We start from the raw sequence: 60,948 nt of genomic DNA, 5'->3' as shown, positions 1-60,948 counted from the left end.
TTTTAAGTTCATGATTTAAGAAGTAACACAGAATGAAACTATGAAGTAAGCTTCACTGTGTAACATAAGCAACATGTGTTTGCTGCTGAGGTTCTATTTCCTGCTTTTCATTTAAAAAAAGTCTTTTCCACAGGGTGCCCAAACATTTGCATACAACTGTAGTTTTTGGTAGTCTTTAGTATTGTTCCTTAAGCGACCAATATTCAGCACATTCAAAAATATTGTTTGCAGTAGGCCCACAACATGGTTTAACCCTCCTATTGTCCTTGGGTGACCCAAAACTATTTTCAAACATTGAAAAGTGATAGAAATCAGTGATTAAACTTAATGGCTGTCCATCTAACATCCTTCCCCCTAACTTGTTTGTTTCTTTGCAGGTGCTACAATTCAAGCAGGTATAAAACAGGAGGAAACTTCGAAGTTTGAAGTTCTTCAAACTGGTACCTTTGTTGTAAAAAATCTTCAGCCAGAAGACAAAGGACAATACCTCTGTTTAGCACAAAATAGATTTGGTTCAGCCCACCATATGGTCACTCTAGTTGTCAAGACTCAGATGCCAAAAATTGTAAATCCACCCTCAAAAGATTTGTCTGTGTATCTTGGCAAGTCAATAAACCTGCACTGCGTTGCACTGGGAAAGCCCAAAGCGCAGATTTCCTGGATTCTCCCTGACAGAACTTCACTGCAAGGGGTGGAAACAAATGCAATGGCCTCACTCTTAGCTAATGGCACCCTGAACATTCCATCAGTACATTCTTCAAGTGAAGGGTTCTATAAATGCATTGCCAGCAATGAAGCTGGGGAGGATACAATGACTTATAAGCTCAATGTTGTAGCTTCACTGCCAACCATCAATGAGGATGCAATCGAAAGCCTGGCCATATCCATTGGAACAAGTATCCATGTGCACTGTACATCAAAGGGGGAACCCCAGCCAGTCACCAAATGGAGTCTTCCTGATGGCACATGCTTAGAACCCACCAAACCTCTTAAGGGACGCCCCTTTGTCTTTCCTAACGGAACACTCTACATCAAAAGCGCTTCCGTGACCGACGGTGGAAGATATGAGTGCACGGCTACCAATACAATGGGCTCTGTCAAGCGATTGTTTCTGCTTGATACCAGACTGGACTCCTTCCTCCCTAAACAGCGTGAGCAACAGCAACATCATGTGTCTGCCATGTATGGCTCAACAATATACTTACACTGTTCTTATCATGGCACAGTTTGGAGATTGCCATCCAAGAAACTTCTTGCACATCACTACAGGTACTTCATCAATCTAACAATATTATAATTCTAATTAGAAATGTATCTATTTATGGTTGAAGGAGTTCCAGAATTTCTAGATATCTCAGATTTGCATACAACTGGCATATCCGTCTATCTCTCTGTAAATATAAATATAAATATGTACAGTAGGTATTTATTTATTACAGTTGTGTGTGTATTTATATGTGCACACACAACTGTGACCCATCTCTTTCTCTCTTGCTCTCTGTTTCTCTCTCTCTAAATATATATATATATATATATGTATATATACATACACACACACACACACACATGTATATAGGCTCGGACTGGAATTCTGGCAAAATCCAAATTGGGCCGCAAGGCCACCACCTATGTTGGGAAAAGAATTGTGGGGAAAAAAGATTTGACTTCCAAGTGCAGCCCACTTGATGTTGGAACAGCCATCTGACTGGGGGTTACAAGATCCCAAGTATGCTACCTATACTGTAAATATCCCAAGTATGCTACCTATACTGTAAATATCCCAAGTAGGCTACCTATACTGTAAAGATCTCAAGTATGCTAACTATACTGTAAAGATCCCAAGTAGGCTAACTATACTGTAAAGATCCCAAGTATGCTACCTATACTGTAAATATCCCAAGTAGGCTACCTATACTGTAAATATCCCAAGTAGGCTACCTATACTGTAAATATCCCAAGTAGGCTACCTATACTGTAAAGATCCCAAGTATGCTAACTATACTGTAAAGATCCCAAGTAGGCTACCTATACTGTAAATATCCCAAGTAGGCTATCTATACTGTAAATATCCCAAGAAGGCTACCTATACTGTAAAGCAGGTACAGGAAGTGCAAAGCTAATAAATGTATTAATTGTAAAAATAACTTTACCGCTGCCAGTGCCAGGCAAAATATTAGCATTGGCTGCAGTGATAACATTAACAGTTCACTAGCACCAAATAAAGAGGAGGAGAAAGCCTGGTCATACCTGCCATGAATAGTTTTGCACGGCCAAAACATAACTCATACAACCATACAACAAAGTGCTGTCCATGGGTGTGAAACAAGAGCGGCGCTGCCAACTTCATATCTATCGCTTAGCCTATGTTATTAATAGCTTGACATTGCAGCGCATATCTTGGGGAAAATGTTTGTTCCCAGTCCGACCCTGTATGTATGTGTATATATACTGTATGTATGTATGTATGTGTATGTGAATGGTAGTGCATACTCTGTCGGAGCTGAGTGAAGCTGTTCAGAGCATTAATTCCAAAGGGTTTGAAAGTATATGAGTAGTTTTTCCTTCCGTTTTCTGACATCATTGATTCCATAACAAACACCAAGAATTCTCAGTGTAGTCATTAATAATGTGCTTCAGCTTGATTCCACAAATATATGCACATATAAGATATACATATACAATATATGTTTTGCACATATACGATATCCGTTTTGCACATAGACACAAGACCGGCAGAAGTGAAAGAAGCATGTGGACTGACAAGGTAGAGTAATATCGCAAGATTTTACACAAATATAACTTTGCATAGGTTTTATTTATTGTACATAACCAAAATTAAAATGTAGCTGAAATACTGCTTGCGTTTTCAACCCATATACAATGTTTTCTAAGCATTTGAATGTTGAGTATGTGGAATCTTACACAATGTTGTTGGTGACATGCTTAATATACATTGGACAGTGTTATTTATTACAAGCTAGCTAAGTTAGGTTATTGGCTTATTTGCGTGAGATTGACATGAGATAAACTTATTTGGTTGCTAGCCTGAGACAAGAAAGGTTGATGACTTTGGGCATCTGGAAAACCTACTGATCTCTTAAAATAAAATTGGCAAGGATGTTTCTGATGAGGACTAGCGAGTCGACAACTTTCCTAACACAGCCAAACATCAAGCAAGCGCAATACAAGTCATAGCAAGAAAAGCAATAAGCCCCAAGAGGCCGTGTTTTGCGCTGATTTTAGAACAGGTAAGGGGACTTGTTAGGCACGACGCGAAGCGAACTTGCGGGGCTATTTGCTTTTCTAAAACTGTCACTACACATATCTGATATGGTTTCATTAAATAAAGCCAATTCAATTTAAGAAACAAAATAGTTTAATAACAAACCGTCATTCTTCTGCCACTACAAGTATAGTTCCTAAATAAATAGTTGCCACGCAACAGCCAGATGGAACACTTGCGCTACCGACAAAAAAGAGGTGCTTATTTATTCACATTCATTTGTATATCGCCATTAATAGTGCAATTGTTGAAATAGTTTTCAAACGGGCTCCTCTTTGCTGGTGCAGCGACAGGGGTATCTTGATGTTGACGCTTCAGTGTCCCAGATGATGTTGCAAGGACGTTGCTCCACTCCTTCCTCTCGCTGTAATTTGGACGCCAGTACGATTTCAGTGACGACTCGCACCTATGTTCCGTCACTGCCATAATCTCTCTCCCCTCTAGGCCAGCGTCAGCGAGTTTTTGTACGGTGGTGCTTCGCAAGCAGTGATTGGTGTATATCGCGGTCCCCGCTGCTTTACATATCCTTGGAAGCATCGAGCCAAGGAAATTTACTCCCATTGGTTCCCTGGTGTACCTATAGTGCACATAAAAAATCCCATGGCAGTTAGGATACATTGCATTTTTATCCAATGTGAAAGATAAATGTGTAGTGTGAACAGTTTGGTTAATGCTTACCAGACATCTGCTGCGTAATTTTTCCGCTTTGTATGGAGATAAAAGGCCGGTGGATTGGGCGGCAGCAGGGACAGGTATTTCTCCAGCGAGGCAACAGGGCACAGTGGATTCCCCGGCAGTTGGTACATGAATCCTCGCAGTCGTTCTTTATTTACCTCTGTGCCATCTTTATGATTTTTGGTGCACTCATTGAAGGTCAACTTTGCGTATTTTAGGCCATTCTCGTCTACGCGAATGGCAAACGACTCTGGCTTTGGTTGACGATTTCCTTCTTTCGCTCTGCGTCCCATATGGAGCTGTACGTCAAACCACACCTTGTTCACAAGTCCGACAGGTGCGTTGGGGCTCAGTGCGTCGGAGTGCTTTATTTTTGCCAGGTCGCTCTCCGATAAGGCTTGGTGGTGGGTTGTTTTATCCCGGCCCTCTCTGCGAAGTTGCTTGATCACTCCAGAAAAAACGTTGTTGCTAGTGGCGAATTCAGAGTCGTTAAGGAGACACCAGGACTTTCTGATGGGTGTGTCGTTAAGGTGACGGTTAAGCGCAGCTCGCAAGCCAATATAGCTGCTCAAACCGTAGGGCTCACCTTTGCCGTTCTACACGGTGGCATAAAAATTACGCAGCGTTTGATTTAGGTCGCTTTTGGTGACCGTCTTTAAGTCCATTTCAATCGCTTTCATTTGTGCACCAAGATTGAAAACAGCGGACGGCCCACATCGTCTGCTTTATAGTGCCGGCTTCATTCCTTGCCTTTGCCATCGATTTCAGCCTCTGTCTTCTCTGCATGCCTGGTCTTTTTAAGCTCTTTCTCCTCCATTCTGTCAATAGTCTCCCACCACTCGTCAAACGTCAGCCCACCCAGCAAATCAAAATTCACAACAAATTCTGCCATTCTCTTTATGATCAGGTTCCTTGCTACCTTGTAACTTTGTAACGTCTTTCTTTCTTTGAAATATTCCATGCGCAGTAATATGGAATGTTATAAAAGAATGTTATGAGGACAACTTGAAAGGTAATGCTGGATTTTACAACGGCATGGAACACGATTTAGCCAATCACAATCAAGGATTGGAACAATCAGTTTTAGAACAGCTAATAAGTTATTACTGACCAGTCCAACAGAAAGAAGGCCAGCTCGGCACCTGACTGTTTTTTGGTCACTTGCTTGGCTGCTCTCTCTTTTTCTCTTCCTATCCTCCGACAACGTCTTCCTCTGTGTCTTTCTTTGATGTCCATACAGAGAATACTACGCTAGCTTCCTCTTATACCTAGTGCATGGGTCTAGTTGTTGTTGCGTGAGGTGGTGCCATAAAGCATTACGTAGTTCTCGCACCCTGGCACAGACACTTCCCCGAGTGACCTTTCCTCTGGTGATGCTCCCACACTAGTCTGGCTCACCAGGGGAAACTCTGAGGTGCTGACGATCTCTGGGCCTGTCTCATGACGTGGTCCTGATGTCTGCGGAACAGTCGTCTATCAGTCAGTTCCACAACATATGAGAGAGGACCTCTCTGCGTCAGGATAATCCCAGGTAGCCATTTCTGATTAGAGTTGCTGCTGAAATTTCTCATATAGACATTGCCACCTGGTTTCAGCTGTCTCTGTCGTGCATGTTGATCATGTCCCTCCTTCTGCTTTTCCTGCTTTCTCTCACCGTGGCCTTTATGTCTGGGTGTAGCAGTTCCAACTTTGACTTAGGCCTACGCCCCATCAACATCTCTGATGGAGTACGTGCAGTTGTGGTCTGTGGCGTCAGGCGGTATTTAAACAGGAAGCGTGAAAGCCTGGTGCTTAGAGAGTCACCTTTCATTCGTTTCAGACCCTCCTTCACCGCCTGGACAGCTCGCTCCGCCAATCCATTCCAGGCTAGTTGGAAAGGAGCTGTAGGGACTCACCAAACAGCTCGCTGGTGAACGTTGGACCATTATCCATGACCACAGTGTCAGGCAACCCATTGATTGCAAACACTTGTCTGAGCTTGTCTATGGTTGTGGGTGCTGTTATGTTGCTCATGATGTGTGCGTCTATCCACTTGGAGTGGGCATCCACCATTATGAGAAACATCTCCCCATGAACGGGCCAGCAAAGTCCAGATGTAGTCTAGACCAGGGGTGGTCTGGCCACTCCCAGGGATGCAAAGGGGCTGGTGGCGACATATGCTGACCTGACAGAGGACCTTACCAGGCGCTTCATTCGTGACACTCCCGGATGGGTCTTGTGTATTTCTTCCACAATCTGTGAGCAACCTGGGGGAGGGACGACTACCCTCCCACCCCAGAAAATGCAGCCATCCTGTACGCTGAGTTCTGTCTTGCGTTTGGCATATGGTTTCAGTTCCTCACTGTCAACCACACTGGGCCAGCCCTGTGGCAGGTAAGTCTTTACTTTGGACAGTACTGGGTCTCTCTCTGTCCACTGCTTAACCTGGGCTGTGAGAACTTTTCCAATGAAAAGACAGTCTCTGGAGGCACATATGTTGAGACAGGCGTCTCTGGCAATGGCAGGCGTTGTCCTTTCCCGCTCTGTACACTATGGTGTACTGGTAGGCTGACAAAATGAGTGCCCACCGTTGGATTCTGGCTGACGCCAGCGGTGGAATGCCGCACGTTTCACTAAACAGGCTCATCCGTCGTGGTTTATGGTCGGTGTAGATCTTGAAAACACACCCATATATTTACTGTAAAAACAATGGCTAGACCTTCTTTGTCTAACTGTGAGTAACCTTTCTCTGCAGCCATCAGCGTCCTTGAAGCAAATCCAATGGGTTTCTCTGAGCCATCTTCCATGACATGTGAGAGGACTGCCCCCACTCCATAGGGTGAGGCATCACATGAGAGCACAATGTCTTTGTCTGGATCATAGTGAACGAGCAGTTTTGCTGAATGAAGGAGTTCTTTCACTTATTTCCAAGCTTTCTCCTGTTCCAGCGCACCACTACCACTTTGTGTCATTGTGCAGCAGCTTGTGCAGTGGGGCTAACACCTTTGAGAGGTCCTGCAGGAATTTTCCATAGTAATTTACCATACCCAGAAATGAGAGCTTGGAGCTTCCTTGATAGCCCTCACTTTGTCCTCCACTGGACGGAGCCCCTCTGCGGTGATCGTATGTCCCAGGTAAGTCACACTTGCTGCCATAAACACACACGTTTCGTGTTTCAGGCACAGCCCTGCGTCTCAGAGTCTCTTGAGCACCTGCTCTAAGTAGCCCCTGTAATAAAATGTCATCTAAATACACGGCTACATGAGGAATCCCATGCAAGAGTGTCCATTGGCCGGGCTGGACGCCACTCCAAACACTAGGCAATTAGACTTGAATAATCCTTTGTGTGAATTTATTGTGACATACTGTTTTGAGTCCTCATCTAGAAGTAGCTGCAGGTAAGCATGGCTCATATCCAGCTTTGTGAACAGCTTACCTCCAGCCAGCGTTGCAAACAGGTCGTCCACCCGTGTCAACGGATACTCTTCCAGCTTTGAGACCTGATTCACGGTAAGTTTGTAGTCTCCACAACCCCTTGCGGTTCCATCCGGCTTCAAAACAGGAACAATGGGCGCTGCCCACCTTGAAAACTGGACAGGCTCCACGATGCCAAGCGCCTGCAAACGTTCCAGCTCTTCCTCTACTTTGCTTTTCTTTGCATAGGGCACCACTCTGGGCCTAAAGAAACGTGGCGCTGCATCAGGGTCAACATGGAGCTTCACAGCCACTCCCTTAAGTGTGCCCAGTTCTTCTCTGAACACATCACTGTATCGCTGCAGAATGTCCTCTGTAGTGTTAGCATACTTGATCTCATGCCAATTCAGCTTCATTTTGCGAAGCCAGTCACGATCTGGTTACAAGCCCGACTCGCTAAAACTGGTAATTGTGATTATGCTATGGTAAAACATTTTAAGGAATCACATAAGGACAGCCCTACATCTTTTACTGCGATGGGGATAGATCATGTGCCTTTAACTTCCAGACGCGGGGATAGGCAAAAAATATTGGATTTATCACTGATATTTTCTAACTGTTTTTGCTTTTGTTTTCTGGTTGATGTTTTTAGACTGTGCACTTCTCAGCTGTTTGGTTACTCCGCCCACTCCAGCTGAAGCATATCAGAGGCTAATTGCTGGTATAGGATATAGCCTAGTGACTGAATGTTTGCCCTTGCCCTGATGAAGGCCTGATCCTAGGTCGAAACATGTTGGCAACAAGTGTTTTTAATAGTTCAAATATGAACTAGCATTTTCATTAAAGCTTTTTATTGTCCTATCCTTCTATGACGGATGTGCCTTGAAATTTGCAGTCATTTGCATAGTGCGCCCCTCCGCACCTAAAACATTCAACTTTCTTTGCTTGTTTTACAGCCTCTCTCTTGACGTGGTGCACAGCCACTGACTGTGATCCTGTCTGACCCTTTTGAATGTCTTTGGCATTATTTGTCGCCATCTCCATCCCTTGTGAATTTTCGAGTGCTTTCTTGAAGGTCAATGGTGGGGTTTCCCCCCGCAAACAGCACTGAATGGCGTCCTTATTATTGCCGCACACTAATCTGTCACGGAGCATGTCATCTCATACTGCCCCAAAATCAGTTTTCTGACAGCTGCCGCAGTTCTGCAACAAAGTTAGCTACAGACTGACCTGACTTCCTAAAATGGCTGTGAAATTTGAAGCGCTGGACTATTACCGATGGCTTTGGATTGTGGTGGTTTTTGACGAGCTTGACCTCTGCCAGTGTAGTTTGACAAACACGGCTTGATCCAGTCTCAGTGCTAGCATCTTTTCTTAACACCAGCAAAGATGTGCTTTGCCCAAAGTTATCTGTGTTCGATATGGCTTTCATAATTCAGCCAGATAAAAATCAGTGTTGGAATTAACCTGACTGGTAAAGTCAGTTTGCAATTGGCGTTTTGGAATGCCTCAGGCTATAAAAATGTTGTACATGAACCAAATAAACAAACAAACAATGGATTATTTTGATAGTGTTGATTTGTGAATTCAGAGAACACAAAGAAATTATCTCAAAACTGTTGGTAATACATTTCGTCCATTTTTTGTCATTTGCTTCTAACAATGGGCTTCCCTACGACTCGAAACCCATCTTTAATCAACCAACATGATTTGTGAAGATTTGCACAGACGACTGTCATTTGCTTACAATTCTGTGAAACCTAACGTGGAAAAGTTGCATTTTAAGCAGGGCCATCTCATTGGGTTTTTAGTCGTTCTCACAAATATTCTTTTGCCCAGACTGGGAGAAGGTAGTGGTAGACTGTCGTAATCTTTACCGAGAAGAAAAACGCGTATTATATTCTTCTTTTTTTCACGGTCTTGTAAGCAAATGACAGACATGCAATCATTTGTGAAAAATTTCACAAATCACATTGCTTAATCAAAGATGGGTTTCGAGTCTTGGGGCCATTTTAGACCTTAAAAGGTTAAGAAAATAAATGGATGAACTGTATTACCAACTGTTTTGCAGTATAACAGTTTATATTTTCTGAATTCACTAATGAAAATGTATGATTTTTTTTGTCCATGTGCAACATTTTTATAGCTAACGGCAAACCAACTTTACCAGTGTCTGGAATCATGGGATCAAACTTAATTAATAGGTAATATGATAAAGTGTTAACGCATTAACATTTACAGGCCTAATGTTAAATAATCTGTTTTACCCTTTTGATGTCCATGTATGAGCTCAGCTCCATGTTAACTGTTGCCAAGTGACTGCTGACCCTTTCTTTTTGCTTTTTCTGTCTGCCAACATTTTAGTTATAGGGTTGCAACTTTATTTAAACTTTTGCTGTTTTTTCATATCAAGAGCTCTTTTGCATGCTCTTTCACATGCACCAGAGCGTCATCTCGGTCCAGACAGCAGTAGCTAGGCACTTTAATTTCCAGGCACAGAATTGATTACATCCCCGTAAACATTTTTACTGTTCCTTAAGGTAACTACAATGTCAGAAAACAACTCATATACACAGAACTTTGGAACCCCTTTAGAAAGAATATTATGCAATGAATGTTTTGCTAAGATAATAATATGCTACAATCTAGGATCCTGGCTTTGAACAGCTCTTCTCTGCTCATTCAGACTCAGAAGCACCTCGTTTGTGTAGCCTCAGAAGAACTTACATCTGAAATCTGAAATGTTGTGGTTATTGTGTGCAAGACTGGATTATTTATATATATATATATTGTGTGTGTGTTATGTTGTATTCACATGTACGCGTTGGAGGCTTCAATGGAGACGCTTCCCATTCACTTTGAGTGGGGTCATGTGTTGCCGAACTGAATTGTGGTTCCATTGCTTAATTTGCTAAAATTTTGTAACAGCTACTGAGAAATAGACACTATACCATCTAGAAACCCAGTATTGTTACCAAAAATACGTCTGAAGTGATTTGCGCGGGCGTCAGAGCCAACTATCTAACGTTAGCACGTTAGCTAGGTAACTACACACAAAGTAAACAGCTTGCTTGCGAACTTACACAACCGTCAGCAATTCATAATGGCGTGATTGGGGTCAACAACCAATCTCACTATAAACGTATGCATTATAACAGCCTGCCAAATGTTAGTCAAGCCCATTGTAAAGCATTAATGCAACGCGTATATGTGAATGGACTGTTACAGTGTTACAATCACTTTAAAATGGCTACTTATTTGAAAACTATTTATTTATTATTTCTAGCCCTGAAAGCTTTGCCACTGCTTTTCCTAATGGAACCCTGAGAATACAGCAGCTGACTGAAAAGCTTGCAGGCAACTATGTGTGTATGCCTCAGCAGTCAAACGGGGAGGATATACAGTACTTTCAAGTAGTCGTCTTCAAGAAGCCTCCCAAGATCGAAAACACAGGAGTCCCACAGCTAAGCGTGTCATTGGGTGAAAAACTCCAGGTGGACTGTGTAAGTTCTGGTTTGCCAAACCCTGAAGTTTCCTGGAGTCTTCCAGATGGCACAGTTATCAACTCGGCCCTTCAGTCAAATGGCAACGGAAGCCATTTTGACCATTATGTTGTCTTTAGCAATGGCACACTGTTGCTGAAGCAGATCAACAAAAAGGATGAGGGGGACTATATATGTTATGTCAAGAATGCAATAGGGGAAGATGGAATGAAAGTCAGTGTCAGAGTGCTCACAGAATCTCCCACGATTGTCTCCAAGGACCAAGTTTCAGTTTGGGCTCAACTTGGCAAGCCAGCCTATTTAAAATGTAAATCTCATGTAAATCCTCTCAGTCCACTCATATGGCTTTCTCCTAGCAATAATGTAATTTCGTCCACTTCAATCCATCACCAAATTTTAAAGGATGGAACATTGATCATCAAAAAAGTTGCTTTAAGGGATGAAGGGAGGTATACTTGTTTGGCACATTATTCGGCCATTAACAACATAGAGCTCCAAGTGGAACATAAAAGGCCAGACATTAATGGACACGGGGGTGAAAGTAGCACAAATGTTTTAGCAGTGTCTTATCAAACTATTCTAATGGATTGTAAAAGTGAAGGCAAGCCAGAGGCACACATTACCTGGGCAACATCATCTGGCTTGTCCTTGCCAATGCCATATGTGGGTGGCAGGTTCCAAGTACATCAAAATGGCAGCTTGGAGCTGAGAGGAGTGAGAAAGTCTGATGAAGGTCAGTTTAAGTGTGTTGCAACAAATGACTTGGGAGAAGCAAGTCTCACAGTCACTTTAAAAGTAGAAACACTTGCTGAAAAGCCCAGCTTCCCCAATCCGAACATAGAAATGTATCCTATAAAATCAGATGGAAGTGATATAACTTTAGAATGCATTGCAACTGGTAAGCCAAAACCAGTATTTGTATGGATTCTGCCAAACAACACTCAGCTGATTCCAGGCACCAGACTACACAGGTTCACACATCTCATAGGGAGTGGAATTCTACACATTGTCAACCCACTGACGACAGATAAAGGCATTTATCGTTGCCAGGCAAAAAATGTGGGAGGGCAAGCTGAGAAACGATATGAACTACAAACAGGAAAAAAGCCTTATATTAGAGGAAGTGGGGGTCCCATAAAGATAACTTTTGGGCAGACACTGAACATGCCATGTACTGTTGAAGGCTGGCCAGAGGCCACAGTGTCTTGGACCCTTCCAAATGGTCTGATTCTGACCAAGCCCCAGGTCACTGGTAGAGTCATATTTCTGGCAAACAACACACTGACGGTTAAAGACACAACCAAATTTGACAGAGGAAGTTACATATGCAAAGCTACTAATACATATGGATCATCTTTCTTGTCCTACCCAGTCACAATCATGGTATACCCTCCACAAATTACAACTGCACCCCCTTCAGTGATAAGAGTTTACAGGGGAACATCTGTGTCGCTGAACTGTATTGCCGTTGGTATTCCCAAGCCTGACATCTCTTGGACCTTGCCCGGACGCACAACACTAGTGCCCAGCAGTCGCTTCATAGCACAAGGTGGAATTCATCTGACAGGGGAGGGTAGTCTGGTCATACCAGACCCTGGTCTGATGGACTCGGGAATTTATAAATGTAATGCAAAGAATGTGCTGGGGACAGATTTTAAAGCCACATACCTTCAAGTGGTCTGAGCCAGCGTAAAGGTGGAGGTGGAATCACATTGCTTGTAAATACAGCCAACAGGACAGTTATAAATATTTTTGTATTGATTATTACAGTTTTAGTAGCAATAAGTAGGCAATAAAAATAAAGGACACCTTGGTATTAATGTTCATGAATTGAATGATGTTCATTGTTTGTGAGTTAGTAACCTTTGTTGTTTGTCAGTTTGGTTCAGACATTTGGAGATGGTGAAAGTATAGTTGGATAAGTTAAGAGGGCCTGACGGTCCCTACACCTACATTAGATGAGCTTGTTACATGCTACCTATGCCCGCACGGTCTACTGATGTTTGGTAACCTCATCTATATTGTTATCAATGCTACATAACATGCAATACAAGATCCTGTGGAAGAATGTATAATGTATAATGTGGAATGTTTCCAACTGGTAGTCTGACATTATTAAAAAAGTTCACATAATGAAGTAGATTTCACATTGTTTCATTTCACATTAATACAATGAATAAGAACCATAGTGGGTTCAAGCATGCAGGGCCTCTGACGAGTTTGTTTTCCCACCCTTATCATGACATTGAAATGGCTGGAAATGTTATGTGGCATAGTCTCATTGGGGTCAGCCCTATGTTCCCACAGCCCTATGTTCCCACATTTCTAAGGATTTTATTTTCACTGACAATTTTGAAAATTAGGCCCTATGTTCCCACAGCCCTATGTTCCCAGATTTATTTTGAAAAATTAGTCCCGATGTTCCCACAGCCCTATGTTCCCACATTTCTAGATTTTTCTGAAAATTAAACCCAATGGTCCCACATTTCCTGTTAAGCCCCAGCCGTTTTCGGGACAAAAACGCCTACAAATGCATGCCTAAAGTAAATGATCAATTCCTCCACAATTATACGGTCAATTTGCATGTTCTTGACATCTACGAACATCTACATATGTCAGAGAACGTATTCCCATGAACAGAAATAGTCTGTCTGTTACTCTGCTTGAGTAAAACAAATTTGTTGAAAAAAAAAAAAAGAAGGCGCGCGGGTCCGTGGGGCTTAAAGGGTTAAATTGAGTGTGAGTGCAGTCTTGGAGCTAGATCAGGAGTACAAGACAGTGCTTGTTAAATGTATGGTGTGCCTCAATTGTACTAACTCATGGAGGTGAGTTTAAATTTGGTATGAGGGTTTGTCACTCCACACAGCAACCCCATGTTGGAGTAGCGGTGTTGAGCTCAAGAGAGTTTGGAAGCTAGCTAGCTCCTTCAAATCGGCAGCTACGGAATGGTGAACCCTTAACTACCAGGCAGGGGTAGAAATGTGGGAACACAGAGCTGTGGGAACATAAGACCTAATTTTGAAAAAGCTCTTAGAAATGTGGGAACATAGGGTTGTGGGAACATAGGGCTGTGGGAATATAGGGCTGTGGGAACATTGGGCTGTGGGAACATAGGGCTGTGGATATATAGGCACGCTCCCGTCTCATTTCATTAGGGACAAGGAACCAAAGGAAAAAGGAGTTTTTGTTCTAACCTATGCGGTTCCTGAGATATGGAAGAAAAGGTAAACGTGCTTATTGCAGTGCCCCCTTGGCATATAGGACAGGTTCTATAAGCAAATTATGAGTGAGCTTGCGAAGTTTCATGAAGATTTTTATTTACACTGGCAAATATTGACAGCTGAAATCTGATTGACTTTTTGTGAGCCAATTGGCACTTCAGGAAATAAGTCTACCAAATTATAAGATTTGTATCTGAAGTGGTTCTTGAGATATTGTAGCGCCCCCTATTAATGAAATTTGACGAAATGTGGTGTGCACCCAAAGAATATTGTAGTGATTTTTTGTACCAAGGTTTGTTAGGTTTGGACCATTACATCACAAGTTATTGGCCATAGAGTAATTATGGGCCACGGCCTTAAATTTGATGGATGCATAACTTTGAAAGGGATTGACAGATAGAAATTCCTTTGATAACTGTTTACCAATATTTTTTGAGAATCTGATTAACGGCTTCTGAGTAAAAAAGGAATGAGGAAAGAAACAGGAACCAAACTTGTTCTAACCCACACGGTTCCCGAGATATTAGTAAATGAAAAATTCTGTCATTTCACTTGCACATGTCTTTCACCACTTTGAAATCTATGGTCAAAATTTGGTTCATGTGCAACTTCAGTGAAATGCAATGGGCAGCAAATCTTAAGAAAAATTGTAAGAAGAAATGAAGCTTCAACCGGCGATCATCAGGGCCCAAGCAGCATGTGTGAAGAGCCCTAACTGGCAAAAGTTTGAAGGATTTGACAGCTTCAACAGGTGAAAGAGGACATTGGCACTTAAGCCCGAAATATGCTTCTACGACTGAGTTACTGTGTGGCCACGCAGTTGCTTCGATGGACTCGTGAACCTTTATAGTTCTCGTCTGTTGGTGGGTGTCGCAAAGCAATAAAAAAAAAAAAGATTCCGGACCAAACTCCGTAGATGGTTGTATTTGTACATAAAAGTTGTTTGTTTAACTTTTTTTTTGCTTTTTTGCTTTTTTAAAAGTTACTGAGAAATAGACACCATGCAATGTAAAAACCCCGTTATTGTAACTGAAAAATTCGTCTGAAGGGATTTGTGTCTGAGCCAGCTATCTAATGTTAGCATGCTACTTGTTTGGAAGATTTTCCCTTTCCCTGCTTCCCTCACAGACTCACGGCCACGCCCCCTTCCCAGCCTGTTAATTTCCCCATTCTGTTTCACTCAGCTCCAATTAGCCCTGATCACTTGCCACCCTGCTACCAACCTTATAAGCTACACCTGTGCTCACAGCCCCTTCCTTTCACTCAGAGACACAAAGAACCTGAATGCTGTTGCATGTCCTCATCCTGTGTGCGTTATCTGAACAATGTAAGTGTATTGGTGATTACTTCAATGGACTGAGCTTGATTTAGTTTAAACGGAAGATGTGCCTATAGAATTGTTTGTTACCTTAATTTGTTGCCTTAATGGAAATGTTCCTAAGTTTGTTTGCTTATGTATTGCCTGTGTAGGCTGAGACTGTTGTACAGTTATTATTATTATTATTATGTGGCACATTGTATGATTTATCTTCTTGTATTGTATGACTTGAGCGCACTTTGTATGCTGTGGCATCCTTTGTAGCATGTAATATTTTGGAGCTGATTTTGTATATCATTTCTCATTCCCTCCTAGACACCACACACACCCAAGCCTTCCTCACACACAAGCCTTCATCTCACACACACACACATCCATACAGTCCTACTCATATCCTCAACGGAAACTCCAATAAAGAAATTGAACTGTGAATCCTGACTGGACAAGTGTGTTCTCACCGACACCCCCATTGGTCTCAAGCCAGCCACCCTGAACTCCTCAAACTCCTTTTCACTACTACCCACAAGGTAAACAGCGATAAAAGTTGTTTGTTTGACCTTTTTTTTGTTTAGATTTTTTTAAAGTTACAGAGAAATAGACACCATGCAATGTAAAAACCCCGTTATTGTAACTGAAAAATGCGTTTGAGGGGATTTGCGAGGTGTCTGAGCCAGCTTTACTCCATTCCCTGCAGCTCTTGTGTTCATGCCTATGAAGTTGCCTATGAAGTTCAATGAAGATCGACCCTTCCACTGGCAAATATTGGCATGCTGAATTTTAATCGGCTGTTGGCGGCCATTTTGATGAGTGTGCCAATTGGCACCTTAGGACATGTGATGAAATGAGGGTGAGCGTAAGTATACCAAATTTCATATTTTTCATCATATGAATCATCATATTTTTCAGTTGTAGCACACCCCATGGATGGAATTTTGCTAAATTTGACATGCATCCTTAAAAAGTAGAACTGGTTGAGGGTACCAAGTTAAGTAAGTTTGGACCTTCACATCAGAAGACATTGAATCATTACAGGCCATGCCCTAAATTCTGTTTTGAAACGATTTGAAAAAAAAAATATCTGAAAAAGATTTTTTTTTTACCAATTGTGCCAAAGTGGCACTTAAGGACATGTGATCAAATGAGGCCAAGTATAAGAATGCCACATTTTAATGTACGCAATGTACACATACGTTTTGGTTACGTTTGGAACTCCCCCTGGTGCAAATGTTATCTGTGTGAAGTTTGTGGTAGGTGATATTCTCTAGAGGGGTGGGACTAATTAAAAAGTCTGGCCAAGTTGACAGAGGCTACATATAGCATGAAAATATTCATGATGATAAAAGATGACTAGGCGACAATTAGTGTCTACATCAACACTGATTGTTGTTTCTACATTAGATGAACATAGTTGAGGCAAACAGACCTCTGTAGATCCTCATTTCAGGATTTGGGCATTTGAGCTAGCTGACCACTAATGTTATCTGACACCACTACTAAACTTGTTAGGAACTACAGGATGATGGAAGCTAAACGCTACATATACAATGAAACATTAATACAATTAAAAGATTACTATGGCAACTATTAGTAGCTACATCAACAATGATATTTGTTTCTATGTTGCATTAACTTATTCCAGGCAAACAGACGCATATACTGTATATCTTCATTTAAGCACTTGGATTAAGTATTTGGGCTAGCTCACAGGCTAACCTACACTTGCCAGTAACTACTGTGGCCTAATCGCAGGAACCTACTCGACCCAAGCCAGGCCCCAAAACATGCACCGTGACTCAGCCTGAAGCTAAGTACATACACCGGCCTTACCGACAACAATCACAGACACAAGGCACACAGACAAGGCATACAGACACCAAACAAGGCCAACAGTAACCACACAACTAGTTACAAAACACTTTTCCTCACATCAGGGAAGTGTTTTACCTTATGCCCAAAACAAGTCCTCTTAGTGATCTTACACGTCTCTCTTAGCCACCCCTCTTCTTCTTATTTTTGGCGGGTTACAACGATAATAGCGTATACCGCCACCTACTATACAGGAGTGTGTAAAGGGACTTATGGCATGGCTAGACTATTGTTCATAAATCATAAAATAAAAATTAAAAAAATTAAATAAATAATTAAATTAGATTATTTTCATTAGACCTGAATCATTCAGAAACATAACAAAAGCTTTGATTCTATCTTGTTGCATCCCTTGTTCCTCTAGAATATCATTTATAAGCCTATCATTTTCAGCTTCAACCTCTTGCCATTTTATTCTGAACTCATTCTTTTTCTTACAATTAAAAAGGACATGATCAACATCTTCCTTAACATTACATTCAGTACATAAACCATTACCTTTTCCTATCATCTTAAGTGTGGAATTAAGACCTGTGTGACCTAATCTTAGTCTGGTATATACCACTTCTTCTCTTCTATCAAAACCCAATGCAGAGACTCTTTTCCCTCCTACCTGGCTTTGCACTTTATGATATTGTCTACCTTTAGGGTAGGGGTCTACCTTTAGGGTCAGATTCCCATTCATTTTGCCATTTTTGCATGGTCTCGTTCTTTATTATACTTTTAGCTTAACCTTTTCCTAATGGAACCTTAATATCTATATGTTCTTTTTCCAAATACTTTTTTGCTATTTTATCTGCCATTTCATTCCATTTTATTCCAATATGTGCTGGGACCCAGCAAAACTGAACTATAATCCCTAGATTTCCAATATTTGCTAAAAGGGATGTCCCTTCAAAACTTTGCAATACTGACATGGAGTCAGTACATATAATTGATTTAAGGGGTTGAACTTCTCAATGCGGTTATAAATCCAACCATTTTAACTGAATAAACAGATAAATAATTAGTTATTCTAAATTCATACTTTCTTTTAAATTCTGGGATATAAATTCCTATACACTGTAACATTTGACAAGTTGATCTTACTTCAGGATTCAAGGAAACCGGTTGCCTTGAACAAGTTAAGTTAATTTAACTAGAATTTTCAAGTTTGTATTTCAAGGTTGTATTAACTCAATTTATTTGAGTTTATCCTACATCAAAATGTAAGTAAATATTAGTTTTAATTTCTAAGTGTTAGCTACTCATACAACCCAAGTTAATGTGACTTCACTAAATAGTCCTGTTTACTTAAAGGAATTAAGGAAACCGATTGCCTTAGAAAAATTAAGTAAACACAACAAAGAATTATCAGTCAGCCGTATTACTTTTTATTTTCTCATAGTATAACAATTTGTGGAAGCACATACAATTTGGGCAAAACAAAACATTCACTCTTAAGGCGACATTAATTGTGACATGTACTGTAACTGGCCATTCTGGCTTAATATATATTACGTGAAAGTACAAAAAAAATTCAGTGTGTTCAAGCAACTCAAAACAACCTGCAAAAGGGCATTTTTCAAAATTGTGGAAGCACACACATATATATATATATATATATATATATACAATTTTGGCAAACAAAACATTCACTCTTAAGGCGACATTAATTGTGACACATAACTGGCCATTCTGGCTTAATATATATTACGTGAAAGTACAACAATTCAGTGTGTTCAAGCAACTCCGAACAACCTACTGCAAAAGGGCATTTTTTAAGCTCTGGAGTTTTGGCCTAAGGTTCCTGTGACGATGTGATCGTCCCTACGGTTGAATATGCTCTCTGGCTGCCATGCCATTGAGCCGGGCTCTTTGGTGTGGCGGTCAGAGCGCATGTTTGGCACCCTGTAGACCTGGGTTCGAGTCCGGGTAGGGTGACCCTGCTCTCCCTTCGCTACAGTTCCCTACACCCAGATCCAGCATGACCCTCTGAATGAAGTCAAAAGTGTTCTTCAATCTTCTGGGATAGTCCAAATGAAGGTTGTAGATAAGTCCAAAAGTCAAGCAAATAGCTTCAGTATGATTTTGAAGGTCATCCATTACGATGTTACCTTCCAGTATGATCGCAATGCTGGATGGCTCAAGGTGCAGGGCATTTTGACTTGGCTGTGGACTGTCTTCGGGTATGACGGTTAATACCCCAACAGGAATCTCGGTGAAATCCGTAATGGAATCTGAATCCTGCAGACAAAAGGAAGGTTATAAATAGGAGTTTATCCTTGCTGTTGAAAAGGCCTTCATGACTTAACTGTGTAAAAAACATTATATGATTTTATGTAATACTTACAAAACAATCACTCCCATCATCCCCAAGAAAAACTGCAAGACAGCGTAGGACAGCTGTCCGCCTTGCCACAACATCATGGGTCTGCAAATGAGGGGAAAACCAATCAAGAAAAGAAACTTAAAACAATTATTAGGGAAAAACACATGGGCACTGATAATATATAGATAGCTTTGTTATCAACAAATCCCATTACCAAAAAAAAGTAATTTGATGTGCTTAATAGTTGGTGTTTTACTGTTTTTGTTTTTTAAAAGAGGAAACATATTACACAGCACAACAACTAATTAATATGCTTTCAATAGTTTTAAAGTTCATGTTTGGAATTTGTTGATGATGATGATTCAGATGATGACAGAAAATACAACAAACCTTAACCTTAAAGGAAAAGTTTCTTCAGAAAGACTTCTGATAAAGAGGGAACTGGACCGCCATCGTAAAAAGTAAAGACTTTACCCATTCTTAAAATTGCTTACCTTCATTTCAGCTTGAGTAAGGAGCTCTGCAAGTGTCCTGCCAATAACACCCTTCTTGGACTTAAAGATCTCGAGAAATCGAGGGATGTGACGGTCCAAGGACTCAAAAAAGTCCCGTTCAAGATCTTTACTTGCCACCCTAGTGAACTCTGCAAAAACCTTTAAGAAGAGAACACAAAACAAACACAGCAATACATTGAGATGACCACAATATTTTGATAGAGACAACATGCTTGTTTATCTGATCTGTATGTTTTATTTCACCGAAATTGAATACATTTATTAATATACCTGCTGTTTTCTGAAAAGCGCTGGCCAGCGTTCCAACATGCGTTTCACAGGAGGCTGCTCTTCGACGATTTCTTTGCGTCTCAGTGAGAAGGTCTGGTTCATCAGCTGATTCACAAGTGCTGCATTTGGTGTCCTTTTCTTCATTTCATCTTCAAGCAACTGTCTGTTGTTTTCCAATGCGGATGCATCCTGGCCCGGTGGAAAATTGGGCAGGAAGTTTGTCTCACTCCTCGTTGTTTTTTTTAAGGCTTTTTGCAGGTGGTTCGCCATCTGGATTCAGCCGTGTTCTTTTGTTACCACTGACTGACATATCAGCTATTCCACACCTGCATAAGTGCTCTTTATCTTTAACCTGCAAAAAAAGAAGGAGGTCTTAAAAGTCCACTCAAAGCCATTTCTTTTTTAAATGCAAACTTTCATTGCTCACAAAATTTAAATTTGAGGCAAAGCATGCGTCAGCCAATTAAATTGCCTTTCATGCATAACTGACAGCACAGGCGCTAGCCAATCAGATCTTGCGTTCAAGCTCAGTCTAAAGCGCGCGAATATATATAAAAAAGATGGCGGACCAAACTCGGTAGATGGTCGTATTTGTACCTAAAAGTTGTTTGTTTGACTTTTTTGCTTAGATTTTTTAAAAGTTACTGAGAAATAGACACTGTACAATGTAAAAAACCCGTTATTGTAACTGAAAAATACTTCTGATAGGATTTGCGACGTGGGTAAACTGCTTGCTAGCTGCGTGATTGGTTTGGTGACCTGTCAATCTCACTATAACGTCTCAGTTATCAACACAACCCCATGCGCCAGACTCCTCCCACCTCAACCGTTGATCCAACGCATGTAGTATGAGCTAGCCGTTAGCCTGCATGACATGCTCGCCTGCCATTAGAAATGTATTCATAAATATATATAAGCGCATCAAGCATCCAAAGTATACTAAGAATGATTATCACGAAAAGTTAAATTGACATTTTTATCATTCACAAAGCTTTTGCTGTCACTTTCAAACCGTTTTCCATAATGCCCTAAAATCATGTCTCTGATGTAAGGTTGCGGTGAGCACATGGAGTCCAATTTTAAACAGAGTTGAGTGTTAGCCTGCATGACGTGCTCGAGTGCCATAAATATATTTATATACGGGAATTGAATTACTACCAGCAACTTGGGTTAATAAAAAAACAGGTCAAGACATTTGGGTGGCGGGGGCGATTCAATTATGTTTTAGGAGGTCTTTACATCATGTGCAGGCTATGTTCTTCTGTGGCTAACTTTGACTATAAGCAAGCTAACGTCAGTTCATTTCTGCATTAGCCTGTCTTAGTTTTACCTTAATTACCGGGTGTTACCGCTATAAACAGAAAGTATGGCTTCCTAAAAACAGTTTCGAGGAATGAACCCACAGCTAATATATGAAAATAAGCATTTAAGTTGAATACTTACTATGAGACAGAGTTCTGCTTCGCACATGTATAGCGTTAAACTTTCTCCAACTCTCTTCAATCTGATTCTCCTGCCTCTCTCGTATGCGCACTGATCAGCACTGAAGCGCTCCGAGTGCGGTTTACTCATGTTCATTGAGTTTTTGAGCTTTTGCATACAAAATGAATACATTACTTAAATCATTTGAGCTAAATCACTGGGATAGCATTACACAAGTAAAGAATACTAAAATGATTTAAGTTAGTAGTCGTGTTACCTTTTACAGTGTACTACAGTGACCGCTGCTTGGGTCCTTGGAGCCATCTGTGAATATTTTAAGGAATCCATAATAGGAAGAATTCAGGTAATTTTGACAATACGCTGCAAAAAACTGTTTATCTGGATGTTCTTTCTTTTGATTTTCCACCCCTCTCGACAATGAAGCACCCTTTAAATAGGGCAGAGCCACTTTGGCTTAATTAGGTCCAACATTCGAATCAGGTGAGCCAGGACCCAACCATTATGGGGGAGGAGTCCGAGAGTCTTAAAGGGCACCATCCCTTTTTGCCATGGTGAGGAGGGGGAGAATTCACCTTCTCACATATCCATTTAGTTCCACATCAACCCATGGCACCCTACAAGTCCTCACTGTCACTTTTCTAACAGGTGCATGTTTATCAATGACTGGTACAAACTTTGCAAGAAAAAGATCTAGTGCTTCATCTGGTTCTTTTGCATTGTAGACTTTAGACCAACATATATTATTGACCTCTTCCAGGAAGGCTTCCTCAGAAAAACCTCTGTAGAACCTTTTATAGATTACTCTAGGTTTAGCTTTGGGAACCTTCATTTTCCTTGCTACCACTACAATATTGTGGTCACTACATCCTATTGGGACTGTTACAGCCTTGGTATATAAGTAATCTGCACTCAAATAAATGTGATCAATACAAGATGCTGTGTTGATACCCTTGTTGTTTGTGCTTAGTCGTGTTGGTTGTGTAACCACTTGTTTCAAACGGCATGCATCAGTTATGGTGGCCAGTTGGTTCTTTAAGGAAGCAGCAGCCCACCAAGATAGGTTTAATATGGGGCAGGTTCATAGCAAGCCATAGCACCTCAATTTCATCATACATAATATCCTCCCTAACTTTCACTGGAAGATGGTTTTGAACATAAAAAGCAACACCTCCCCCATATCTGTTTCTGTCCTTTGTATATAGATTATACCCTTGCATGCCCACAGCCTCATCCTCGGTGTCATCCAGATGGGTTTCTGATATTGCAAGTATGTAATTGAGTTTAACACCAACAAGTCAGTAATTTCATGCACTTTGTTCCTTAAACTACAAATATTCAGTTGAGCAATCTTCAAACTTTTCTTTGGGAGTAAAGCAGAAATAGACATGAAATATGTGTGCCAACTCTTATTTACCCTTCCACCTGTTAAAGCGTAAACAAGCAATAGACATTAAGTATGTGTGTCAACTCTTATTTACCCTTCTACCTGTTTAAGTCACTTCCCCTTCCATTCACCTCCTGTTTGTGGACAATCAGCTTGTCATACCTTAAAACAGCAAAGTCCCCTCTTTCTCTTGCAGCTTTCATCTGAGGAAGCAGCTCCCTCCTCTTCTGTCCTTTAAGCTTTTTTGCGTTGCTCAGGACTCTGTCCTTAATCCTCAGCATCTTCACCAGTAGAGGACGGGGGCGAGGCCTAGGGAAGTCTCCCTCTGCTTTAGGCGCCTTCCCAGTCTGTTGGATTCGTTCTATCCCAATGGTGTGGTGATCTAGCTCCAGTTGGTCTTTGAAGAGTGTCAACACCTTCTCCTTCCCTGTTTCAGGAATGCCATCAATAATCATGTTGTGACGCCTGGATTGACCATCGAGAAAGTCTGTTTTATTGTCTATTGCAGTCATACATTCTGCTAGCCTGTGTATGTCAGTTTCATTTGTTTTATGGTTCTGTGACAGACTAGCATTAGTGGTTTTCAAGTCATTCACCTCCTTTTGTGTAAAGTGGAGACTAACCTTAAGTTCTTGTAGCTCTTTCATCATAGCATCCATTCTGGAGTTAGTAGTGTCCATCAAGGCTTTGAAGTTGCTTTCCTGCTGTTCTAGCATTTCTTTATAGAAAGCTTTTTGTTGGTCAAGTAGTTCACGCACTTGTACCGGTGGTATGTACTGTGCATTGTCCTTATCTTTGCCCCCCCCCGCCCCGCCGCCGCCGCCGCCATCTTGGGAGCTTGGCTGGTTGCCTGGTGATAGCCGGCAGCGTAATAAAAAGTGAGCTCCACACAAAGTTGTTAGGCGTTGGTCAGTCGCGGTAACAGTCCCATAAGCTCGCTTTTAAACTTCTCCTACAGTCGTCTTCGGTTCCTTTTAAACGCCTCGGGATTTAGAAGTATTGCGATTAACGTTCGCCTGCAGGGAATGCAGGCTAATACGACAATAATACCAACAATTTCTACTGATAAAAGAAATCCAAGGCGCCATTCGTGGAGGGGGAAAACCAAGGCGCCATTCGTGGAGGGGGTGCACGTTCCCGGTGTGATGAAATGTGTCGATGTATGGTGTTGGTTTATGGATGATACGTTGTAGTACATTTTCAGCCTAACTTCCAGCTTTGGCAAATCTCAGAGAGCGCCCTGGTCAGACAGGAGGTAGTCAGGGACTCCCCAACGAGTGATTATCTCTTTCACCAGAACACTGAGAGACCGTCTCGGCCGTGGCCTTACGCAAAGGAAAAAGTTCCACCCACCGAGAATAGTAATCAACAAAAACTAAAAGGTAAGTGTTTAACTGTGTGCTTCTTGGGAATGGTCCCATTAGGTCCACCTCAAGCATTTCCAAAGGTCTGGTAACGATGGTCTGCTGTGTTATCCCGGGAGGTTTCCTCCCTTCCGGCTTATACCGCTGACAGGTTTGACAGGTCCTTACATACTCCTTCACATCCAAGCTCATATTGGGCCAGTAAACAATGGCCTGCAATCTTTTGTAGGTCTTATACCGACCTAGATGGCCAGATATTGGATCGTCATGGATAGACTGCAGCAGCTGAGGATGCAGCAGCTCAGGTATGTAAACCTGATAGAGAATACGGTACGGAAGTTGGACCACGCCATAGACCTTGTCCTCGATGATTGTTAGCTTTGTGGTGTTATTGACTGTTTCTCTCCACTTTCCCGTATTGACTAGTACATTGCTTGTGCTTCTGCATCCTGTTGCTGAGCTTTCCACACTTCATCATCTGTAAATGGGAGAACGTTGTTGCCTGGGTCAGGTTTCTTTGCCATTACAGTGGCACAAATAGAAAGGCCTGAGGAGTTTGTAGGCGCACTGGACAAAGCATGAGGTACAGAATTATACCTGCCTCCTTTATGTACTCTACAGAGAAGGTAAACTCATGTAATAGCAAACCCCATCGCATGAGTCACAGGCTGGGTTTATTGGTCTTGAACACCCTGCTAAGAGAGGCATGGTCAGTTACTACTGTAAAGTAACGACCTTCAAGATAATAGCGCCATTTCTGCAGAGCCTAGACCACTGCAAGGCATTCCTGCTCTGTGGTAGAGTAGTTGTGCTCCGCCTGATTGAGAGTCCTACTACCAAAGGCAAAGACTTCTTCTGTCCCCAATCCCTTCTGCTGCACCAAAATTGCCACAAAAGGCAGATTGAAGTCGGGATGGCCGAGGATGGGAGGACTAACAAGATGAATTTTCAGGATATCAAAAGCATCTTGACACCCTGGAGTCCACTTGAACTTTTGAGGCCATGGTTCAGCTATCTTTTTTTAAATTTGGAACAAAGCTGTGGTACCACCCGGCCATTCAAAGAAACCTATAGACGGCCTTCAAGCAGGTTGGTACAGGAAAGCCATGTATGGCCTGGGTCTTTTCTGGGTCTGCCTGGACTTCCTCTGCAGAAACTATGTGGCCTAAGAACTTCAGGGTGGCTTTGAAGAAGTTGCTCTTTTTGCATATTGACCGTAAGGCCAGCTGCCCTCCTGCTATCCTGCCTATCTACATTGTGGGCGGGCCTAAGAGGTGTCCCCCTTTCAGATATCTGTGCAACCGCATCACGGGCATCAACCTGCACATTTGCAAGATTTGATAGGGTTAATGTGGTCTCTCATAGCCCAGTAGCAGCAGCCGTTCTTCCTACTCCTTCAGAGCTGGAGTCAAGTAGGATTTCCTCGTGTCTTTGTTGGTATTAGTCATCCAGGTGCTTAAAGCACCGCCTCTGGCGGTTAGTAGAAATGAAATAGAATGATAGGTTGAATTTCGGTGCTTGGCACCTAGGTCACAAGTGACTTTGTTGATACAAACACTTGACCTACACGTAAACGTGATGGACATCCAGGTGCTTAAAGCACCGCCTCTGGCGGTCATCCGAAATTCATAGAACCACGGTTGCATACGTAACTCATCGTTTTCTTGGGTATAAGCACAACAGGGGTGACCAAGGAGAGGAAGAGGGCTCAATGACACAGTTTGCTAACATGTCATCAATAAGTTCCTTCATCACCTGCAGCTTAGAAGGGGAGACTCGATAGGGCTTTTGTTTCATAGGCATGTCAGGAGTGAGAAAGATTTTGTGCTTAAAAAACTCAGTTCAGCCCAAACTTGTAGTACAAGAAGAGACTTGTAGATAAAGAAGAGGGAAAGTATCCATCTATCTATCTACACATTGGCATTCAACTGCAGTTGTTTCAGGAGTTGTTCTATGCCAAGGCCCTGCAAGAGGGTGTTCTCCACAGCCTGATGAAGCAAGCCGGACAGCTCATCGCCAGTATGTAATGTGGCTATAGCCACCGGAGGGACAGACGAGAAAAAGGCCACTGCTTGAGGACATCCCTAGTCATGCAGTCCTGGTCAGTAAGGAAGCAGAATTTCTCCTCTTTACAGGATTGGAACCAGAATGAAAGGCCCAATACATCAATCTGCAAGCCACTGAAGAACATGAAGTACAATCCAAGCACTGCAGGAAGTGCTAAAGTATGTTCAGACAGGATCACTGCAGGTAAGGTCCAGCTTTTATTATGCACTGTGAACTACAATTCACAGTATCCTTGGCCATCCTTGGCCTCTCCATCAGCTAAATACAATGGTCCTTCCATCCAAGGATGCATTTCGGCATCAGGTGACCTGACATTTTTCCATAGCTTTTCAGAGCGTAACGTAAAAGAATAACCAGTGTCTAGAATAGCGGTTCTAATCTACTGTCCAATTATGACAGGGACTATTAACTGGCGGGGATAAATATTACGAACCCAAGGCATATAGGAACAGTGTTGGTGGGAATTATCCTGGCTTCTGTTGATGAGCTGAGAACAACTTAGGCCCTGTTCACACGGAGCCTGGATTGCCTGAATCCGGAGAGAGATGTGTCTGGATCGACCTTTCGTTTTACACGAACCGGGCGGATTGGGTCACTGAATCCGCAACCTTTTGAATCGGGTCTCCAAAGTGAGTAGATTCGATACCAACCCCGAAACGCACACTTTCTAACCTGATGAGGTAATGCCCCGCGTGAACACCTCGAAACCTCAGCCTGAACCCTTATTAACCCCACTGCGTCACTTCATAACAGCAACAATGACTGCAATGGCGGACTCCAGGCTTGTGTTCGTGCTGCAGCAGCTAATAAGTCTACTAGGTTTACTACAGCAAAATCGTCAGCTCCTCACCTACTCTGTAGAGGCGTAAACGATCGTGAACAACCACATACAGCGTTCAAATCAACCGCAGGGAGCAACTAGAAGAAGTTTTGGGTAAGACCTGGGAGAACCAGCAGCTGGTGGGACAATGGCGTTGTCAATGGCGTTGTCAATTGCGTTGTCGTGGCGTTGTCAATGGCGTTGTCAATGGCGTTGTCCATGGCGTTGTCCATGGCGTTGTCCATGGCGTTGTCCATGGCGTTGTCCATGGCGTTGTCGTGGCGTTGTCAATGGCGTTGTCGTGGCGTTGTCAATGGCGTTGTCAATGGCGTTGTCGTGGCGTTGTCAATGGCGTTGTCAATGGCGTTGTCGTGGCGTTGTCAATGGCGTTGTCAATGGCGTTGTCGTGGCGTTGTCAATGGCGTTGTCCATTGCGTTGTCCATGGCGTTGTCGTGGCGTTGTCAATGGCGTTGTCGTGGCGTTGTCAATGGCGTTGTCGTGGCGTTGTCAATGGCGTTGTCAATGGCGTTGTCGTGGCGTTGTCAATGGCGTTGTCAATGGCGTTGTCAATGGCGTTGTCGTGGCGTTGTCGTGGCGTTGTCGTGGACAATGAATGGAGGGAGAACTTCCGCACATCCAGAGCATCTCTCTTCGCCCTGAGCGAAGAACTTCGCCCATATATCGAAAGACAAACGACCAACATGAGGGCACGATTACTTGAGCGATGAGGGAAGGCTACGGAAGACTGCTAACGCCTTCGGCATATCGCGACCGACCGTGTCCGTCATTGTCAGGCAGACATGCAAGGCGATCGCCATCCACCTGGGTCCAAAATACATGAAGCTACCTTTTAAAGAGCCACCTGGCCAAGGATCTAGTTTTGGACTTTCATCGTGCTCACGGAATGCCACAGTGCTTGGGAGAAGTCGACGGCACCCACATCGAGATTAAGCAGCTATCCTCCAACTCCACGGATTACCTCAACAGGAAAGGCAAACATTCCCTTAATTTACAGGCCGTCTGTGACTACAAATACAGATTCATGGATGTCGTGATAAAATGGCCTGGGAGTGTGCATGACGCATGGGTTTTTGCCAATTCAAACCTGAATTTGAATTTAAAGACCGGCAAGATCCCTGCTCTGAAAAAGCAGATTGTGGACGAGGAGGAGGTCATACCAATTTTTGTTTTTGTTCACCCAGCCTACCCTCTGTTGCCTTACCTGATGAAAGAGTATGCAAACTGTGGTTCCACACCGCAAGAACAATACTTTGGGCTATGTTTGTGTAGGGCACGCATGGTCGTAGAGTGTGCTTTTGGACGCCTCAAGGCCAGATTTGCTCCACTGCGAAGGCCTATGGACCTCAACTTGAATCACCTGCCCCACGTCATTTACGCCTGCTTTGTTCTGCACAATTTGTGTGAGGTCAGTAAGGAGACTGTGGATGAACAATCTGTGTTGGGAACAATACAAGGTGACAACGACTTGCAGCCTCCTTCACAATGCAACAACCATCTCACTGACTGTCATGAGATGGAGGGTAGGAGAATGCTCACAAAGTACCTTGACTCTTAACACATAACTCCCTCATCAGGGAGAAGCCGTCCTTTATAGTGCTTGTTATGTCTGCCATGTTGGTATTCATTTGGGCGATGTTGTCCGAGTTGCATCTGGTGTTCTCCTCTATTAAGGCCAACACCGCCTCTTCATGTCACGATCCTCCTGCTCAGCCGGAACCTTCCTCTTTAGCTTGTCCCCTCTGTGGCTGTTCAGCTTTGCCTTGGATAAAGCAGAACAAATCACATTATTACGCAAACGTCTAAGGCCAAAGCTATGTTATAAATTGTGTACTAAAGCACCTACACAAAACAAGCATTGGATTCCACCAGTGGTTCTCAGTGAGTAGAGATGGAGCCAAGAAGTGGAGGTACGGCGCCCCCTGATGGAGGTAATTTCCAAACACTGTTAATGACTTAAGAATATAATAATCCAGTGCCTTGTATTATTAATTACCTTATATGAATCATGTACTTATTTAAGCAGGAACATGGCTTTTCTGTGTTTCTGCGTGTGTGTAACTTAGAATATTAGGTGCCACTTAGTCTGCATATGTACAAGAGCATGTTTAGACCAGAGTTGATAAGAAGGTTCGAACTGTGCTTCTTCCAACCTTGCAAAACTTCCATCCTTGCCTCGGGCGTCAGAAATCCACCACGTGGTTTTCCCTGCTGAACGCTCAACTTCTGTCTATATAAACCTTGTGCGATGTGTTTATCATTGCTTCACTTTCAGCCTTGTGCTGGGAGTGACCACGATTGCAATTGTTGTCTGTCTAATAAATATACTTATATGCAGCTCCGGAGTCCTGAGGTAAGTAGGGTGAATTTTCACCTATCACCCCCTAGGACTGCCTCTGGACGAGACACGGGAAAAAGGCCGAGATCTTCAGCGTCGTCCAGGTCTCACACTCCGGTGGTCGTAGAAGTGAAGTCGCTGGTGGACTGTCAGCGGAGACAGCAGGACCAGATGGACGTAGAGGCACAGCGGCATGACCAGAGGTGGAAATCCATGGAGCATCAATTTCACCAACTACAGAGGCTGGTGAGAGGTGAGACGGCTCCAGTGCAGACGGCGCGACAGTCACGCGCCGAGCTGCAACTAGGCAACCCGCCCAACTCCCGCCCCTCTTCAACTCAAGGGCTACTGCCCCAAGGTTCCCCTCAGGATGTACCAGCTCCACGGCCACGTCCAGGTCTAGTACCAGCGTCCGGACTGCAGAGCTCCCTGAACTCCACTGTTATCGGCCTAGCCAGATCTCCAAACCTCCATCCGGGGTGGAAAACCCCAAAAATGTCCCCATATGAAGAGGACGAGGCCGTTCTCAGGAAATTTGAGATCAATGCAGAGACCTATCGCCAGCGTTTCCGCTCCAAGACTATCCTGGAGGGAGAGACGGCGAAGGAGCTCCACGATCGACCTCCTGGAGAAGTGGCTGGACCCAGAGACGAAGTCCAAGGACCAGATCTGCGACCAGGTCATACTGGAGCAGTTCCTGGGGATGCTGAACCAGGAGCTACAGGTATGGGTGAGAGAACGCACCCCACAATCCTCTGCTGAAGCGGCAGAACTGGTGGAGACCTTCGTGGCCGCCAGAGAGTCTAGACGGTGCTACCAGTTGGGCCCACACGACTCCTGGAGAAGACCTCAGTACACACCCCAGCATGAGCCGATGAAGACACCTGTCGGTAAGTCTGTGGGTAGTAGTGGTCGTGTGTTCAGGCCCTCTAACAGCCCCTATGGGGTGTATTTACGTGACGTCAGCATCTCGTGTGGCTCAATCGCGCCATCTTGGGGTCCACTTATTAAATGTCAGAAGAAGTTGACCTAGCGTGTTTGCTGTCTGATTATGCGAGAGGCCTGCAACCTCATGTCCTTCTGCGTTACCAAAGAAAGATTTCAGCGGTTGGAATCGATCCTTTTTTGATTCAAGATGAAACAACCTAACCTTTTCGCGGTGTGTGTGCGCTTTACCCGTCCTATTCCCACATCCAACAATGAGGCACAGTACCATATTCACAAGGCACACCGTTTTGAACTGAAATTGTGTCTCCTTCAGGTTATTATGGTCATTTCTTGAGAAGAGCGGCATAAAACACAGCAAAACAATGCCGTGCATGGACCCCAACATGGCCGCCAAAGCTTGTTGTTATGGATAGGGGTCACGTGACTGAATACGCCCTATAGGCCCAGCCCCAGTGTGAAGCCCACTCCCGCTAGTACATCTCAGGTCCTGATCTGTCACCACTGTGGTCAGCAAGGCCACGCTAGACCCCAGTGCCCTGTGTTGAAAGCCACTAACTCAAGACTGTGTTATCTCTCTGGCCCTAGTAAGCACATAGCATTCACCCCTGCTGATGTAACTGTCCCCGTCAGGATAGGAGGCAAGACGCTGCAGGCTCTGGTAGTAGTCAGTCTTTTGTTCTTAAGTCCTGTATGATGTCTAATTATCAGCCAGTGGGTAACGTTAGGGTCCGCTGCATACATGGTGATGAGTCTGTGCACGAGACTAGCGAGGTCCCCATTGTTATTAGTGGTCAAAAGTATTTGCTTACCGTAGGGCTCTTGGATAAGTGTCCCTACCCAGTGATTCTAGGCCAGGATGTGCCAGTCTTAACTGAGTTGCTTCAGAATGTTAACACAGCTTCTAGCTATGTTGTAACTAGGGCACAGGCCAGTAAGAAAACAGAGCCTGATTATTTGTCAGAGTTACCATATGGTTGCCAAGGTGGATGGCAAACCTAAAAGGTCCAAGGCAGAGAAGCGTAGAGCTAGAGTGGCTGGTACAGCTGTGCCAGAGTTTTTCCTTACCACCACTAGAGGGTAGTGAAGTCCTTGTGGCGGATTTTGGCAAATTACAGCAGGAAGACCCTACCCTTAGCGCTAGCTTTGCGTCTGTTGAAACCCCAGATGAGGCTAGGGAAGCCATCAAGGAGGGGGTCAGTCTGCTTATTATCCTGATTAGCTTCTCCTGCCACTTGTTTGCTTCCCACCAATTACCTGTTTCTCCTCCAGCATTTAAGTTCAGTCTGCTCTTTGTTCCCTGTCTGATCGTCACCAAAAGTCTGTGTAAAGGACTCTCTGTCTGTTTAACCTTTGACTAGAGTATTACTCTTCTGCCTCTGTTCTCCTGATTATCTCCCGGTGTGAGAAGTTTGGGCTTTTTGTGTTTTTTCCTTCTGCTCTGCCTACTCTGAATTTTGGATCTTTTGTGTGTTGCCTTTTTGAACAATGAATTCTAAGTTTTTGCCCGCATTTTTGGTCTGCAATTGGGTCTTTTTCCTCGGAAACTAACAGGATGTAAGTTTAACCATGTAAAGCAAAGCTTTGCCTAAAGTATTTGTGAGCTTCGGTGAAAAGACTCCCTGGAACCTGGGCTTTTTTCTGTTAATTTCTTAATAAATGTCTGATGAATCTGCTGGACTCAATCAAACTTCACCTGCTGGCTAAGGGGGCGCAGACTATAAATAGTCTGTTCCCCTGGCAGTTCACCTTTTTCCACTCCCTGCCAGTACTCCAGCGTATCCTGAAGTGTGCGTATTCAAGTTAACGTGAGTGGTCAATTCAATTTATCCTTTTGATTGTTTAATTTGTATGCCTTTGTGATGCCTTTTGTGATGCCTTTTTGTGACATGTGCTATGTTGACCAATTCCTTTGTTCTCAGACATGTGCCAGGAGCCATGTAGGATTGTTTGTTGTTTGATTGACCACTCCGTTATTTAATTTAATTGTATTGTTTCTTTGTTTATGTTTTTGATGCAGCACACAGAATAAATACCAAGCTTACAAAAAAGGAAATAAAACTACTGGTGTTACATCCAACCTGCCTTCTCCCTTGCATCATTTTCTCACTCCACTCCTTGCCGTTCGGGTCTTCTGACCGAGACTCTGTCTGCTCACCCAACATTCACTCCCCCCGAACCACATCACCCCTACAGTTCCTTCATTCGGCATGAATTGTAACTGAACTGAAATTATTATTTCTTGTGCACCTTCATTTACAGGCTAACCAATAAAGTGCAAATAAAGGCTTTATTCTACAACATGGATCTCTTACATTATTCTTTAACATGTTCCTCTATTCAGAATCAGAATTATTTTTATTGCCAAGTATACTCTCATATACAGGACATTGACTTGGTGATTTCAGAGCATGGGACATAAACAACAATATATATGTACAAGTAAATAGAATATGTAACCTAGTGGTAGTTAGGTCTTGGCTCTGGATGCGACTACGCCACCTGGTGACTTTCACACCAAGATATATTGTTGTGTGAATTGTACCTTTCGACAGAGACAAGCGGGCTCTCACCCAGGTACGTTCCAGTAACGACAGAGACGAGGTATTCCAGTATAAAAATAACAGTATTTATTAATACATGGCTAGACTTTGTTGAAAGATGGCGAGAGAGTTGGTAATGGCTGCCACCAGGATAGTAAGGGGCATAGGGAGCAGCTGTTACAGGGGGTTACCTGTCCTGGAAAAGGGGAGTGAGACCGACACACCACCCGTGATCTTGGTTCTTATGCCTACTCACACACAAACACCTCTGCACACAACACACATAGGCACAAGCACTGCAAACAGGTATCAAAGTAATGGTGAGGTGCACGTTACCACTCAACATGACATGCAGTGCGCGAAGAGGACTCCGGCGACCTGCCCCGTAGACAGCTGCAACACCCTGGTGAGGAAGGGGGAAGGAGTTGGTGTTAAACCTAACGGGCTAAAGCCAGGCAGAGTTCCAGCTTAAGAAAAGGCTTATTTCAACTAGGGAACAATGCTGGGGCAGCCAATACAACATCTATCGCTCTAGCACGGCGGGGAGGAGAGGGGACCAATAATAAAAGTAATATAAAAGCAGCACACTAAACCTAGCTCACACCTAGGTTTAGGCTAGGTCAAACAAACAGACAAACCAACCAAAAACTACAATAGATAAAAACTGAAATGAAACAAAATTTGTAACAAAGCAAAGCAGCAGTGGCAAATCTCCTGAAGAAGGAAATCTGAAGATCTGAATCTGTTATGTATATAATCATACATAGTAAACATGTATTTATGACAGATCAAGACATTACATTGTCTCACGTTACCTTCATGCAGCATTGACAGAACAAACACTGACAATTTGCTCTCTGGCGTCTCACAACCGCGGGGTGTTCTCGCTCAGTGTCGTCCGACCAAAACCTTCAGTAGCGAACTCGCACGCTACCCGGAAGCGTTTGGTGAATTGTCAACACCTGTTGCCAGACAGTAAACTTAAGAAACGTATGGTCACACCGCTACACAGTAACCTTAAGATACTTATGGTCATACAGCTAGGCGCCAACAGTGGAAATACCCAACAGAGCACATACCTTTTAGAAGCAACAGCATGGAGAGAAAGAATGTAGAAACCCAGCAACAGGTAGATGCTAGCGGGTGAGCCTGTTATATAGGTGCATTCATTTTGTGCTAATGAATGCACCGCCACCGAGTGCTACTTGGGGGCGTGGCAGAGCAAGACAGGATCTACGGTGGCTGCTGGTTGACAGGACCATGATTCTGCCGGTTACAAATAGAAATAAGGGTAATAGTAAAAAATACAAATAATCAAAACAGTATTACAGTATGAGCATACTGTGCAAGAGAAAGTGTTAACAAAATAGCAATAAATTATGTGCACTTGCTATGATGTGTTAAATGAATAAGGATGCAAACTAATGTGCAAAACTGCAGTGCATAGTGTGCAGGGGTCCCAGAGTCAGCGTGGTGCAGGGGGCTTGTTTGTGAGCCCCACTGCTGTGGGGAAGAAACTGTTCAGGTGGCGCAAGGTTTTGGTTTTAATGGACCGGAACCTTTTGCCGGATGGGAGTCTCTGGAAGAGGTGGTGGCCGGGATGGGAAGGGTCAGCAATGATCCTGCCTGCTCTCTTGCTGGTCCTGGGCCCCGTGCGTCGTACGTGGTTGAGTTAAGTCGATCAATTGTCCCATTAGCTAGTTTAAATTACCGCTATGATTGAGGACAGGCTATCTCGGTTGGTCCAAGGCTGATCCGCCCTCAAATAATGTCATTTATTAGAACCAGACTAAACTTATCAGGGCAATTGCGTGTGCCCATCCTACTTCAAAAGGGGGAAGGGTCGATCACCAAAACCATGATTTGTTTTAACGGTACAATGGCTATTAAACTCAAAGAAAGAGCCTCTTTTTTTCTCCGCTGGCGAGCAGGAGATGATCATGAACGCTTATGAAGAAAACAATACCATAGTCATGGCAAAATCCAACACCGCCAGCGCTGCGAGAGCAAGACAAGAAGGTGTGTATGGGGCGCCCGGCTCGTGGGTCGCAACATAAAACGGTAGAGACAGTCAACGGTGTAGCTTGTAACTAAAAGGCTATTTTAGTCAGTAAATCAGTAGTGTTGGCGTGTATGCATGCATGATAGATCAGTGAGTGGAGTGTAGTGTATAGTAATAAGAAAGACAAGAATGGGGAGCACAGAGCGTAAGGAGCAAAGTTTCCCCTTTCTCTCCCTCTCTCTCTTCATGGAACCAGTGGGGTGTGCCCTTATAGTACTGGGCCCAGGTGTTCCCAATAAATGACGACCCGACCACACCTGCTGGGCATCTGCAACACAAAACACACAAACAAGGACAAGCAGCCAGCCCAGCAACCAAAAGAGGCGGGGTCGTCACAGTGGGTTAATATTTTTAAGGATGAGTTTGATAACCTCATCTTCCTGGATGGTGGGCTTTCAGCGCTTGCACAGAGAGTGATACATGTATGCAAAGTCTCAGATACTTTCATCTGCACTTTGAACACGAGTGCGTACTCTTTCTACCAACTCATCAGCATAATCTTATCATAATTCCTCTCCCCTGAAGATGGGTGTAACGTTTTCAGGTACAGACAACATAGGAACCCAAAAGCACGACAGACACAGAATGTAGTTTTGCGTTCTTTTACTTCGTTATACCACAACAGAGTCAAACCCTGGACATCAGCCCAGTGTTTCACTAATACAACAGAGTAATCCGGGGGACAGGCAGGCAGAGTCAAAACCGGGAGATCCGTCCGTTCAGCAAACCATCCGACAAGGAGCAGGCAGGGTAATCCGTAATCGGTGGGCAGGCAGGCAGGGTCAAAACCGGGAGATCCGTCCGTACAGCAAACCATCCGACAAGGAGCAGGCAGGGTAATCCGTAATCGGTGGGCAGGCAGGCAGGGTCAAAACCGGGAGATCAGATAATACAGGCAGACAAGTCAGACGAGGGGCAGGCAGAGAAAACGGAATCCGAGGTACAGTCCAAGGTCTAAACACAGGGTAATCAGGCTTATGGTTAACATACAAATCGCGGGAGAGCTTGGCAAAACACACAAGACAATCTGGAAAAGAACAGATGATAGTGGGCAGGTATAAATACACAGAACCTAATGCGGAGATGAGCTGCCGGTGCAGAGATGGGCGGAGATTAACAGGTGAGAGAGATGAGGAGATTGCCGAGCATGTGGGCGTAGCCGGATCTGAAATGACAGGAGATGATGATAATACATGAACACAACCCAGATGAAAACAACCTAGAATTCAGGGGAATTCGTGACAGAACCCCCCCCCCCTCTAGGGACGGCTCCTGAAGTACCACCCGGTTGTTCCGGATGAGACCGATGGAAGTCCCTTATGAGGGGTGGATCCAGAATCCAGCGACTGGAAACCCATGCGCGTTCCTCAGGTCCATAACCCTCCCAGTCCACCAGGTATTGTATTCCCCTACCACGTCGCCGGGACTTGAGGAGGCGATGAACCGTGTAGGCGGGTGCTCCGTCTATGAGCCGGGGGGTGGTGGGGCTCTGGAGGGGGGCTGAAGCAGACTTTCATTAACAGGTTTAACCTTGGAAACATGAAAAGTGGGGTGAACTCTCATAGACCTTGGCAGACGGAGACGAACTGCTGCAGGGTTGATGACTCTAGAGATGGGGAAAGGACCCACGTAACGGGGAGCCAACTTCTTGGACTCCACTCTGAGAGGAAGGTTCCGTGTGGATAACCATACCCGCTGCCCCGGGGTATAACGGGGTGCAGGGATGCGACGACGGTTGGCGGACCGTTGGTAGCGGTCGGAGGAGCGCAGAAGAGTAGAGCGGGCCTGCTTCCAAGTGCGTCGTCACCGCTGGACAAACGCCTGGACCGAGGGGACGCTGGCCTCACGCTCCTGCTCAGGGAAGAGCGGTGGTTGGTAACCCCGTGAGCATTGGAAGGGAGAGAGACCAGTAGCCGAACTGGGAAGGGTGTTATGGGCGTACTCGATCCACAGGAGTTGCTTCGACCAAGAAGACGGATTACGGGAGGCGAGACATCGTAGAGCTGTCTCCATCTCCTGGTTCATACGCTCCGCCTGACCATTGGATTGGGGATGAAACCCAGATGACAGGCTGACAGTGGCCCCCAACAAACTGCAAAACTCTGACCAGAAATGAGAGGTGAATTGTGGCCCCCGGTCGAAGACCACATCACTGGGAAGGCCGTGCAAACGGAAAACATGGTGCAACATAACCTCAGCAGTTTCTTTGGCAGTGGGTAATTTGGGTAATGCAATAAGTTGTGCCGTCTTAGAAAAGCGATCAATAACTGTGAGTATGACTGTGTTACCGTCAGAGGGTGGTAGACCGGTGACGAAATCCAGAGAGATGTGAAAAAAAAAAAAAAAAAAAGGGCCTGGAAAGAAAACTGATACTGATATGAGGTAGTGACACTTCCTGTAGTTATATTTCCGATTTGGTTTGCTTTCCTTTTTATTTTTTTGTTTTTCCTATATATCAGGCACCTGTAAATCATAAGAGAAATGATGTAAAAGGAAAAGTATCCTACAATGTTTGAAACCTGTTGGCCTCAATAAAGATAAAATATAAAAAAATTTTTTTTTAAAAAAGCAGGTGACAGAGCAGATCTTAGACAGACCACATGACAATGGGTACTCCACTGCATGATGGTTCCTGATGCCCAATCAATGTGAGGATTGTGCCTCCTAAGCCAAGGATATCCCAAAATAACGGGTTGATGAGGTGCGTGAATTAAATGAAAAGAGAGTGTTTCATGGTGATTACCTGACATGTTCATTTGAAGAGGGATTGATCGGTGTGTAACCCTGCAGAGGAGACGACCATCCAGGGCAGTAGCGTGGATGGGTGTTCCCAGCACCTCCCGACCGACTCCCGACTCCCGGTTTGGCTCACCAGCGCCCTCTGGATGACTGGTGAGCCACATCTTTTACTAGACAGGATGAGACAAAATGGCCGTCCTGGCCGCAGTACATACACTTGCTTTCCCTTGTCGTTCTGTCACTGACAGCTGGGTTCGTCCGAGCTGCATAGGCTCTGGAAATTCACTAGGGGCGCCAGTGTTTGCTTCAGAAGGCAACAACGGAGTATGGGATGGCTGGCTATGCTTCATTTGTGGGCTAGTGAACATGTCCCTATCTCTCCTCCGTTCCCGAAGACGACCGTCAATGCAAATGGAGAGGGCGAGAAGTGCATCTAAGTCCACAGGAAGATCTTTGGCCGCCAGCTCGTCCTTGATGTGATCAAAGAGTGAAGCTGCATTCCAATTACTTTCAGTTGACATGGTGCGGAATTTAATGGAAAACCGATCCTCCGCCTTGTGTCAGCTCGAACAAGCCCAGAGCGGCTTCTCTTCCGGGTGTGACGTGATCAAAGACATTCCTGAGTTCAGCGGAGAACAACACAACCGATCAGCAGAAGGCAAATTTCCCATTTAGCGGTTCCCCCGTCTCTTGCTCTGCCCGTGAGCAGCAAGATAATATATGCCACCCAGGACCACTCTGTGGGAAAGGCAGATGGCTGGAGCTCGAGGGCGAGGGAACACTGGATGAGGAACAGCCGAAAAGAGCCAGGAGCACCAGAATAACTAACGCTCCGGGGGAGGCAAGCGTGCAAATGACGCCGGAGGAGTGCGAGGCGAGGAGTTGGAGGGTGGCCAAGGAACCGATCCTCGGTCTGTCAGTGAGACTCTCTGGAGCTGCTCCTGAATGGAGATCATGCCCCTATCGTGGCAAACCGACATCTCCTGTAGGCCCCCGGTTATGGAGGTAAGTTGTTCGTTGTGGAGCCGAATGGCACTAGCCTGTGCTAACAGTTCCTCTCAGAGTGAATCCACGTCGGCCGGGTTCATGTTGGCCAGATTGTACTGTAACGTTTACAGGTACAGATAGATTTGAACCCAATAACACGACAACAGACAGACAGTGTGTAGCGAAAGTTTAGTTTACTTGATATATTCAGGCAGGGTCAAACCCGTGAGATCAGTCAGGCAAACAAACAATCTGAAGAGGGGCAGACAGGGTATCCGGAATCCAGTATACAGGCAGAATCATGAAATAACAGGGTAACAAAACGCGGGATAGCTTGGCCAAACACACAAGACAATCTGGCACGGAACAAGTGACAAGTATAAATACTGAGAGACTAATGGGGAGATGAGCTGCAGGTGAGGAGATGGGCGGGGAATACCAGGTGAGAGGGATGAGTATATTGCCAGGCATGTGGGAGTGGTAGGGTCTGAAATGACAGGAGATGGTGATAAGACATGAAAGCAAAACCAGATGAAAAAAAACAAACTAGAATTCATGGGAATTCGTGACAATTACAAAAATGTAACCATTCCAGATGTGCCTCTTTTTTACTTCATCTTTCCCACCATCGTCTTCATTTTGGCTACTAGGGACAGAGGGAGCAGGAAGATTCACAAAGCTGGGGATCACTGGGGGGTCACTAAGGAGTCCAGACAAATTAACTCCATATCCACCAAGTCATGCATTGTATGAACCCATAGGAGGCAACATTGTTGAGTTTCGAAAGGAGGCACAAAACTGTGGGTCAGCAGTTGTTGGAGTAGGCCTCATTTCAGGCATAATTTGCGGTAATAGGTCAGGAGTTACTAATGGTGGCTCTGCTACAGCATCCAATCCTCCAATTGCTGATGGAAGTGGAAACATTGCTCCTCACCCCCACTACTCCTCATCTACGCATATGGACAGCCAAACTCTACCCACTCACTCTGTTCTTTTCTTTCTCTCCTAATCTAGACTATCTTCGCTATGGGACGCTGCTGTAGTCTCTTCACCCGGTCTACCTGTAGAAACCCTCGGCCAATTGCACCCACTGGACTGCCGTACACTTACTCTACCCCATACCCTATGCTAACATTTATATACAATATATATTATTGCCACCACCGACATGTTTCTCTGTCCTTACTCCCCTTACCCCTGTAACAGTAACCCTATGAGCACAGTGTATCACAACAACAGAATATTTAAAGGGACCGCGATCCCGGAACAGTCATACTTACGTGTATAACACATTACTTAAATTTAGGGCTGTCAGCGTTAACGCGTTAATCTATGCGATTAATGCGGCCGCGATTAACGCGATAAAATATTTTAACGCAGTTAACGCAACTTAAAAAAATTAAAAAAAATTAAATTAAATTATTATTTTTTTTTTTTTTACTTTAGTTTAGTTTAGTTTAGTTTAGTTAGGGCTGTGTAGGCTACGGTTAACTCGCCTTGCTCCTATATTGATGTCAGGTGAAAACTTATGAGTGAAACAATAATACACAAGAAACGAAACACAGCAAGTTACTATTAGATTCATTACACCAAGAATCAGAGCAACAACAGATTACAACACAGCTGGCTAATAAGTGCTAACGTATCACAGTGTGAGACAGCTAAATAACTTAGTCATTGTTTTTGAGCGTGCAAGGGAAAGCATAATTTAATAGAGGCTTACTAGACATGTGCGTTACTAACTGTCACAGTTGTCAAAATAAAAGTCTGTCAACAGAAATAAATACAATAGTGTGTGCGTGCAGGGATGGATTACCGAACGGGCTGAACGGGCCCAGGTCCAAGGGCCCCTGAGTCGCTGTTATTAACTTTGCTTGCTGTCAATTGTTTTTAGACTTTGTATATGTTAATATCAGAAGTGGGTTAAATGTATCTCTTATTTGTGGTTGGAAGCGGTGTATTTTGTTACACGTCCTGACCAATGGTTTCATAATCCGTCCATGTGTGCGTGTCCATAGCAACAATACACTACAACATGAAACATTAAATCATTCCAAGCAATATACATTTGCTGACCTACAGTAAATAAGATGCTATTTGTTTTTACTTGAGGTTATTTCAATAATTGACAATTTTAAGCTTGGCCTACCATTTTATGGGAGCGATGAGGGACAGGTGGGGCTTGAAAGCCCCCCTTGTTCAAAGTGGGGAATGACAGAAAAAGTTTGAGAACCACTGTGGTAGTTGAAGATGGAGAGAGCTGAGGGATTGTTGGGTGGAAAGTCTCTGTTTACGAGCCAAAATGACGGAACAATCGACAAAACTGAAGTTGTATGTAGCATTTGTCAAGCTGAATTTAGCTATCACAGAAGCAGCTCGTCTTTAAGTTATCACCTTAATGCAAAACACATTGAGGGGCACCATTGTGTTTAAAAAAAAAAAAAATTGCAATTAAACAACAGTGTCTAAAATTCACGCTGTATGAAGTGATTACTCGTTAATTTATAAGATTTAGTCTTAAGAAGAAAAACAAACTTTTAATCGCGATTAATCGCGATTAATTCATTTAAAAATGTGCGATTAATTAGTTAATTTTTTTTAATCTATTGACAGCCCTACTTAAATGACATGAAACAACAGTGTGTAGAACCACACTAAGAACAAGGGTGAATTATGAAATCACCTTTCACTACAAACTAATATTACAAGATTTTACACAAATATGAGTGCATAGTTTTATTTATTTGGAGATTAACGTTAACATAAACAAAAGAATAACAAATTTTAGTTTAGCTGAAATACTGCTTGTGTTTTCAGCCTATATTCATTGTTCATTATCTAAGCGTTTGAATGTGGTATATGTGTTATCTAATAAAATGTGGTTGGGGACATAATAAAGGCACATATTGCGCATAATATAAATTGAACAGTGTAATTTATTAGAAGCTAGCTAGGTTAGCTTTTCAAGGTTGGAAACTTCCAAGGCTTATTTGGCGTGAAATGGACTGCACACACTTTTTGGCATGAGATACATTTATTTAGTTGCTAGCCTGAGATGGGACTGAGGTGGGTGACTTTGGCCATCTGGAAAATCTTCAAATCTCCGTGAGACAGGGATTGCATGGATAAGGTTACAGTCTACGTCGCATTCTCGCTTGCTCGGTTACTTTTCCTCTTCCACATTTCCTCTGACAACCTCTTTCTCGGTTTCTTCATTGCCTGTGCCATGACGTCCATACAGAGAATACGGTGCCAGCTTCTTCTCATAGCTAGCAGAAGGGTCTAGTTATTGTGTGAAGTGGTGGCATAAAGCATTACATAGTCTCGCGAGAGGTGTCGCACCCTGTCCACCAAAGTTACATAGTGCAATACCAAGCGTACCAGGCATGCTGTGGCAGGCAATGTACCACCAAAATGATTCTGAAGCTGTTTAAAGGTAAAATTGTTACATAATGTTCCTTTAACACAATGCTTGCTTGTTACAAATGTTGTCAGACTTTCGCCGATACTACGGAACATCATCATGGCACACCACGCTGGAGCAAGGTAGTAAAACTACGGAACATCATCATGGCACACCACGCTGGAGCAAGGTGGTAGGACTACGGAACATCATCATGTCACACCACGCTGGAGCAAGGTGGTAAGACTACGGAACATCATCATGGCACACCACGCTGGAGCAAGGTGGTAGGACTACGGAACATCATCATGTCACACCACGCTGGAGCAAGGTGGTGAGACTACGGAACATCATCATGGCACACCACGCTGGAGCAAGGTGGTAAGACTACGGAACATCATCATGTCACACCACGCTGGAGCAAGGTGTTGAGACTACGGAACATCATCATGTCACACCACGCTGGAGCAAGGTAGTAAAACTACGGAACATCATCATGTCACACCACGCTGGAGCAAGGTGGTGAGACTACGGAACATCATCATGTCACACCACGCTGGAGCAAGGTGTTGAGACTACGGAACATCATCATGGCACACCACGCTGGAGCAAGGTGTTGAGACTACGGAACATCATCATGGCACACCACGCTGGAGCAAGGTGGTGAGACTACGGAACATCATCATGTCACACCACGCCGGAGCAAGGTGGTAAGACTACGGAACATCATCATGTCACACCACGCCGGAGCAAGGTGTTGAGACTACGGAACATCATCATGTCACACCACGCTGGAGCAAGGTGTTGAGACTACGGAACATCATCATGTCACACAACGCTGGAGCAAGGTGGTGAGACTACGGAACATCATCATGGCACACCACGCTGGAGCAAGGTGGTAAAACTGAGGCTCTGTAGTTGCTCTCCATCCACTGCATGAGCTAGAACACACCTTCATGATGTCAGAACACCACCCTTATTGGCTAAAATCTCCCATGATAAACATGACATGTGTTTCCTTATGCTAAAGGTGTGAATTTAGGAAATACTTGGATCTGATATGGGATCATTTAATGCTATAGGATGACGATATAAATGTGCAGAAAACACTCAACACTGAACTGATGTGACCTGCAATGTTGACGCATTATTTGTATCCCAGCAGTGATTTCTTAAATGAAGACTATTATTTAATCTGTTTATTTCAATGAAAAGGAAAGGGGAATTTCAGCTGTATTGATTGTAAACAACAATAAGGAACACAATTCAGTGAGACCTCCTGTTAGTCACGTCAGTTGCAAACTACGGTGGGAAGGAGAAACTGTCTGGTTTAACTGCCATCTTTTATCAACTCCTCCTCGACTGACTGTTCACATTTGCCATTAAGTTAGTTGAAGTTGAAATCAAACGCACTTAAAGTTTTTGGGCTGTATTGGTAGTTGGATGTTAGGTCTAGTCTTACCTTGTAATTATTTGTATACGTCGCCTCATTTTTGAGTTCAAGATGGAGAATTCCTGAATACGCTTTTAAAAAACTGCAATACCCGAAAATCCTTTAAAAAAATATTTCTAACTATAACTGTGTTAGAAATACTGTGTTATTCAACTATACCATATAAAAAAAATTCCATTTGACCGAGGAGAAGCCACGGGAGAAGGTTTTTTTCAAGCTTAAGCGGAATATTACATTTTTATTACAATATCAAATTCAAAAAGGCTTGGTGTGTGGCTAAGCTGCATTACATAGATAAAATATACTCACCAATTTAGAATCAAAGCCCTTTTAAATGGTATAACACAAAAAAAGAGGTTTAAGTGGCACACACTATTTAAAAAATCAATTTGTCAAGATAACACACCCCCCCCCACCACCACCACCACCATCAGTTGTAGTTATATTAAAAATTGACTGAATGAGAGATTTTAAATATTGCCATCTACTCAGTGAAACTGAATCATTTTGTCATCTTTAGTTCAAAACAAAGACACTGACACATGTAAAGTTTTATAATGACAAAAACATCTTTGCATTTTATTCATGAATGTATCTTGTGTTTTATGCAATCAGTATCTTTATAAGAACTAGAGCAAAAAGACAACACTATAACAAGTTCAACTATTCAGAATATTGAACTCTTCTAAATAGTTTAACATGGACAATCCTTCTTTATAAACTAAATCTGAATTAAATCAATTTAAGGTCATTAACAATATTTACAAGCACTAACATTCTTACATACAACTGTGATTGTGATACCTTTCTTTGTCTTCAATAAATTAGCATTGATATTTTATAAGTGTGACTGAACTGTAGCCTCATTTTTTAGGGAGACACTGTATTAACAATGCCTCTAAACAATAAATCCAATTAGCACTCTTCATATGTAACTGTAGGTATCTTTCATCGTGGGGTACCTACAGCAAAAACAAGATAATCAGTTATAACCTACAACAGTGAAACAAAAAAATGGTTGGTGTTTTGTTGAGCACCTATGTTCATGATTGTATGAACATCAGATCAATTTCAAAAGTAAGCCTAAGCTAGTCAACCGTATTACCACCAGATGAGGGCGCAATTCTTTTTTACGGATGCACTGACAAGCATCGTGACACTTCATCCTGTAACTGCAGGCTAATTAACATGCAGTGCCTTAGTATAACTTCAAAGCGATTGAACCATGTAGCTTAACCAGTATGTCAGTTACAGTGAAAAGACTTAACGTTTTATGTGTGTATCGTCTGCGAACGTTTTTTTGAACTTCACTGATTATGACATAGCAATAACACCAAGAAAAAAGAGCACCTGTTGTATGATGACTATTAGTCCATACCTCAGCGTGCGAGCAAAATAACAGTGGTTCATTGTTAAAAATAAGCTAAATGAAAGTTCTGGCGATCCTCTTACCGCTACGCTGAGTGTCACTCTTACTGCAGCTCTTATAGAAACACTTTTAAATGCACCTCACGCGCTCTGTCGTTTTCGGTGCTCTTATATTAAAACAGATCACCACTGGTTGACTCTGACAGCGGTATCACCATATTTTATAGAAGGGATATTTGAGAACATTTAGCTCTTTCCTAAGGGTTCGGCTATTATATATAGGGTTTTCGAACATAATCACTGTAATATTACAAAAGCATGGTTGGCAAATGTTAATTGTTATGTACATCATTTCGTTTCGCTCCATCTCTATCTGCCCCCTCCCCCATCTCTGCATTCTCTCTCCCCCCTCCTGTCGTGGGAAGCTCAATGCAGCTGTACACCAGTAGCCTACTCTTTGGGAGGAATGACGAAAAGGAACACACAAAATAGAATTTTAAGCTATTCCATAAGCTCGTCGACCAAGCTGACCTATGCTCTAACAAAAACAGCGTTTTAACATGAGAAGATGGGGATGTACAGCCCTCCTTTTGTCCGCATCTGACTAAGCTGAATAATTCATTTTCCGCGTCAGTTCAGTCGCCTATCTTGCTTTTGTGAATGTCTGTTCACGTAGGCTACTTTTCTTTCGTTCTTTCCGAGTAGCCTATTACCTTAGTGTGACAACGCACTGACAATCCTACAGACTGCAGAATCTGACAGAAGGAGCTTGTCAAAAATTGCGTGCAAAGGGTGAGTAAAATGGAAAGGATTGTATCGATTTTTCCAGAATTCACCAAACTCAACCAAAGCAAATTCTAAAATTTTGTAGATTTTGTGGACGTATTGTTTTTAAGGGCATCATTTTCACGATTTTCCGGTTGGGTTTTTTTGACTGGTGAGTGTTTGACTCCCCAACCAATACCCCCCCTCCCCTCGAAGTAATTTCAATGCAGACGGTCCTTTGAATGCATTTATAACTGAAATACCTCAAGGACGTACAATGGTCTGGGTTATAGGCCTACACAATAATATGCGTTTGAAGGAGGACAGTATGACTGGAAGGGGCGCTGGGGCTGATATTTGAAACCACTGCGATACTGACGTCTCAATGGGAACAGTGCGTCTCCATGCTCTGCCGATTTTCGCTGTAATCGGATCAGAGAAATACATTATAACCACTTTGGGTGAGTTTTGGATTTTTCTAGTCACCAAATAGATGCGTAACATTTTGTTTTTATTTAAATCAAATTTAATTAATGTGATGCAGCCACAGAACGTTGTATCAGCTGTTGTGTATTTGGTGTGTGTGTGTGTGTGTGTGTGTGTGCATGTGTGTGTGTGCACGCGCGCAGGCGTCGATGTGTGTGTTTGCGCTTGCCTGTGAATGTGTGTTTTGGACACAACCAGCCTAATGAGGGTTTTATCTCTTCCTGCAATTAACAATTGCTGAGACAGACACATTTCCTCCATGGTCTGGATTCTATATGATTTTTTTTTTGCTGTTAGGCAAATTATTATTCTTATCATCATTATTATTATTCTTATTATTACTATTATTATTATTATCTTTGTCTTTTGTTTGATTGAAAGATTGTCATGCACATTTGTAAAATTGATTTATCTGTTTCATTCCTTTAAGGTTGCTAAATGGTTCACTGGGGGATTTTAAAGGCAAAATGCTGCTGCTTGTTCTTTTGGCACTTTCTGTATCAAGATCCTTTTCTAACTTGGATTCTGGCCTTTCCACGGAGACCTGCAGTGCTTGTTCGTGTATGTCCATTGAAAATGTCCTTTATGTGAACTGTGAGAAAATAACTGTTTACAGACCTACAGAGCTGCAGCCACCTGCAACTTCTAGCCTGTACCACCTAAATTTTCAAAATAACCTCCTATACATTCTTTATCCTAATTCCTTTCTGAATTTTACGCATGCAGTATCGCTACAGCTGGGAAACAACAAATTACAGAACGTCGAAGGAGGCGCCTTTTTTGGGCTGAGTGCACTAAAGCAGCTGCACTTAAATAACAATGAATTAACAGAGCTACGTACTGACACTTTCCGTGGAATCGAGAACTTGGAATACCTCCAGGCCGACTACAATTTAATCAAATTTATTGAAAAGGGAGCCTTCAACAAACTACACCGACTCAAAGTTGTTATCCTTAATGACAATCTCGTCCAGATCTTACCAGAAAACATTTTTCGCTTTGCTTCGCTCACACATTTGGATATTAGAGGAAACAGGATACAACGGCTCCCTTACCTTGGACTTTTGGAGCATATCGGTAGAATCGTGGAGTTGCAGCTTGATGACAACCCATGGAATTGCACTTGTGAATTATTGCCTTTAAAGGCCTGGCTGGAAAACATGCCCTACAATATTTTCATTGGTGAGGCTGTATGTGAAACCCCCAGTGACTTATACGGACGACTTTTGAAAGAGACAAATAAACAAGAACTGTGTCCCATGGGAGAAGGTAGTGATTTTGATGTCAGAATGCCACCCTCCCATCCTGAGAATGACCAGGCGACGTCTAATGTTGCACCAACCACAATAGCATCAACAGCTACCAAAGTACCCAAAACAACCAGCTCTTCAAAGATTTACGGTAATGGAATTGTTGCTGGTATTCCATTTGGTAAAAATGGTCAAATTATTTCCTATCAAACCAGAGTCCCACCCCTCTCCTGTCCACAGCCATGCACGTGCAAGGCTCATTCATCTGACTTTGGGATTAGTGTCAGCTGCCAGGAAAGGAATATCAACAGTTTAGCAGATATTGCACCCAAGCCACAAAATTCCAAGAAGTTGCATCTCAGTGGTAATTATATAAAGGATCTCAGTCCATTCGATTTCCAGGGGTTTGAGGGCTTAGACCTGCTCCATCTGGGCAGTAATCAAATAGCTGCGGTTCAAAAGGGAGTCTTTGCCAATTTGACCAACCTAAGGAGACTATATCTAAACGGAAATCTGCTTGAGCAGCTCCATCCTGAGATGTTCATCGGCCTTTCCAACCTCCAATATTTGTTCTTGGAATTCAATGCCATAAAGGAGATATTAGCTGGAACGTTTGATTCCATGCCAAGTCTTCAACTCTTATATCTTAACAATAATGTCCTTAGGAGTATGCCTGCCTACGTATTTGCTAATGTTCCCCTGGCTCGACTGAATCTGAAATATAACCAGTTTATGAATTTGCCTGTGAGTGGTGTTTTGGATCAGCTCAGGTCGCTCACTCAGATAGATCTGGAGGGGAATCCATGGGAGTGTTCGTGTGATTTAGTGGCTTTGAAGCTCTGGCTGGAGAAGCAGAATGGGCAGGTCGCCGTAAAAGAGGTCAAATGTGCGTCTCCTTTACAGTTCTTTAACATAGAACTTCGCAATCTTAAGAATGAAATTCTGTGCCCCAAGCTTCTAGCACAACCCCCCCTTATACTGACCAGTTCCATGCCCATGCATACATCAGTGGTCTCAGCAGGTATGGGTAAGGCCTCCCCCGGAGGCCCAGTACCTCTGTCCATCATGATTCTTAGCATCTTGGTGGTTCTAATTCTCACTGTTTTTGTTGCCTTCTGCCTCCTTGTCTTCGTGCTGAGGCGCAACCAGAAGCCAGCTGTGAGACAAGAGGGTTTGGGAAACCAAGAATGTGGCACCATGCCAATTAAGTTACGACGACACAACCATAAATACAACCGAAACGATGATCTAGGCGGGGAGACATTCATCCCTCAGACCATAGAACACATGAGTAAGAGTCACACCTGCGGGATCAGAGACTCTGAATCAGGTTTTAAGTACACTGACTCTCAGAGACAGAAAATAATCCTGTGCAATAGCACTGACAGAGACAAAGAGTGTCTTCCCCTGGACCCCAGGAAGAGGCTGAGCACTATCGATGAGTTGGATGAATTTCTTCCAGGAAGGGATTCTTCCATGTCCCTTCACAACTACTTAAAGAACAAAAGGGATTTCAATACTATAGGTGTAAGTGGATTTGAGATCCGTTACCCTGAGAAAACCCAGGACAAAAAAGGGAAAAAGTCTTTAATAGGGGGTAACCACAGTAAGATTGTAGTGGAGCAGCGCAAAAGTGAATATTATGAACTAAAAGCAAAACTGCAAGGTACACCTGACTACCTTCAAGTGTTAGAAGAACAAACGACCATGAGTCAAATTTAGTCATTAACCACCATCCTTCTTTTCTTTAGTCAAAAGTGCCTTCTGGAAAAACATGGACTGGAGCATTACGGATGGGAGTAAAAAAACTAGAACCTGTAGTTGTGTTACAGATCTGAATCCTTTTACCATTGTGATGATCTTATAATTTTATAAATGATATCATATGATGAGACATGCATTGAATTTAATTGTGGTGTAGCTGCTATCAGAATGGGTTCTTTCTTTCTTTCTTTCTTTCTTTGATCTGAATTTCCTGTCTTTTTTCTCTTTCTTCTTCTGTACACCAAATCAATGGATATTTGAAAGTGTGTTGTGTTTACCTTTGCAATTTATGTATATCAACTAAGTTTCTTTTTTGAACAATTCATAGGGTGCTGTAGCTAATTTAACAAACGGGGCTGTTCAATTTGTCTCTGCGACTGAGTTGCAGTAATTTATAATCTCTCCATCATGGTAACAGTTTGCCCTTGATAAATTGTAATACTAGTTAAATTTCGTCACTCGGAAAGCTGTTAAAATGGGATATATAAATCCATGAACTATTTCTGCAAAGAATCATTTCATCATTATTCTCATAAATGTCATTGCTCTTGAGGTGTTTGGGTATGGCATATAAATGGACATTTCATCAGCCCAAGTGAAGAAGCTGCTTGCCATGTAAGCGTATATGAATTTATTTTGTAAGTTGACATTGTTTGTATTTGTTGTGCAGTTTGTAAATTACAATGGTCAACAATGGAAGAAATAATCCCATGAAGAATCATATTGTGTCAAGAACAGAAAAATCTAATTATCATGTTTTATGATCACCATCAACTGTAAATGCATAGTGCAATTACATTCATATTTAATTTATTTTTCTATGCAGAATTATTTAAAGAATATATACTATTTAAATATCAAGGAACATATAGAATGCTTAACACTATTTGGGCTTTGTCTATAGAGCCATGAATTACTTATCTAAAACTTTGTTTCAAATGGAGTTACTGTATGGAATTGTCTACTGATATGATAAGAGGACAATGATTTACCATATTTTGAATTTTACTGTATGTTTGCATGAGCTGATGCTTCATAGTTTCAGTCTTATTGTTTTTTTTTTACTGTTTTTTTTTTTTTACATCCCAGAGAAAGTTGTACAAGGTTTCGTACGCAACCAAAAGAGTGCATTAAAGTGAAATACTTTGAAATTTCTGTGAAACAGGATTTCAGTTTAAACTGCAACTGTGTGTAATATATCAAAATTATTTTTGAAGTGTATGGCTATGAAATGAGATAGGGGGTATACTATTTTGAATACTTCAGAAGCATTTGTGTGTTCACATAGTATTTGAAATACAATGTGTTTAACATAGCTTTTGATGAAGTCAGAATTATATATCACACCATGTGCAATATGAAAATGCTCAATAGTATTAGCTTAAATTCTTTTTTTGTAACTGCTTGTAAAAGTAAATATTGTAGAGATTTTCAGATATTCAGAAATCTTCATCAACTTGATTTTATTTCATCCTTTAAGATATTGTTAAGTTAATCAGTGTTTGACATAGAATGTACCTTGAAAGACACAAATAAATACAGTTTTATATCTGTCTGTTTATTGTTTAATTATAATTGTATGTTCAAGTAAAGTTATTGATATTAGTATTACTTTTGATAACTAGTATAGTTATTTGCATGGTGCTTATGTCTTTGAAATGTGTTCACACTGCATGATGCTGCCACTGCATTCTTGGTGCCTTATCTGATTTTCAAGGCCATAGAATAGAACTGCTTCAGTTAGTAGATTTCCACAGAAGTGCTATTTATACAGCTCTTCAACACTTGGGTGGAGTTGCAATGAAAGATGTAAATGTATATGCTTAAGCCAAATGAAAAGGTAATGTATTATGCACATTCAGTGCATTGTAAACGTCAGATATTATGCACGCTTGCTATTTGATAATACATTTGGTAGTGAGGGGAAAAAAATTCCTACTCATTCAAACTAGGCAATTTCTTTGGAGATCTAAAGAACATAGGGCACATGTAAAATATTATATACATACTTTAATGCTTTAATATAGTTCTGCAAATATCCATTTCAAAGTTTCAATAAATGTTAGTCTAGTAATACAATGTTAAGTCATGTATTATTTACAATTAAGACTAATTCTATGTCATTAAAACACATCAGAAATACATGTAAAAAAAAAAATGAAAACCTGTAGATTTTCAGAACTTCTCTGTTCTGTGTTTTTATATTTGACTATTAATGATCTCAGCATTTTCTTTTCATACAAAAATGTCATAAAATCAGGTCAGGTGCAAACCGCTGCAGACTTGTGTGGTACATGATACAAGGTTATATTAAATGCAAATGATGTTTTAGTCAACATTTAGTCAGCTTTTTTTGTTTTCTCTGCTTGTAAAGCTTTGTTTGTTGATTAATACCCTAGTACTGCAGATCGGTGCCTTTCTTGTAATTTGGACAACAACTGTCTTTCTAATAAGGTAAAATCTTCAATAATGTTTCTCTTTCCCATTAATATTCCCAGAAAAAAAGATGCTAAACACGAAGATGTTACCCCGAAAGGTATTTAATGCCACAAAATGTCTATAGTAATGGCCACGGACATTTGACTACCTAGAGTCTGTGATATTTCAGTATACTAATGTGTGCTTTACATACTGTTACAAATTCACCATAAGATTCATTTCTAGTTCAATATTTGTGCCCCAAATTATTGATATATCATTTTTAACACCTTTGTTAATGGTGTCTTAAGCTTCTTTTGAGATTGTGGTGACATTCACGTGTACCCAATGAATATCCTACTCGCTTTTATTTCAGTGGCGGCAGAATGATTTAAATATGGTAATGATTAACACATAGAGGAAAATGACTTGACTTAATATTATTATTATTATTATTATTATTATTTATTTTTTTACTCAACAGAAAAATGTAATCAATTAGGGTCCTATGAACTTTAGGAAACCCTGAAAATCTGTGATGAAATCCTATTTGCCCATTGAGAGATAAAGACAGTAAGGAGCCCATAATAGCCGTATCTCAAACACATATGAACTGGGTAGTGTTTCTACAGCAGTGTGGTTCGTTTTCATGCGTGGTCTCTAAACAGCTGCAAAGCATGGGACCTGGTTAGTCATGCATGAAACTAATATCAGAAAAACATCATTATTGTCTTTCTTTCAAAACCTTTATCTCCGTCTTTTAAAAAAATGTATTAACTAAATACGTAAATGGATCCATGTGTGGCATGTTGAAAAACAATCATGAAAACAAGAAAAACAAGCTCAACCTGATGAATCATTTCTGGAATGGTTGCCATGTAAATCTTCGCTGTTACAGGTAAGGGGAAATTCCCCATATAGATCCCTCCAGGGCACACACCTACGTACAGTATATCTGCTGCATAGAGTGTCTGTAGGGGAGGCTTGTAATAATGGGGTCATGTTGCCATGACACTATGGGACTTCTAGCATGCTCTCAGGTCTTCCAGCAGCCCCGCTGCAGAGACTAAAGGATGCCTCCTGACAGATTAGGATGTCCATTCCATCAATTATTAATTAATACACGTTCATGTCATTAGGTGATGGTTTATTTCATCTGTCCAGGCAATTCAAGCTGGCCTCCTGTGGGTGGTATGTTGTAAATAAACACATGCAAAAAAAAATACGATAGGTGACACCAAGGTAGAATTAGCAGAGGAACATTTCTCAGAGCTTTGTGATTGTCATGCCATACCTGTGACATCTTGCAAACACAGAAGAATGACTGGCCTAAGGTTGACTTGGATGAGTCCTCTGGCAAATGACAGACAATAGAGACAGTGACTCCTACTATTTGGTGAGGGCATCACAACTAATATCAGATGGAGCCAGTGAGCATAGATTAGTTCATATTATTTAATGGTTTTATTTTTTTACCACTGTAGTAACAAGTAGCTGACAGTTCTACATGCATCGGTGGACACACAGGGCAATCTGTCTGATGCAGAGTAGGGCAGAATTGCTGGAGTCATAGTGAGAGAGAAAGTGAGATAATACACATACATATATGGCCCCGGCTCGTTCCTTTGGGTAGTATCTGGGATTTTGTAAGTGGTTGTATTGGTAACCATAGTGTAATGGAGGGTGGAAATCTTCTTACCACTCAAGAACAAACATAAGAGTATCTTCTATACCCTCCTTTCTGCTCGAGTCATGTTATATAGGTTACAGAATACATGGAAATGGGACATTTTCAGTACCAGTTCCTCTGGAATCTGTTCCCATTCAAGCATCCAACAGGCTTGGGTTTCACTGGGTGTGAATTATTGTCATTTGGTTGCATAATCAACCCCCACATTAATCATGAATGCTTTTCCCCATGGCAACTCTTTTAAATAAATTAGTCTCTTTCCCCCTTGTGTCCCCAGTCCCAGTCTGGTTGATCTAATGTAAATGGATCAGTGGCATTTACCAGGGATTTCAATTTAGCAGCAGCAGCAGCAGCGATCCTAGACGTCTTTTATTTTTTAGGATTCGTTTTTGTGTTGTAAGAATGGAAATACCGTGAATAAATGTCATTAATGTCATACATTTGATAATGAACTGATTTAAAACAACTGTCAGAGTAATTTATATTTTGCCCCTTGGCCATAACTCACAGACGCAATATCCCTTTTGTACTGGCTCCCTGGCGACCCATGGGTGTGTCTCTATGTTTAACCAAATTAGTTCAGGACCTTGTCAGCGATGGAAATGATATGAAATTATACTTACACATGGGCATCGCAGTTATGATATGGGAGGGACTTTTACAAATTATTATTTGGAATTGTATGGCACCCTCTACTTTTACCATATCAAAATCAGTGCATTGGTCTATCCACTCAGCACTCTTTTCAGAGCCCTGTGTCAGTGATTCATTACCAAATCCATTCCACTTGCTCATCGAGAGAATGCCCAATGAAATTCCATACCTCGTTTTCACTTCTACCCAGGCTGATTCTGACACACACACACACACACACACACACACGAGTGCGCCAACAGTGCCTGTAAATAGACAATCTGGTTTGTCCAAGGGGTGATGCCGTACCTAGACTCAGATCTGTACATGACCGGATGCCATGTACCTAAATGAAGGTGGATTACACACTGCTACCACAAAATGCTTAGGAAAATGTTAATTTACCGAAAATCAAAGCTTGACATTTAACTAAATATATGTATATGTTTGCCTGTTGTTTAAAACCTTCTTGTTTTTGTCTCTATACTAACGCTAGATAATGTTAAGATTAACATAGTGAAAACCTGAGGTTTTGATTGTTACTGAGTATAAACAATTTTTTGTCTGACAATCTCTTGGTTTGATATGTTTGCTCCCCTAGACAACATGGACATACAAAGACCAACCACATCCTCTGGATGAAATTACAAAATGTACCCAGAATTGTCCTCTTGCCTGTATAGCCAGATAAAAGTATGAAAACACCAGAATACTGGAAATGACAATCTACTCTGTTCAAAATGTTACAGGGTGGTCCAGAAGGTAAATAGCCCTGAATTGTCGCATTTAAATAAGATGGCGTTCTATAAGCGGCAGTTAGGGACAGTTAGAAATAACCAGGGTCTGCACAAGAACTTGTTTAGTATATAGTGTGAGAGGGTCTGATCTTCCAGACATTATAAAGTGTGAATCGAAAAGACCTTGAAACAGCTGTTACATGCTCTTGGAAATGAAGTTGGTAATCAATTATAACACCCAAATTATGTACTTGATTATCAATAATTCAGTCATTCTACAATATATTTATATAATTTCTCAGTAATTCCATTTTAGTCACTTGAAGTGCTGTTTGTGCATACATACATTACTTTGTATTTATTACATTTTGCAAGCACTGGTAATTCCTTCAGGACGGCAATTCATATTTTGACCCCCCTTGGATTTCCACGCCTGGCATCTGTATTGTAATATACTCAGCATCCAAGGTCAGGTCCAATACTAAACTCTGTTTTGTCAGCATTTTCATATTTCTAATATGATGCAGGCTTGCCAGTGTTTCAATAATATCATTTTTGCAGATTATGGGGGGGTATATTTTGCAATCTGGGGTATGTTATTTGCTATTTTTCAAAGTTTGGCATCTTATGTGACTGTGTACTCAAACAGCTTCAGGTAAAGCCCGGAGGAGATATCACCATTCCTGGATTGAGGGCTCTCAAAGGTTCCAGGGAGGGGCCACTCATTAATAGCTAGGAACCTGACCATCTCCCTTATGCTTTTAATATATTATCTGGGCCAGTAGGTTACCGGAAGAGTTAGGGGCAGTACGTAGTTTGTGGTTGGGAATCCAAAATTATATTTATATATTTTATATATATCCATTATATTTATGGGTTTCTTAGGCTTTGCGCAAACATGCACTCAAATAAGAACAAGCTAGCTAACCAAGCTAAAATCTACCTACAGCCTCGGGTTCATAAAATCTAATAACAACTGAAACGATTGCAAAAAAATTGTAACTGAAACGGTTTAAATAAAAAAATAAACCAAAATATGGATCATCACAAACACTGACTATGCTATATTAACTAGCCTTCTACTTCTCCTAATCGAGCTAGCTTCTTCAGAATCTCTTGACCAGTGTTCGAGTGACAAAGGTGATTGACTTGTTTCTGAATTTAATGCTGCTCAACCAGCCAATCAGAAACCAGTAGGAAAACAATTTAAATAATGGAATGGAAATTGAAATGATTGGTTACCAGACGTTTAAAACAAAAATAGAAATGCAATGTTTCGCCTGAAGCCATGCTGCGGGGGGGGGGGGGGGGGGGATAGGACGTGTGTTTGCAGAAAATAAAGAAGAAACACTCCCACTAACAGATGGACATAATAAAGTTATACAAATGTTGATTTCATATAATTCACTGAATTAGTGTATCACTGCTTTCCCTCCAAATGAACAGTCTAACCTAATACTTATATATAGGACAGCTGTGGTCTGGAAATAGCCTACATCAGTGTACAAACACTTTGTTCCCCTAACTCTTGTCATTGCACCCATGGGCATCCCATGTCTCACTCATGTCGATCCTTCACTCCTCCATCCCTCCCTGCATCCCCTCCTCCACTCCTCCATCCTCCCTGCATCCCCTCATCCCCTCCTCCACTCCTCCATCCTCCCTGCATCCCCTCCTCCACTCCTCCATCCTCCGTGCATCCCCTCATCCCCTCCTCCACTCCTCCATCCTCCCTGCATCCCCTCCTCCACTCCTCCATCCTCCCTGCATCCCCTCCTCCACTCCTCCATCCTCCCTGCATCCCCTCATCCCCTCCTCCACTCCTCCACTCCTCCCTGCATCCCTTCATCCACTCCTCCATCCTCCCTGCATCCCTTCATCCACTCCTCCATCCTTTCTGCATCCCTTCCTTGTTTCCTTCATGTGATTTTCAGAGGGAGGGGCTAGAAGATACCCACATGAAAGAGGGAAGGGAGGATTGACAGATAAGGAATTGAAATACTAACCCCTGGTGTTCACGCTGACCATCAAGGCAGGTGAAGTCAAAAACTGAGTATGGATAACAGTGAAAGCAGAAAAGTTTGACATTGTGCACGCACTGAGACATTCACTGTGTCTGCCCTCAATGTGTTATTGGCTTGACAAACGTTTTTCAACTCTGTTTTTTATTCGTTTACGTTTTATGGTAACAGTGACAACACCGAATAGGCATCTGTTACAAAAGGTAGCCTAGGAATACTTGATGATACCTACTTCAAAATACATTCATACATATTTTCCAGCCAAGGAGGGGAGATTAACAGAATACTCTGGAATACGGGAGCCTAGTAAATCAGTGCAGCATTTCTGCTGACTCCTGGGAATGTTAAGAAAACTGTTAATAAAAAAAATAAATCCAAATGAAATACAAATGGAATTCTGCAAACATGTAGTTGAACACAGTACATATTCTTATCTTTTGTTACATACAATGTATTTGATATGGTAAGTGATTGATAAGTTCAGCAGTTCAGTCCAATTATCAATCTGCCAGTAACAGCTAGAGTAAATGGTCTAAACACCATGGAGCAGGTGGATTACACACATCAGGAAAGCTAGGCTGTTTAAAATGTATTAGTTTAAGTGGTCTAATTGATTCCAGAAGGACTGATTCGAAAGAGAACACATAATGTAACTATTGAATATTGAAACAATGAAAATTTAAGAATTTAGTGGCTCAATGTCTGCACCTATTGGAATTGATACAAATTTAAATGTCAGCATATTCTTTACCGTTTAGTAATATAACTTCTGTATTTTACCTCAATGACTCTTCCCTGATGATTTTTAATAATAGGCCACAAGTGTGCTGTATCAATCACTATTAGCAAGGGGTAATGCTGGCTTGATTTTAGCAAGTAGAGGCACGTAGGTCAGGTATATTTAACTAGCCATTAAAGCAGATCAGTAGCACCTATCACTTTACAAATCATGACATTTTCATTAATAAGAGTTACAGGCCCCTAGTTTAGGACCGATACAGCAGTGGAAAATACAGGGGCACTAGCAATCTTTTATCAATGTTGCACCAGCGCTAAAACTAGGTGGAAAGGGGGCTTGCGTCATCTGAATGTACACTGAATTTTGGTTGCACCGCTAACACTCAGGGCACCCCTTAAACTCATAGTGCATAAGGTGATCAGTCAATGTGCTGTCTCATGAACTGGTGATTTTAATGTTCACAGCCAATCAGTGGCCGATCAGTAATCTGGAAATACTGCAATCATATTTGTCTGTTGGGGTGTCATGATACTGCTACTGCACTTCTTTAGCCTTCAGAGTGACAAAGACCTGCCTCTGTCATATGACATGTAAGTCACGACATACATTGCTCTTTCTTTCTACAGTATCAACAGAGTCTGAAAATGTTATACACTTACCACATTTTTTCTGGAAAGTTTAATTTAAAATAAATTTTAAGAAGAATATTTTTTTTCCATTGCATATACAGTATATCCTCCATTGCCTCAAGGACATTTTGTAAGGTTGACGAAATAGACTGTAACCACTTTGTTATGGTACACATTTTTTGTGTCTATTTCCAAGATAAAAAAATTGAAAATTGAATGAAATTAAATGAAAAACATTTCTGAGCTAGTGTTTCTTCAAGACTGCAAGACGGTCAGTCAAAATCGGATCATACTGATAACAAGACGGAACAGACACAAATCCCATTACAAACATGTTTAAAGACACATTCATGTGCCTGGACAGTGAATCGTGAGGTAGGCTCAAAGCACTTTTTTGGGCAATAGCTTGACAACCGTTGTGCTAAAAATGTATACGGCTTCTAGGAGGCGCATGACCCCAGCTCATCATGACTCATTTGTGGAGTAGCGCCACCTAGTGAATAATGCTCAATGCTAAAAACTAGCATTTCACTAGCAACTATCTTGTGACAAAATGTCAAACATTCTTTGGGTGCAGGCATTTTGGGACGCTGCAACTGACACATTACAATCACAAGAACAGCTTTAGCAAAACATTTGAAAATTGGTATGCTTATTCTTGGATACGTTTGCTCATATCTCTTGAAGTTTCATTTGGAACAAAAACTAAATCCAGCAAAATCATCGTCAACTGCTAATCAAAATTCAGCAGCCATTATATGATGTAAAGGTTCAAACTTAATGAAATTCTCCTTGGACCCCGATGGGCACTGCTGACGACTATATTTAAATGTATTATTATGATAGTGTATACCCCTGTCCTGTTTTAATACGTTGATTCCTTACATTTAGTATTGATTTCAAACATATTCTTGCCTTCAACTAATAATCCTACATTTTACACATACATGCACATTTCCTGCCGAGTACTTTTATATTTAAATTTCACAAAATGCTGAAATTGAACACAAGAATATATCTGTTATAAAGTCACACTCATGCCTCACACTCATACCACAGAACGTAACTCACTGCTTCACACCCTATCAGTGTACAGCTGCCATGTTCCCTTATATTTTTGTCTCAAAATAAGATGTACAACAAACTTCTGTTTGTTTAATTTGCCAGAAACAATATAATTGAAGACAACACACATTTCCTGGAACAGAAAATATCTTCTTATTTCACTTCATTCCTGCTTACCACTTGGGCCTATCAGTCATAGAGGCCCAAAAAAACTGACCTTGACCCCTTGAGAGATCCTAAAATGCCCCAACCAATCAACCAAGGGATACATGGAACAGATAGTCACCATGCTGATGAGAACTAGAACAAGACTGTAGTACTGGGTTCTGGAGAGTAATTGTTGTTTAGGTGGTGTCGGTCAGAACACCCACACAGCAGTTTTCCTTTCAGCTTTATTTATTTATCCAGTATCGCCTGTATCTGTATCCGTGTCTATATGTGTGTGTGTGTGTGGTCTGTAAAAGAACAAATAAAGGGTATAAATAATTAATTTTGACACTGCATGAACACAGCTACTGCTATCATGCTACTTGATACACAACAGTAGAGTGTCTAGCTGGGAGTTACAGGCACTACATTGCTAGGGTATGCTAACAGATTACAGTGGATGTTATACCAAACAGTGCATATCATTCAAATCTCACCCATATTAAATAGAACACTCGAACTCTGAACACATCCATGATCAGTAAGGGTGCATCTATTATCGTTATCAGCAAAGCAATTGTGCCTACCAGTGCACGAAGTGTTATGTATGCTATCATTATTGATCATTCTTCTGCTATGTATGTATATGTAGAACCACACAACAGTGTGTTTCCCACAAGGTGAAAAGAGGTGTGTCTGGGACTCCTGTATACACTCCAGATACTGCACAGATAATTGGAACATTACAGTTAATGAATACAGTTCATTAAAAATCCTTATTTTACATTTTGGGAATTCCCCTTCCCCAACACAACCTTCACGCTGCTGTGGTACTTAACAGTAGGCTTTGATTGGAGGATAGCTTCAACCTTAGATCTGAGTGCCCTTGACTTTTCTACACTGCAATACATTGGGGATTTTGGAAATAAGTGCTGTGGATACATGAAGTTAAAATCGCATTGATTGGCCATAATTACCAAATGGGTGTTTGGAGAAAAAAGGAGCAGCATTTGATGCAAATTCTGTGTGTGATGTCATACAGTCCGTCATTAGGTGAAGCCAGACTGGTCATCGTGCAAGTGAGTCAGGCCCAGATCTAGACTACTCAGACTGTGTGTGGAGTGGGGGTGGGGGTATTGGAGGGGCGGGGCGGGGGACTGAAGTCTGTATTTTGAGGCTGAAGTAAATGCTCACACTTCTCTATTAGAATCTTAGCCTATTCATTATGGGCAAATCATTTTGAGTGTATGTACTGTATGTCAAGTATGTAGAGTGGCAATGTGTACAAATAGCCATGTCAGTTGTACATTAAAA

The 60,948-nt window shown here is 42.2% G+C and overlaps 2 protein-coding genes across 3 annotated transcripts; both read left to right on the top strand.

Annotated features, from left to right (window-relative positions):
- The first annotated feature begins 409 nt into the window (after positions 1-409).
- LOC105906706 (matrix-remodeling-associated protein 5-like) lies at positions 410-12,964 on the top strand. Its single transcript, XM_031587281.2, has 2 exons — positions 410-1,269; positions 10,638-12,964. Exons 1-2 carry the CDS (start codon positions 527-529, stop codon positions 12,535-12,537), a joined length of 2,643 nt encoding a protein of 880 aa, XP_031443141.1. The 5' UTR covers positions 410-526; the 3' UTR covers positions 12,538-12,964.
- A 32,721-nt stretch (positions 12,965-45,685) lies between these two features.
- Positions 45,686-51,713, top strand: slitrk4 (SLIT and NTRK-like family, member 4). 2 transcript variants are annotated; one of them, XM_031587595.2, is made up of 2 exons: positions 45,686-46,082; positions 46,972-51,713. In XM_031587595.2, the coding sequence occupies exon 2, from the start codon at positions 47,009-47,011 to the stop codon at positions 49,511-49,513; it is 2,505 nt and encodes an 834-aa protein (XP_031443455.1). In that variant the 5' UTR covers positions 45,686-46,082; positions 46,972-47,008; the 3' UTR covers positions 49,514-51,713. The 2 variants fall into 2 exon arrangements, with proteins under 2 accessions (XP_031443455.1, XP_012690356.2); XM_012834902.3 differs by having other exon boundaries at positions 45,687-46,516.
- The last annotated feature ends 9,235 nt before the right edge of the window (positions 51,714-60,948 follow it).

The sequence above is a fragment of the Clupea harengus genome, chromosome 20 (genome assembly GCF_900700415.2).
Source record: "Clupea harengus chromosome 20, Ch_v2.0.2, whole genome shotgun sequence".
NCBI classification, from domain to species: Eukaryota; Metazoa; Chordata; class Actinopteri; order Clupeiformes; family Clupeidae; genus Clupea; species Clupea harengus.
The sequence above is the reverse complement of the archived record's forward strand: the minus strand, read 5'-3'. Positions and strand labels throughout refer to the sequence as shown.

Coding starts and splice junctions, on each gene's coding strand:
- LOC105906706 (XM_031587281.2), top strand. CDS start 527: ATGGTCACTCTAGTTGTCAAGACTCAGATGCCAAAAATTGTAAATCCA. Junction 1,270..10,637: donor CTTCTTGCACATCACTACAG/GTACTTCATCAA, acceptor TATTATTTCTAG/CCCTGAAAGCTTTGCCACTG.
- slitrk4 (XM_031587595.2), top strand. CDS start 47,009: ATGCTGCTGCTTGTTCTTTTGGCACTTTCTGTATCAAGATCCTTTTCT.